This window comes from Papaver somniferum, chromosome 6, assembly GCF_003573695.1.
Source record: "Papaver somniferum cultivar HN1 chromosome 6, ASM357369v1, whole genome shotgun sequence".
NCBI classification, from domain to species: Eukaryota; Viridiplantae; Streptophyta; class Magnoliopsida; order Ranunculales; family Papaveraceae; genus Papaver; species Papaver somniferum.
In genome coordinates, this window is record NC_039363.1 from 4022440 (window position 1) to 4093757 (window position 71318).

General features: G+C 37.5%; 5 protein-coding genes, 1 long non-coding RNA gene and 1 pseudogene across 9 annotated transcripts in view; 4 read left to right on the top strand and 3 right to left on the bottom strand.

The window, feature by feature from the left end:
* The first annotated feature begins 5097 nt into the window (after nucleotides 1-5097).
* Nucleotides 5098-8334, top strand: LOC113286722 (glucan 1,3-beta-glucosidase-like). The gene is made up of 10 exons (XM_026535320.1): nucleotides 5098-5221; nucleotides 5319-5446; nucleotides 5528-5647; nucleotides 5973-6161; nucleotides 6256-6417; nucleotides 6521-6690; nucleotides 6787-6942; nucleotides 7088-7449; nucleotides 7549-7809; nucleotides 8039-8334. The coding sequence occupies exons 1-9, from the start codon at nucleotides 5158-5160 to the stop codon at nucleotides 7737-7739; spliced, it is 1542 nt and encodes a 513-aa protein (XP_026391105.1). The 5' UTR covers nucleotides 5098-5157; the 3' UTR covers nucleotides 7740-7809; nucleotides 8039-8334.
* Nucleotides 8335-13786: 5452 nt separating this feature from the next.
* Nucleotides 13787-18048, top strand: LOC113290352 (annotated as a pseudogene).
* Nucleotides 18049-18783: 735 nt separating this feature from the next.
* Nucleotides 18784-20690, bottom strand: LOC113290353 (glucan 1,3-beta-glucosidase-like). The gene is made up of 7 exons (XM_026539962.1): nucleotides 20648-20690; nucleotides 20409-20530; nucleotides 20200-20322; nucleotides 19590-19751; nucleotides 19399-19484; nucleotides 19032-19184; nucleotides 18784-18820 (listed from the first exon to the last, which is right to left on the bottom strand). The coding sequence occupies exons 1-7, from the start codon at nucleotides 20688-20690 to the stop codon at nucleotides 18784-18786; spliced, it is 726 nt and encodes a 241-aa protein (XP_026395747.1).
* Nucleotides 20691-26979: 6289 nt separating this feature from the next.
* Nucleotides 26980-31454, bottom strand: LOC113286723 (glucan 1,3-beta-glucosidase 2-like). Of its 3 annotated transcripts, none has more exons than XR_003329439.1 (10): nucleotides 30985-31159; nucleotides 30731-30855; nucleotides 30491-30610; nucleotides 29764-29876; nucleotides 29506-29664; nucleotides 28815-28970; nucleotides 28323-28675; nucleotides 28008-28187; nucleotides 27392-27862; nucleotides 26980-27248 (listed from the first exon to the last, which is right to left on the bottom strand). XR_003329439.1 is itself a non-coding variant. In XM_026535323.1 (10 exons), exons 3-10 carry the CDS (start codon nucleotides 30734-30736, stop codon nucleotides 27732-27734), a joined length of 1218 nt encoding a protein of 405 aa, XP_026391108.1. In that variant the 5' UTR covers nucleotides 30737-30855; nucleotides 30985-31028; nucleotides 31201-31454; the 3' UTR covers nucleotides 26980-27731. The 3 variants fall into 3 exon arrangements, 2 of the variants coding, with proteins under 2 accessions (XP_026391108.1, XP_026391107.1); XM_026535323.1 differs by adding an exon at nucleotides 31201-31454 and having other exon boundaries at nucleotides 26980-27862; nucleotides 30985-31028; XM_026535322.1 differs by having other exon boundaries at nucleotides 26980-27862.
* A 235-nt stretch (nucleotides 31455-31689) lies between these two features.
* LOC113290354 lies at nucleotides 31690-33818 on the top strand. Its single transcript, XM_026539963.1, has 3 exons — nucleotides 31690-31880; nucleotides 32610-33060; nucleotides 33228-33818. The coding sequence occupies exons 1-3, from the start codon at nucleotides 31690-31692 to the stop codon at nucleotides 33816-33818; spliced, it is 1233 nt and encodes a 410-aa protein (XP_026395748.1).
* A 32114-nt stretch (nucleotides 33819-65932) lies between these two features.
* LOC113286724 (probable glucan 1,3-beta-glucosidase A) lies at nucleotides 65933-69780 on the bottom strand. Of its 2 annotated transcripts, XM_026535325.1 has the most exons (11): nucleotides 69463-69780; nucleotides 69321-69364; nucleotides 69067-69191; nucleotides 68826-68945; nucleotides 68099-68284; nucleotides 67819-67977; nucleotides 67409-67578; nucleotides 67141-67296; nucleotides 66644-66996; nucleotides 66333-66512; nucleotides 65933-66187 (listed from the first exon to the last, which is right to left on the bottom strand). In XM_026535325.1, exons 3-11 carry the CDS (start codon nucleotides 69070-69072, stop codon nucleotides 66057-66059), a joined length of 1461 nt encoding a protein of 486 aa, XP_026391110.1. In that variant the 5' UTR covers nucleotides 69073-69191; nucleotides 69321-69364; nucleotides 69463-69780; the 3' UTR covers nucleotides 65933-66056. The 2 variants fall into 2 exon arrangements, with proteins under 2 accessions (XP_026391110.1, XP_026391109.1); XM_026535324.1 differs by lacking the exon at nucleotides 69463-69780 and having other exon boundaries at nucleotides 69321-69454.
* A 379-nt stretch (nucleotides 69781-70159) lies between these two features.
* The window catches only part of LOC113286725, a 1876-nt gene continuing 717 nt past the window's right edge, over nucleotides 70160-71318 (top strand). Inside the window, exon 1 of the long non-coding RNA XR_003329440.1 lies at nucleotides 70160-71318. This exon is cut by the window's right edge and continues 226 nt beyond it. This is a non-coding gene — a long non-coding RNA (uncharacterized LOC113286725).

The window sequence follows — 71318 nt, forward strand, 5'->3', positions numbered from 1 at the left end:
TTGAGTTTGTCTTACCGGTGGTGAGTGGCAGATTTAATGGCAGAAGGAGACCAAGATGGATGGAATGACTTGACGTAAGCAGCAACACCAGCGACGTGAGGGCATGACATGGATGCACCTGACATGATTTTGAACTTGGAATGCTTGGTATCACCTTCTATACCACTTATTGACCTAAGCGGAGTAAATGCTACCAAAATGTCAATGCCTGGTGCCGTGATATCGGGCTTTTCAATAACATTAACATAAGGACTTTTAGCAACTCTAAACATTTGTCAGAAGTTTCATAAAACCGATTTGAATTTTTACAAGCGCTTTTCTAGTGCAAAGATGTTAAACTTAAACCTAAGGAAGGAGACTAATATCATTTTAGTGATACAACATTCTTACTTTGAGTAGATGACATGAACCAGAATTAGGCCCTCGTGACGAAAAGGATGCCACAAATGGAGCTTTGACCTTCATTTCTTGGGTACGCGAACTATTTGGAAAAGTTTCCAGAACCATATATAATAAGAATTCACATACAAATCCCTAAATTAAAATGTAAAATCACCATAAATTGATTAAGCACTTGAGTTTACGCCTCTCCTTCTCAAATCCTAGAAAGGTAATTCGAAGGAATTGTGAAGAATAAGTCAGACCTAAACGAAAATGCGTAACAAGTTATTTGAATTGGCACAAACACCATCTACATATAACACATTTAGTATTCATTTTGTACAGATGATAATAATCAATTCATAGAAATGGATTTTGCGTCTATCATGATATTAAACTAATTGAACGCAAATTTTAAGTTTAACAATAGAGTGAATATGTACCAACACCACCATCAATGATCAGTAGACCATCATTGTCCTAACAAAGACGCAAAATTTACTATCATCTTCACATATCACCTATCTGAACCAGATCAAAACTAATATCAAGCTGGAACCATGATGGCCAAATGGTAGATAAATTCTCCTAAATTAAGCAAAAACATATTCATTACATTCAAACAAAATAATGACAATTGTAAATCTAGAACATAAAAAGAATGGATTTTTGTTCTTAACTTTTTATCCATCATGGTGATAACGACAACCGAACATCTCATTACAGCAAGGGCGAAGGGCCTCGAAATTCACATCAACATTCTGACATAACTATACTAAAAGTACACATATCAATCCCTGATAATTTTGAGTACAACCAAATCGATAATTGGGTGAAATAGAAATTGGGGTTCTCTTCAACAATTGAAGATAAAACTAACTTACCTTTCACATAAAAAAGCATGGATCTCATGTACTCTAACAATGCTTATTTTAGGGTACCTATTTTCAAATTCAAACACAATCGAAATTGGAAAAAAAATAATGTGCCATGATTTCAAATAAGAAAACCCTAATATACAAAAAGGAATTCAGTAATTTAAAATTTGAGCAAATTATTGCATTCATTAAGCAAAAGCGAGCCAAAAATTAACGCCTTCAGACTCTTACCAGAAAAAATCCAAGCTTAATGAACATCAGTTTCACCATCAAATAGAAAAATGCGTTGATTACTGCGTCAACCTCTATTTTAACAATAAAACTTCATGTACTATCTGATCTAGGGAGACAAAACATTGACCGACTGATTCGAAACTTCCAATTGATTACGCTTAGGAACATGAAATCAGATTAAACAATCAAGATACAATAAAGTTTTTATTTGGGAATGGATGACAGAGAGACGAGGAAGCAAAGAGGAACGATTACCCTAAAACGTAAGAAGGTGAGCAGAGGTGTAAGAGATCGTGGAAGACGGGAGTGTAGAAGTTCATTTAAGAACCAAAGAAGTTCTAACTTTTGATCGTGTGTAACATTGTGGACTGATTTAAACTTAATGTACATTTGACACGCGTCAAATGTACACGTATCCAAAGAGATGTGAAATGGTCTCGGAAATACATTTACCCGGGACAAACGTAGCTTTAGTCCCGTTTATAGATACAGACGTGACAAGGTCAACCGTGACCAAAGACCATAATTGTACTAGTGATGATTCTCTTCATGGAGTCTCTCGATCAATTACTCCCAGCTTCTTGAACTCACTTGGTATTCAGGTATGCTTTCATTTCTCTGTTTTTTTCCTTTTTCGCAATTATAGTTCATAATTATATTACGTTTTGTCCATTTTTGTATTCTTTCGCAGACTGGAAAGGCTTCTTTCGATGTAGCTTCAGATTTGGAGAGAAGACGCGAGATTCTTGAAAAGAAGAATCTACAACTTCATAGCAGGAATAAAGAACTTGAAGCTGAAGTTGTTGATCTTCGTAGGAAGAATAATCAATTAGAATCGGATTCTTCAAGTCAGAAAGATAAAATTCTTGTCTTCAGAATGCCAATAAGCAACAACTCTATGGTATGAAAATTTCCTTCTTACTCTTTATTCCTTTATCTTATTTCTCTTCCTTATTGGATAAATCATTTTTACAGACGTCTATGGTATTTCTGGTGAAGCTATCTTTCTCCATTCATTCCCTAATTCCCTGTTTCTAGCGCCAATATGTAGTTGCAGGTTTTCCTACAACACACCCCTCATAAGAATTTACAATACTTAACACATTTTATGATCAATAAACCCTAATTTTATTAATGAAACTCACAAATCTTACAAAAGTAAATGAAATCAAGAAAGTTACAGTCGCTCTTAGACTTTCTCTCTCCTATTTTCTTGCTCAACACTCGAAAGAGATCTCTCTCCTACATGAACTACTCGGTCCTTTATATAGGGTTTTACATAGTGGATGACAGCTAAGTCAACCTTTATTTTCGGATCTGTCCTGCGACATTCTCGCAGACTTATAATGATTAATTTCGCAAGATCTTCACGCTTTCCTTGTGATGAAACTGACATCATTTGTTACGTCATTCTTTAGATAGCTCTGTGAATTCCTCCCAAACACTTACTGGTAAAACTTCGCTGGGGCGTAACTGTTGCGAGATTCTGCTCTCATTATAATTTCACAGACTCTGTTACAATCTCGCAAGATAAGGAAATAATTGAGTCTCGCATACTAACAAATGTGTTGTGCGATATTTGGATCCTACAGTTTATATAGAGAAAGACCCCAACAACTAATTTTTTTCGGTAAAAGTAAAATAATCAGCATAATCGGTATTCTCGAGTGTCGAAAAAACCGATTATGTCATTTTTTATGTTTGAAAACGTAAACCGGTTGTGCGCAAGAAATTGAATTTTCACCAACAATAACCGGTCTATATATTTTCACATTACTCCGATTCTAACTAGAAAAAGATACAGAAAAACTGCACTACTTCTAAAGCTTGAAGTATAGGATTATATTGACACCCACATAAACCGATTATATGATGAACCCTTCGTAATCTGTTTATATGCGCAATCGTATAACCCTATTTTTTGTCTATATTTTCAAAACATAGTACGGACCAAGCATAATTTTTTTTCCGTAAACCCATTATGCAGATCGTCATAATTAAAATCATAATTGTCAAAAAAAAAAAAACCCAAATCATCCAAAAAAGCGTTAAAACTTAAACAACCAAGTATATTAAAAATTATAAATTAAAATATTTAAAAGTGATCATCAACATCATGGTGCAACAACATCACGAGTATGAGCAGTAGAAGGAGCAACAACTTCTGAATTCAACAAAGGCTTGAGTTGTCGCCATTTCTTTAAATAAACCATCCAAACTTCTCTTGTGTGCCCTCCCAACAACAATCGCATCCCTCCTTATCCTTGCTAACCTGATGATCTCAATGAGATCTTCTAGTGAAATCTTTTTTCAAGTGCGAGGGCCTGATCACAACGGGTCTCACAGCCGTAACATAACTTGTAGAGGATTATGGGTACCAAGGCCTTTGTGCACCATAAGAACATCCTCCTGGGGCGAGATCTCAAGAATAAAATTCTAGGTGGCTGAAGTTCATATCTACAAAAACAATAAAAACATGGTTCAATAATCGGTATGGACAACATATGTATATATGACAATAAACAAAACCAAAATCTGTTGATACATTATATTATTGTAGTTGGGGTTGAAAAAAAAAATCATCATTATGAGTTTGGGTTTGAGTTTGAGTTTGAGTTTGGGATTGGGTTTGTGTAAAATCAGAATCTTTTAATATTTCTCTGATTTCTCTGCATGCTCTTCATGGACGAAGAATAAAACCAGAATCTTTTAATATTTCTCTACTTCGATGTTGGGTTTCAGTTGCAAGCGATAATTTAGAGATTTTTAACCTATGGGACAAAGAACAAAACCAAAATATGTTGATACAATGTGTTATTATAGTTGGGTTTGAAGATAAAAAATCATCATTATGAGTTTGAGTTTGAGTTTGGGTTTGAGTTTTGGTAATCTAAAAATTCAGCCCTTTCCGAATCATTATTGTAGTTAATGTGTATATCCTAGGTTATTTAGATGAAAATTATCCCTCCTCACCCTTTGAGATTCCTTGCATCAAAACACAAAATTTTCCTCGCTTCCCCTTCACTTCTCCAAAAAAACCTAACTTTTTTTTCCCCAAAAAATTATCATTAGCACAAACTTTTATCCTTAATTATCTTAATCACTAATCATTTATATTAAACGCTAATCAAAATTATTAAAAACTAATCACTATTATTAATACTAATACAAAAAAAAAGTAAATTTACGTTTACTAAAAATATTTGGTGATTTATTATTTCTAACCAGGTTTTATCTTTATCCAACATACCCTGAAATTTGTACGAACAACATTTATTACTCCGTAGTAGTTGTAGTCTTGTAGAACTACTCTATGTCTTAAGGTTTGAAAAGATTCCACTGGCGTTAAACACACTCCCATAGGCGTTAAGCACACTTCATTTGTAGGCCCTCTTGATAGAGGACTTGCCGTAGAGTAAGAGTAGTTCTCATGACTAAAAAACAACTGCTGCTTGTCTTGACTCCTGAGTAGTCTTTACTCCAGTCCGGCGGGTCAATCAGGGTAGGTATCTACAGCTGTAGAATTAATTAATTACACGGGTTTCTCACTCAAAAGTTACTAAGGTCTTTATGCAAGAGGGTAGAGGCGTGCATCCTATCAGAACTCCTATATATATAGTCATCTTCAGCTTCTTCTTTAAGCATTACATCTTGTATTCACTCCATGGAATCTGTTTCTTGCAAATGGCTTCTACTTTCAATTCTTTTCCTCTCTTGGGCACACTCCGGTAAAATGCATTGCTTTTTTTGTTCTTCTTCTTTAGATGAGATTTTGTTGTTATAAGAAATAGGTATCTTAGTGAGTTCTGTTTTATATGATTTCAGCTTTATCTGTGGATGGGTTAAGTAATGGTGATACTAAAGTAAAAGGTGTGAACTTAGGTGGATGGTTGGTTATTGAAGGATTCATCACGCCTTCACTATTTAATAACATTGTCCGAGCAGATATGCTTGTAAGTAATCTTTATGGAGTGATTTTGTGTGGACTTTACTTGAATGCATGTAAATTTTGGTTGGCTTTTATATTAATGCAGGATGGAGCAAAGGTTCGGTTCAAATCTCTGAAATCGTACAAGTATGTAAGTGCGAAGGATGGAGGAGGTTCAAGTGTTGCCATCGACCAAACCAAAGCTGATACTTGGGAAACCTTCAGAGTAAGATAGTCATAGAAATTTGACCAAAGTTTATCCTCCTTCCGTCTCGAAAAGGGTGACATTTTTCACTTTGTATTTTAATTCTAAAACTTTTTGATATTTGACAACCTGTAAGGTTACATTCCTAAAATTATCATTTTAATTAATTTGTGTTTTTACTCGTTGCACAAGGCTTTTAAAATGCTACAATGATATAAAGTTTATAAATATCGGTGCACTTACGGAGCTCGTAAATTATGTCAATAGAGTAAAAATGTATGTCCGATACCAGACTGTATATCTTTCAAATGTGTTGGAGATCATTCGTGTAGCTACTCTGTTGCAGTTATGGCGAATATCTGCGACGGAATATCAGTTTCGGACCTATGATGGACATTTTTTATCCTGTGATGGAAAAGGGGCCCCTGTCACCGCAAAATCAAGTTACCCGCCTTCATCAACAGAAACATTTACTGTTGATAGATCTGACCATGATAAAGTTCGTATTAGACATTCTAGCGGTTCATATCTGCAGGTACGTATATGATACCCTCAGGCATTTTAACTTCTCACTTGCCTTCCTTGAGGTTGTTGTGATTAAGATGTTTATAATTTTGACTTTTATTTAGGCGTCTCCTGGAAATGTGCTCAAGGCAGACTATATTGGGATCCCAGGATGGGATGACGGTAATGCAGCCATATTTGAAATGACCTTTGATGGTAGTAATATGCGAGGAGACTACCAACTCAGCAATGGGTATGGATATCAAGAGGCGAAAAAAGTGCTCGATGTAAATTTCCATTGTCCCGTAACACTTAAAATATTGTTAACAATTATTGGAGATCAGAAGATATTGTATGTTATATATTTTTCTTTTCTTGGTTGAACTGCAGGAGCACAGAAGCAGCTTCATTACAGAGCAAGACTTTCAGTTTCTTAGTAGCCAAGGTATAAACACAGTAAGAATTCCTGTTGGGTGGTGGATTAAAGATGATTCCAATCCAGAACCTCCTTATATTGGGGGAAGCGCGGCATATTTACAGATGGCATTCGAATGGGCAGAGTGGGTCTCTCTTCTCATTTTCTGTTCATCATACTCCTTATAAGTTTTCCAACAATCACTTATTTATAAACTTACCTTTAATAACTTGTCCTGCAGGAAGTATAACATAAAATGCATAATCGGTCTTCATGCATCCCGGGGTTCCCAAAATGGGATGGAGCACAGCGCTAGTCGAGATGGTACTATTGATTGGCATAAATACAATGACAACGTCCAGGAAAGCCTTAAAGCTATAGATTTCCTAGCTTCCAAGTAAGATACATTTATCTCTAGATATAACTTACTCTAATACCACTCTTGCGGGTTTCTTGTCACTTGTCAGTGAGTTCTCTTCAATATAAGTTATAAATATTTGTTTAAAATATTGGAAACCGGTCGACTCATCTTTCATTTGCAGTTACGGAAAGCATCCTGCTCTGTTGGGGATTGAACTATTGAATGAACCAATTGTTCCTCAAAATTCTCTATATGAGGTCTTAATACCGTACTACTCAAAAGGATATAAAATTGTGCGGAAGTATTCAGATAGAGCTTATGTACTAATAAGTCAGAGGATCAACGCTCGTAACTTATATGAAATTTACGATGCCAATGAACTTAAGAATTTACCAAAGCTCGTGGTGGATTTTCACTTCTACAATCTCTATATTGAACTCTTCTGGAATAAGAGCCCGTCGGAGAATATTCAGTACATAAAAAACGAAAGGAGGCGTGACGTGGAATCCCTAAACGCTCGTAATGGACCACTAGTATTTGTTGGTAAGGCTTGTTTCCATTTCGTTCATAGAAACATTATTTGTGTTTATTGATATCAAAACCGGAAGTCAATTTTATGAGCTTTGACGGTTATGAATGCAGGGGAATGGGTGAACACATTTGGCAGAGGAGATCCCGGGACTCGCATGGAACTCCAAGACTACAGTAAGGCACAGTTAGAAGTGTATGGTTCAGCTTCGTTTGGATGGGCATATTGGACACTGAAGCATGAAACAGCGCCTCGGTGGGATTTCAAGAAAAACATCAAGAACAAAATCATGCAGTTACAGTAGAACCTTTATATAAGAATATCCTTGGGACCGTACAAAAATATTCTTATATAGAGGTTATTCTTATATTAAGGTAATTTTTGCACCGATTAAGCCAAGTTGAGACCAATTTTTTTTATTCTTATATAGAATTTATTCCTTTGTAGTGTAATTTAAATGGAGGTTTTGTTGTATAAGTAGGAACATACCCAAGATCATTTTGTAATACTAGTTAGAATCTGAGTTACGAGGTTTTCAAATTTCTGGCCACGTTATATCACATTTCCTGCGACTCCGCTAAACTTATATGCTTTATCAAGCAGGTCAGAAAATTTCACCCCAAGGGTATCGTCGTTTACCAAGCAAGCAAGTCGAAAGCAAGTTTCAGTTATTCCTATTAGCATGTGGATATCTCTACTTGCACCAGATAATGTAATGCAATAAAACAACTCTATAAGAATAAATTCCAGATAATGTAATGCCACTATAAGAATAAATTCCATGAATCATATCATGTAAGGTTCCCATATTGGGCCAGGTTATTAAGAATAAATTCTACACTGTAATAAGTTCCCTCTAAGGGAATATGCGTCTATACATTATATTCTACTTGAGAAGATAAGATACATATTATTTACACAAAATTGGTTAAAAAGACCAAAATCAATAATTCCTGGGTGAAAAGGACATTTTGATTTTGATACTGTTTAAATGGACAAGAATATAAAAATAGCCAAGATGTAAACAACTTCATCCTATCTATTTTCTAATATTTTTTCTTATTTTTAATTTACATCAGGATGCATCCAGTTTTATCCTTACTATTTTTAAGTTTAAGTCAGGATGAATCCAGTTTCATCCTTACTGTTTTTGTAGTGTCCATTCCACCTATACTAATTTTTACTCGTCCATTGGAACCATGTTTTAAAAATATTTGGACAAAAGACCCATTTTCCGTATAAATAACCAATACATATAGCCGGGAAATTCCTAAGAAATATTCAAAATAACAAATGAAGGGGGATTAAATTTTAAGAATTATGGATGCTGACAGAAAGAACAGCAAACAAATAGATGTGAATGTAAAAAAAAAAGAAAAAAAAAAGTATAATAGCATAGCACCCATAAAAGAAACGATTTCCCAAGGACTATTGAAGTAATCGCGTTTCAGTATTGCTCTCCACACATGTTAGCGAGTGTTATAGTAAGTGTTCACTTGATCATATAATTTGGAGTAATAGAAGTTTGGAAAAGTTACCTCACAACAAATCTTATTAAAGATAACATCAACATCTTCGTCATCACCTAGATAGTTAGTCTTGATACCTTTCTTACGAAGAAATTTAACATCTTTTCATGTGTTAATTAAATTTCCCATGAAAAAACATAAGAAGTCATATAAATAACATGCCCATGTGTAAGTCTGCTTTGCAGACATATTTTGTGTGGTCAATTGTTTAACTAGTTAGACTATGAGTCTTAACTTATTAATTAAACTTAGTTCGTAATTCATGGTTACGATGGATGAAGAATGAAGTGTTTGCTGGAATAACAATCATGCTTTGTGGACCATGAACATTGAGTTAGGTCACTTCTGATCATGGTTAATCATAATCCTAGCTAAAGCAGTAATGATAGTTGAATTACTCGGATGAAGAAGCATAGGTTTAATGATGAGATTGCTAGATCGATCATAAACCATTATGATGTGTCGAGTATGTCATAAGAAGTCATATGAAAATAAACATTGATGAATGATCATAGAAGGTTCATCCTCAGTCCATATGTCATGAATCAGATGAATGACAAAGCAAAGAGATAATATTAACTTATTGGTTGACTGAAGAACCAAATGTTGGTTGATGGGCCAACGGGGTATTTTGTACTGAACCAACAATATATTGATAACTGGATCAGTATGAGATTCTCAAATGTAAATATTGCTTTACACAACAATTGATAGTTCAATCAATAAAATATTAGTTAAATATTGGTAGTTTGACCAAATATTAATTAGTTATTTAAAATGTTGATTGTTGTTTCAATATAAAAAATATTAGTGTTCCACAATTATGCTCAACATAACATTAGGTTCAAAACCCTAATTTTGGCAGATGGATGATTCATCAATCATTGAGCCAATAAAGGAGACAAGGACCGGTCTTATCTGGTGATCGACCAACCATGTGGCACCCAGATGCGTGGAAAAGCATTCACCAAAGTTAGTTGCATAGCAATTGTTGTATGGATGATTTATCAGTTTTTAAGCATAATAAAAATAGTGCTTTATTGAGCATTAGGTAGTAAAACCTGATTATGGAAGGACCAACCAATGGGTGTAGAAACCATCCCTTGGTGATCATGGAACCATCTCATGGTGCTTGGATAATCTTCCAATTTATGGAAGACAGCTTGAGCCAAATATGAACTGCAGACGATTAATTAGGTTATTAATCAGTGATGGAGGCGGGACCAATTTTTGGAAAGAAATAGACCGACGATGGCTGACCATGGTGATGTGCCCTTGTTTTCATGTCTTTCCCGGACCATTTCTGAGGATTTTGGTATTTTCTGATGGTCCATCGAGCATTATTTCATGCTTTTATGAAGAATTTGAGTTTGACTGAAACGAGATATCAATATTTTGAAATATTATTTTAATATTGTTACAGAACCACTTGCTTTGCAAGCCATATGGTCCATGGAGGAATATTTTACAAGATATGGAAATCAGAAGCTTTGATCAAAGGAGGAAATCCTTGAAAGAGGAAACCCTAAAATAATATATTAAATTATAAATAACGAAAATGAGGGAGCGACCTTCCAAAACTGGTGGGATGGCCGGCCTTGTCAGCCCACCCTCACATTTTCCTATTCTATTATTATTATTATTTTTTATCAATTCGGAGTACTATTACAAGAAACTAGTTTGAAGCAAAACAAGCTAAGCTCCAACAACGTACTACTACATTAATTGAACAGGTTGTCGTGCTAGCCTACCAGCAAGCCTCATGTGGAACCTAGCCAAGGGAACTGAAGCGTATATGGGTCTAAGATTGTGTCACAAGGGAGGCAAGCTAACTCTACCGACCATGTTAATTCCTGCAATATTATGCAATTGGGAACTCGAACCTGGAACCTTCTAGAGCGCATGAAACTTTGGGAAACTGGATGACCAGCTGAGCTAGGTACCCATTTATTTATTAGTTTTATTTATTTTTTCCTTTCCTAATTTGACCAAATTTCCATATATTTGTTCATCCATATTTTTAGATGCTCCTTTGAGCATTATTACTAAATACATCCTTGGTTTTTACTCCGGGGTTCCCCTTATTCCCGAAAGGTGAATTTTCATCAGTATTCAAAATGTTTACATAAATATGTTCGGCTTGAAAGTGATCTAATCGAGTCAGCCGAACCTGAAAACCACCGAGGGTAAATTTCACTTCTCAAGTTTGGCTGGGAAAGGTTGGTAAGGTATTATCCGAATCTGACACTGTTCTGGGACATATTTGGACACCAAATTGACTTTTATCTCAAAAAAATACGATCCAGAAAGGATTATAAATCCTAACTTTGAGATATCTATATAATAGGACATCCAAAGCCCTAAGAAGTGATCTTTAAATTTTTATCATCTCTCTGCACCACATTCTGTCATATATATTATCTTCCACATCACAAAGAAGATATCCAAAACCTAAAATGACAAACATCAATTTTGAGAAGAAAAATCAAGTTAGAGGTTCGACCTATAAACCAAATAAAGAACTAGCTGAAAACCAATTTAAATTACAAGTTCAGCTTATAAATAAACTATCAAATTAGCCGAACCTGAGTTATTTATAGAAACTAGAGAAATAGTGTGGGGTTCGGCTAATAATTCAATTTTCGAATCAGCCGAAGTTCACAACTTCAATGATTTATATTTAAATACTAGAAAGTTCGTCTATCATCTAGAAATGAATTATCATCTGAATTGTTCGTAAGCACTTTCAGAACGATGAACAGTGAACAGTTCAGATAATAATTCGTCTCGTTAACAAGCCAAACTTCATTCTGTGACCGCAAAAAGCTCTATATTTTTATGAATTAATCATGTTTTATTAATAAGGAACAATAAAAATAAGAGATGGTTTGTAGAAAATATATCTTTATCCTCATTTCAGGAGTTGGTTCTTCATTCGGTTGAATTTCTGCTTCCAATCCTTCAACTTATTCTTATTCTTCAATTGAAGGATTAAAAGAAGATTTAGAATGACTACCTACTGGAGGCTTCTTTGTGTGAGTCATTTTTGTAGTTATGTTTGATGAAAGATCAAATTTTCACGAATCGAAAATCAAATTTTCACGAACAAATTTTTTATCAATGGTTCCGCGAGTGGGGATCAGGTAGAGAAGAAGAAGATGTTTAAGTTTAAAATTGGTTTTGATTTTTTTTTTGTTTCCAAATCGAGGAGAAGCGCAATTTAGTAATATAAAACGTTTACGAGTATATAAGTCATTGCAAAATCATTATACACCCCTTACAAACAAACCTTAGTTGGGAAAATGAACTTACATGCCCAAAATTTTTTTCTGTATGCCCTAAAACAGGGTTCATCTGGAATCATTAGACACCCCTTCCAAACAAACAAGGTATGTAAGTCATTGCAAAACCATTAGACACCACTTACAAACAAACCTTAGTTGGAAAAATGAATTTGTATGCCCTAAAAATTTTTCCGCATGCCCTAAAACAGGATTCATCTGAAATCTCCTCCAGATAGATTAGTTGCAGATAGATAGGGGTGTGCAAAGGACGAACAGTTGCGGATTAGGGGTCACCCGCAACCAAACCGTTAAAGTTGCGGATTTGGAAAATTGAACCGTAACCGGCCAATCACCCGCGGATTAGCGGGTGATGTGGAACGGATGAAGATTAACCGCGGAATTCAAATTAGAAAAAACAAAAAAAAAACGTCTGCCTATCCGCGAAAATCCCTTCGTATGGGTAATTGATCTCTCTATTTATGTTAACTCACTGTCTCACTCCCATTATAATAAATTAATAACAATGAATCAAATGCCAAAGTTTTGTTGCACAACATTATGAGTACAATATATACTTACCATGTAGTATTCTTAATTAACACTGCAACTGATAAGTGTAGTGATCTTCAATCATTTGATGTAGCACCTTGTTTTTGAAAACGAATTTAATTTCCTCTATGAATTGACAAACAACAGGATAAATTTCCTGGATTAGTGCTTTAGCAGGATTCTTGTCCACATTAGACCACCTTTGGCGGATAAATTAGCTACCTTGTTTTGTGTTTATATTCAGTATCAAGAGGAGGGCACAACTTCTTTTTCCAGTAGTTCTCACAACGCACGGAGTGGATCACATGCAAGCATCGAGAAGCTTCAAAACCTTCAGTTTCTTCAAGAAGATTATGCAGATTTTGAAATGTTCTCTGAAGAGGATGAACCTCTTAATCCCGGTAAATTAAATTAGAGATATCTAATCTAATCTAAAATCTAAAACTCAATTTTTGCGGGTGCGGGTGAATCCGCGGATTCCAAAGTCCAACCGCAATCAAACCGCTAAGCCTTGCGGATTTGAAAACTCAACCGTGTCCGGTCCATAGACTCTTACGAATTGGTTTTCACCTGCAATTATGAGATGGTTGTGGGTTAAAACCGCGGTTTCGGTTTTTCTGCACACCCCTGCATATGGATGATCCCATCAGTTGAGCCGGCTTAAATCACTATATAAGCCCAATCTTTAAGATGAAACCTAACATATCTATCCAGTGGTAAGGCCATGTGACTCAAGTTTAAAGCCCACATTTAGCTTTTTTGTTTGCGATGTTGTCCACAGTTTCAAACGCGTTTCCAAGTCTTGTTCCTTCTGTTGACTTTGATTTATCAATCATTTCCTCTTTCCCTTCGGTTCCTCCATCACTTCCGTTGAGTTTCATCATTATAACGTCCAAATCACTCTCTATAGAATTTCACTTCTTCGCTACAACTTTGAGAAGACCATCATCAAGTCCATCTCGATTCCCCTGAATCAGGTTCGGTATCATCTAATCTAATCATATCATTTCTTTTTTTGCTTTCTTATATTTCTGAAATTCTTGTTAAGTAGATAATCTTGTTAAGTATGAATGGAGAAGCAGAAAAATATGTTGCCATAGAAATAACGAATGAAAACAAAGTTTTGGCAAATTCAATTAAACTAAAGCTAGATAAGTCAATTCCATCGTCATCTGCTACTACCCAATGTTCAATTTATCGGGTACACGAAAAATTCCGCAAATTAAACAAATTTGCATACACGCCTGAAATGATCTCAATCGGACCGTTTCATCGGGGAGCCGGTAGTTTAGCAGCAATGGAAGATCATAAGTTGCGTTATGCTCATGCGTTACTTTCTCGGACAACACCCATAGGAATGAGTAAGTTGGAAGAGTGTGTTGCTTATATGGCAAGGATTGAAGATGAAGCTCGAAAATGTTACTCGGAACCTATAGAGCTAAGTAGCGAAGAATTCGTAGAAATGATGGTTATTGATGGTCTGTTCATGATTGAATTGTTTAGAAAAAGTGCCGGCGAGGTCAAGATTGAACGAGATGACCCCATATTTGGCAACATTTGGGGTTTGTCGAGCTTGGTTCGTGATTTGGTATTACTCGAGAACCAACTTCCCATGGTTGTTCTTGATTGCTGGTTCAATGTGCCTGCTCTAAAAGAAGAATTACTAGGTGTTTCCATAAACATTCTTTCTTTAAAATTCTTCGATCCATTGATGCCTCGAGGTAAAGAAGTTATTCAAGCAAATTTTTCGGGTACTGAAGGAAAACATTTACTTGATTTATTAGGCAAGACGTTCCATGATTTGCCTCAGGCACCTAAAAATAAACCAAAAAAGAATTATGGAAGTTTATACCCAGTGTGACGGAATTGAAACGCGTAGGAGTGAAGTTCGCAAAGAGTTCTACGAATGGTAGTTTCTTGGATATCTGTTAAGGATCGAGCAAGAGAGAGGAGAGCATAAACGCGCGGAAGCGTAAAAGACTACATTGATAATAATCTTGGTATCTTAATTTTCATGGTTTAATAGCCTATTTATATTGTTCACAAACTTGTCGACCACTCAAACTACTTTCCTAACTAAGATCAAACTCTAAACATAGACATATCTCCTAAATATAGACTCACATATATATTATTTCCTAATACCCTCCCTCAAAATGGAGCATGTAGATCACGAATGCCCATCTTGGACAAAAGAAATTTAACTTCGGTTTTCTTCTTTCTTCTTCTTTTTCTTTTCAACGCTTTTGCGAAAAAAAAAAATCTTCAGACCGTAGTTTAAGGACGTTTCGGTCCCCTTCGGAAGTTTAGGGACATTACGGTCCTCTTCATAGTTAAAGACATTTCGGTCCTCTTCGTAGTTTAAGGACATTACGGTCCCATCTTCCTAGTTTTAGGACATCTCGGCCCCCTTCGTAGTTTAGAGACATTTCGGTCCTTTTTGGAAGTTTAAGGACATTACGGTCCCATCTTCGTAGTTTAAGGACGTTTCGGTCCCATTTGGAAGTTTAAGGACATTCCGGTCCCATTTGGAAGTTTAAGGACATTACGGTCCTCTTCGTAGTTTAGGGACATTTCGGTCCTCTTCGTTTCTTCGGTAGAATACTTCTTGTACTCTTGGTTTCTTGGTTTCTTCGATAGAATACTTTGTGTACTCTCTCGACAACTCATAGGATTTTAACCTAGTATTGTTGTTCTTTTTCTCATCACCTCTTGGTGATTGGTTTTTTTTTTTTTTTCTTCTTCTTCTTTTTCTTCTTTTTTTTTTTTTTTTTTCTTCACAACATGAATGTTGTTTCTTCTTCTCTCTCTGTTCCAGTTACGCACTTCTTGCGAAACCTTCACACTTCTTTGTTCTTCAAGATTCTCTCACAATCCTGTCGTCTTTACAAAGTCTGCCACACTTTGTAGGATCTCCAAGTTTCTACCACAAACTCTTCAACCACACTTCAATCTTCCAACTGTTATAACTCTTTTGTCACGCTCACTGTAACACTTTCTTCTGTAACTATTCTTCAACACTTAACTGTGACATTCTTTTGTCACACTTCTGTTCACCTGTAACAGTTCTTTTGTAACTGGTAGACTCTGTAACAATCCTCCAATAACACTTTTTTTTTTTTTTTTTTTTTTTTTTTAACCCTAAAACGAAAACTCTCTAACTTTCTCTCGCTCTCCTCTCTCTCCCTCTCACCTTGCTCTGATACCATGTTAAGGATCGAGCAAGAGAGAGGAGAGCATAAACGCGCGGAAGCGTAAAAGACTACATTGATAATAATCTTGGTATCTTAATTTTCATGGTTTAATAGCCTATTTATATTGTTCACAAACTTGTTGGTATCAGAGCCCGTATATTACCTAGGTTCGAGTGATGGACCAGGAAATATCATCACGCCAATAACTTTGAGAGGAAATAATTATGATGAATGGGCTAGATCCATACGAAGATCGTTAATAGCCAAAAGAAAATTTGGTTTTATTGATGGAACAGTTACAAGACCTGAAGATCCGGATCAGTTGGAAGAATGGATAGCAGTGCAATCAATGCTGGTCTCATGGATCAGTAACACGCTGGAGTTATCAGTGAGATCAACTCTGGGAGATTACGAGGATGCAAGTCTATTATGGGCACACTTGAAGAGAAGATTTTGTGTTGTTAGTGGAACAAGAATATGCCAACTAAAAGCATCTTTAAGTGACTGCAAACAGAAGAAAACGGAGGAAGTTGCTATATATTTTGGAAGATTGAACAAAATATGGGATGAGATGGTGACTTATATGAAGATACCCCAATGCAAGTGTGGAAAGTGCACCTGTAATATTGCATCTCAGGTAAGTTTGTTGAGAGAAGAAGATTTATTGCATTATTTTCTGATTGGGTTAGATTTTGTATACAGCTCTTTGCGTGAACAATTGCTTGCAAGAGAACCATTGCCGTCTGTGGATGTTGCATATCAAACAATTGTGAACTCAGAACGCCTGAAAATTGGAGATGGAGTTGTGACTACAGAGATGCAAGAGAATGTTATGGCTTTTAAGGTGCAATCTGATCAACGCCTACTTAATAGTGCTTATGATCCCAACAAGTACTGCAAAACTTGCAGCAGACAAGGACACTCTGATGATGGATGTTTTAAGATCATTGGATATCCAGAATGGTGGGGAGACAGACCAAAGAATGGAAGAGAGAGGAGAGCATAAACGCGCGGAAGCGTAAAAGACTACATTGATAATAATCTTGGTATCTTAATTTTCATGGTTTAATAGCCTATTTATATTGTTCACAAACTTGTCGACCACTCAAACTACTTTCCTAACTAAGATCAAACTCTAAACATAGACATATCTCCTAAATATAGACTCACATATATATTATTTCCTAATAATATCAAATTTAAGGACGGAGTTATGGAAATTCCTCCCATAATTGTTCAAGATCAGACTGACACATTGTTGAGGAATTTGATTGCTTCTGAACAATGTTGTGATGGGCATGTTACTTACATGACTTCTTATGCATTTTTCATGGATTGTTTGATCAACACAGGAGAAGATGTTGGGGTTCTTCGTAAGGAAGGAATAATGACAAATTATCTAGGTGATGATGAAGATGTTGCCGGTCTCTTTAATAAGCTTTGTTGCGAGGTAACGTGAGTTATGTGATCAAGTGAACACGTATTATAAGACTCGTTGGCATGTGTGGAGAGCAACATTGAAGCGCGATTACTTCCATAGTCCTTGGGCAATCGTTTCGTTTGTGGGTGCTCTTATACTTCTTTTTCTTACACTCACATCAACCTTGTTTGCTATTCTTTCTTTCACCATTCATAAGTCTTAAAAGTTTATCTTCCATTCATTTGTTGTTTTGAGTGTGTCCTATGAATATCGTAGCTATGTATTGATTACTTGTGATTTTTACCATGCCTTATTTGTTTTTTTGTTAAGCACTTAAGCATATGAAAGTGATGATAAATTGTTTTCATATTCTCCGTTAAGTAAAATATATGGAGTCATAAACATTCTTATTTAATAAACATAGAGCTTATTCTTATTTAATAAACGGTCTTAGTCTAGACCATACACTTTATGACTCATGGAATTTATTCTCATAGAGTGGTTTTATTGTATTACATTATCTGATGCAAGTAGAGATATCCACATGCCAATACGAATATCTGGAAATTGCTTAGTATTTGCTTACTTGGTGACTTGCGAGCATCAAATGAATCAATACCCGAGTGAGAAAGATTCTTGACCTGTTGAGAAAGCATAGAAGTTGCATGAAATGTGATATAACCAGATAGTATTGCAAATGATGTTGATTTGTTCCTACCTATAACTGCAGGATTTTGTTCTTGATGTTCGACTTGAGATCCCAATGATTGTATATTTCATGCTTCAGTGTCCAATATGCCCATCCAAAAGAAACTGAACTATACACTTGTACCTGTGCTTTACTATAGGCTTGATATTCCTGCTGAGAGTACCCGGTGGCTCCAAATTCGTTCGTCCATTCCCCTGTACCATTTCCATCAAAACTCATAACTGACTTTGAGTTTTATTCTTTTGTTTTGAGGTGAAATGGGAAACTAGTGTATGAATAAGAAATTCCAATAAACAAAAATTATGTTTCTAAGATTGAAACCTAACCGGAACAAGTCTTACCGATAAACACCAGTGGTCCATTAGCAGCGTTGAAGGATTTAATCTTAGGTTTCCTTACATTTTTTATGTAATTGATGTTCTGCTGTGGGCTCATATTTTTAAACTTGTCATCAAAGAGATTGTAATAGTGCAAATCCACCACAACTTTTGATAAACGCATGCTGGCAATGTCATCATAAAGTCGATTTGGTTTTCAACCCTTGCCAATCCTCTGACACATTATTACATAAGGCTTGTCTGAATAACTCCTCACAATGTCATATCCGTCTTTGTAGTACTTATTTAAGGTATCGGGAGAAACCACCAGGAGCATGTGGTTCATTCAAACAATCCCTGAAAGAGCATCATGGTTCCCGTACCTGCAAATGGAGGATGACATGCTCATTAGGAGCTGTATGGGTAATTTCGGGAAATAAAACTAGTGGTAAATTCATTGGGTAATGATATCAGTGACTTGAGTTCGAATTTCCGTAGCATCATACTATTATCTATCCATCCAAAAAAAAACACTAGAAGAAGTGCGTAAGACCCGTATAAAAGTAGTTATATCTACAGATAAATCTAACTCACTTGGAAGCTAGGAAATCTATGACACGAAGAGTTTGCTGGATGTTATCAGATGTCGTCCAGTCAATTGTACCATCTCGGCTAGAACTGTGCTCCATCCCATTCTGGGAACCAGGAGCTGCATGAAGGTCGATTATGCATTTTATCCCATACTGCCTGTACAAATATGTTATGAAAGTAATAATATTAATCACCTCTGAAAGACTCTTTTTTTTGTTCTTTCTAATAAAATCTTTATCTTTTCGATCAAAACAAAAAATATATAACGAAAGAAAGAGAGACCCACTGTGCCCTTTCGAATGCATTATCTAGAGCCGCCAAACTTCCCCCAACGTAACGAGCAGGTGGGTTGGGATCTTGGGCAATCTACCACCCAACAGGAATCCTCACGGTGTTTATACCGTTTCTGCTAAGAAACTGAAAGTCTGCTTGTGTAACGAAATTGCTTCTGTGATTCTGTAGTTCAAATAAAAGTCAAACAGTATATATAATATAAATTAATCTTGAATATCAACATTACTATGTAGATGCATAGGGCATTTAAGGGATAACGTGAATTACACTAAGCACTTCTGCGGCCTTTTCGAGTCCATATCCATTGTCGAGCTGGTAATCTCCCTTAATGTTCATCTTGACATCTATTATCATCTGAAATGTGGCTGCATCGTCATCCCCTGTTGGCATACCTTCATGGTCTGCTCTAAGCTCATTTCCAGAAGACACCTAAAAGAATAAAGAAAATATCAAGATAAGAATTACGAACAGCATCAGTGTCAAGCCAGAAGGTTAGGTGTTTTTCAATGGCTGAGAGCCTGAGAGTATCATACCTGAAGATATTTACCGCTTGAATGTTTAATATAAACATTATTACCGTCACCCTTTTTAATGGTAAATGTTTCTTTGGTACCCGGTGAAACTGATTATGCAAACACAGGTGCCCCTTCTCCATCACAAGATAGAAATTGTCCATGGAGGGTGCGCAACTGGAAATCCGTATCAGATAGTTTCCACAGCTGTTTAAAAAAAAAAACACTATTAATTTTTTTTATAAACTTCAAAGTTTCCCACGATAAGTATCCAAAGAGTGTGACTTGAAAGAGAGGAAATGACAGCCACACAAGCAGACTAAAAAGAAGAATATCTTGCTTAAATTTCTCTCTGACTATCTTACTCTGAAGGTTTCCCTGGTACGAGCTTTGTCCTTGTGAACGGTGATGATGCCGGAATCTCCTCCCTTCTGCGCACTTACATACTTATTTGACCTCAAAGATTTGAACCGAACTTTTGTTCCGTCCTGTATTATAAAAGAATTTGATAAATCCGTTAACCATCAAGCTTACAAGAATCCAAATAAAAATCCACAACATAAAGAACACTTACAAGCATCGTTGGGTTGAGAATACCCTCAAAAAGTGAAGGCGTAATGAATCCTTCAAGAACCAACCATCCACCCAAGTTCACACCTTTAACTATAGCACCATTTAGTTCATCCAAAGCCAAAGCTGAAACCAAATAAAAACAAACTCACTAATATACTCATTTCTTCAACAAAAAAAATCTAATGAAAAGAAGAAAAAGAAATTATGAACAAAAAAAAAGTAGTGCATTTTGAAGATTACCGGAGTGTGCCCAAGAAAGGAAATAAACGAAAGTAAAAGCCATTTGCAAGAAACAGATTCCATGAGAAATAATTGAGTAAACACAAGGCACATGCAGAAACAAGAAGCTGAAGAAGACTATATATAGAATTCGTGATAGGATTCATATATGCCCTTTGGTGCACGGCACTAACTATCCTTGAGTGAAAAATCCGTCAAACGATCGAATAGTGTTAACTAGAGACATAGAAATAAAATTATGTCATCATCCGCGATCAAGAGGCTGGCTGCAAACTGATTTGTTTTTTATTTGTTGTAAAAGCAGATAATTGTGCAACTGTTAGATACCTATCCTGCTTGACCCGCAAGAGAAAGGACTTACTGGTGAATCAAGACAGAGGGAGTTGTTATTTAGTTACGGTAGGTCCTCTTTCCCTATGGAACATTGGCAATCTTGTTTAAGGCTGAGGGAGTGTGCTTCACGGAAATAGGTATAAACTATCTGATAACGCAACATCACCACCGGTGATCAAGTGAGTATTTACCAAGTGATTTTATTTTCTATAAGATAAAGAGTATAGATACCTACCCTGCTTGACCCGCTGGTGAAAAGCTTGACTGGAATCAAGACAGTAGCAGTTGTTTTTAGTTATCATGTCATGTCCTCTTTCTCTACAGCAAGTCCTCAATCAAGAGGACCACCAAATGGAGTATGGTTAAAGCCTATGAAGTATACTTAACGCCAATAAATCGTGTTATAAAGCACATAAAATATGTTTAACACAAAAAATGAAAGTATGTTTGAGACTTAAGACATGGAATAGTTCTATAAGCACCAAGGGAAACCCCGAGCTTTTATTTTTGGTGAAATTTTTTTGAGCAGTGTTGTTCTATAAAATCTTGTGTGGTTGTGAACGTTATGAATTACTGGATTTTTAAATGAAAAGCGGAGATCTCTCTCATGATTTTCCAGTTCGGTGAAGAATTATCACAAGGCATATATGGGTTATCTAGTGTGTTTAACGCCAATAGAGAAGTGGATGCTGGTTAGCATAGTTTGATCGATAAAAATTTCAAGCCCAACTATTAAATATGAGCCGTCACTAGAATCATCGGCTGAACCCCAAAATAAGAATCGTGATTTGGGGTGGGGTGGGGGTGGGGGGAAGGAATTACGTGGGGGTGCGGGGGAAGAATTCAAACCCAACCGTACCATTTCTGTAGAAGTGGAATATCGCAGATACCATTAACCATGCGAAGTAAAGATTATCTAATGTAAGCGAGGACTATCGCACACCACAAAGTCGAGATGACGCATCGAATGATGTCAGCAGAGTCACGAATAAAGCATGACGATGTACGCGAAGTATAGTCTGTGCGAGAATGAGTGATTGCATATGAGCGACTATAACGCACAGAGATTCCGAAAATAGTGGATCTCTTAGCTGTCATCCACTATGTAGAATCCTATATAAAGGAAAGAGTTTCTTACCTGTAGGGGAATCTTTTAGTGTGTTCTAGACAAGAAATTAGGAGAGAGAAAATTTATTTGGAGAGCAAGTAAAGTCATTATAATATCTTGTAATCAATTCTAAACCTAAATAATCAATAAAGAGTTCATTATGACAACTTAGAAGCTTGTTTAAATACATTGGGGTGTGGTTGTAGGATTTCCTGCAACTACATTTTTGGCGCCAGAAACAGTTTCAGGTGATAAATCCTGTTAGCAAATTTACCAAATCTTAAGATAGATCTGAAGATTTCAGGTAAAATAATAAAGAATCTATGGAAAAAGCAAGAATCGTAACAATACAAAGAAGAGGTAGAGATATGCAGTGTAATTCTATAACCAAAGAATCAATCTCTGATGCGGATTTTCAAGCGGGAATAACAAGGAGGACTCATAAGCGAAATCATGAAGGAAAGAAGGTGAAAACGGTAGAAAAGGAGTCTCCATTAAAAGAATGGGAAAAAATGGAGATTACGTTTGCAGCAGACGAAATTCCAGAAGAAAATTTAAAGTATATAAATCCATTGGTAATCACATTTACAGCTGAACGAGGAGAAAATATTGCAATAAAGAAGAAATCAAAAGAATGGATGGTCGATAGAACGCTGATAGATACAAGAAGTGGAGTTGATATCTTATTTTATCGCACATTCAAAGCAATGGGATACGAAGATGCAGAGATGACACGTCAAACTTATAATATACATGGATTCGATAAAGCATTTACAAAACCAAAAGGAGAAATTGTGAGGTGAATATTACTGGGACAAATAGAAACGAATATAATACTATGTGTGATTGACATAGAATCACCATATAACATGTTATTGGGAAGGCTATGGGTGCATGCGATAAAAGCTGTAGCATCAACATTGCATCAATGCATCAGATTCCCAATTCCAAGTGGTTTAGGTGAAATTAAGGGAGATGTTATGAGTGCGAAGATTTGTAATTGCACAGATGTAAGAAATTATGAAGGAAGAGCAAAGAAGCGAAAAGATCGCGGGAGAAAATCAAAAGAACTAAAAAAGGAGGAGGAATTTCGGATATATATGATCAGAGTGAAGGAGGGAAAATGAATACCAAGTGAAGCACCAACGAAGAAAGGTGAACAAATTAAGGAAATGTCATAAGGCTTTCTGCTCGCAAGCGTATTAAGACTTATCATATTTATGCAGTAAAAACCTGAAGAGGCAATAATACGAGAAAAAGATAAGACGAGATCAATGGGTCGGTACACTACAGTGTAAACACCTCCTGCGATCTCGTCGCACAGAAAAATTAAGGCAAGATAAGACCTTTACATAGGAAGGCAAATAAGACCTCAAGAGAAAATTTATAAACTAATGATTGTTTTGCAGAACAATTCATTAACACTAAGAGTTTGCACACTTGTTTCTTACAAGAAATATAATAAGAGGCAAGTATAGGAATTGAAATAACAAATTATTATCTTTCTTGCAACAAACAAGTCTAAAGTGTATCCAAATGGAAAAGAGAAGTTGAAGAGAAAATAAAAAACAACCAACAGTTACATCTTATTCTTCCAAAGACTTTTCAGTATCAGATTGTTGACCTGAATTCTCAGTTTCAACATTAGCTTCACCAGTAGTCTTGTCCTTTTCAAGCAGATCCTCTTCATCCTCTTGATCTTTCTCATCATCATTTACAAATTCATAGTCACTATCTGGTTCAGGATACTTTTCATCTTCGCTTACAGTAAGAGAAGGAATGGTTACTGGAGGAAGAGAATGACTTAGAAGAACTCCGCTGACTACAGATTGAGCACTAGCATGAGCTTTGCGAATAGCTGCTTTTTCAAGATTTCTAGTATTAATCTCCAAGAAATTTTGAGTATATGCGAGCCTTCTTCGTGCTCTGTCTCGAGAAGAAGAAAGAGAAAGTTCAAGATTCACACAAGATGATTCCAAGGACAAACGATCTTTGGGAATTTTGGCTAAATCAGATCTCAGCTGAGTAATGGTAGATTGATGCGATCTTTCAGAATCTGCAAAAAATAGTATAGAATCATAAGTTGGGAATAAAAATCGCATCAGTAAAAAGGAATGAATAAATGGCAAGAATGATAAGGAAGTCAACCCTAGCTGACTACCTTCGCAGAATTTAGAAAGAGCAAGGGTGTTATTCTTCATATTTCCCATAGCTTTGTCAAAATCATCACCAACTAAACCATTGAGACGGGATCTAATTTCTTTTTCATCAGCAGAAAGAGACTTATTCTTTTTCTTAAGAGCATCATGGGAACGCTTTAATTGATTATATTGTTCTTGGAGTTGGTTCATCTTCACGGTCCAGTTTATCTTACTTTGGATAATTTTTTAATTCTGGGTCTTTAACTCTTTGAAAGATATTTCATCCTGAGCTTCTAGTGAACGAAGAGTTTGTGCTTGATCTTCATTTACTTTCTGAAGAATTAAATATTGATGCCAAAACATCGCTTCCTTCTTTAGAAAGGAACGCTTCTCCATGGAAAGAGTATGATTTTCTTCTGACAAAGTTTGGCGTCTTAAATCAGCATTAGATAGCAATTTGGATAAATGGGAAATCTGACCATTTAATACTTCGATCTCTTGAACAAGATGGTTATTTTCATGGGTTAGATTATTAATCTGATCAAGAGAATATGAGTGTTGGTTATTTAATTGGTTTAATTGAATCTGTAACTCTTTGTTATTCGCACAAGTGTCTTCATCAAGAAATTGAAAGGAGAATCTCTCCATGACTCGCTTCTGATTTAAATCTTAAATAAACGTATGAAGAAATTTAAAAAATGCGGGTAAGCGAAGAAATGCATTACAAGATACGATAAATAAAAAGGTGAAAGGTACTTCTAAGTTCTTCGTTCCGGTTGCGAAGATTTTCAGAATCAAGGTTTGCAATTTGGAGTTCTCCTCTTAGCTTATTGACTTCTTGAAGTTCCCCCTTCAACCTACTGATTTCCTTTTCTAAAGAAGCATTTTGTTGTGAAAGTTCCAATTGGGTGCAGCTAGATTCAAAATGTCTCTCGGCGAGAATCATTCGACGATGAGATTCCTAAAGAAGATATGAGATAATAGACTAAGGTATTAAAAATAAAAAGAAACATATGAGAGGAACTTACCAAGACGTCTAGAGCTACATGGAAACTTGGATCAATTTGAGAATGGATCTCATCTCTAGCAGATTTATCGGTGGGAATTTCGCATAGAAGTTTACTCAATGCAGAACAAATATGATGTTTGCGAGGATCAGCAGTGGAGGATTGGGCAGAGTTGATGATATCGGACAGAGTTTGATAAACAAATTTCACACTATCTAAAGCTTTCTTATTAAGATAAAGGGAATTTAACAAAAAATAATAAGATAAAGAGGAAGGGCCAGAAGGAGAAGAGATAGTGAAATTTGTGGAGATAGGAATGTCAATATCATTTGGTTGAGAACCAGTATTTATAGGTGAAGAAAAAGGTTGGTTCATGTCCAATAAGTTCGCAGAGGCAATAGGGGAAATACCTTCCATCCTTTGATCAACAGGGGTCTCCTTTTCAATACATGTTATCCCTTGATCAACAGAAGATTCCTTTTCATTAGGAAAAATATCTTCACAAGTAACAGAAGTATTCACATCAAGAGGATGATCATCAGCATGAATAGATGATATAGGAGTGACGTTTTCTACACCAAATTCAAGGATAGAAAGATTTGACTGAATGGCAGCAAGCTTGCGAGGTTTCTAATTCTTCGGTCCTTTATCACCGCCAACATTACGTTCGGAGGTCTGCGACAACAAAGCAGATAAAAAATAGAGGCAACGATATTGTTTAATAAAGTTTAGATATTTCTTACTTCTTTGTTCTGCGAAGACTTCCTCTTTTGGGATTCTCTGTTTTTGTCAACAGAAGAAGACTTAGGGTTTTGAGTAGTTATTCTGAGAGCACTTACAGAAGAATTTTTCCTGAAAGAAATGAGTATGGGAAATAGGTTAATCAAAGAAGTAACAGTTAGAATCAATTAATCATGATTATCAGAAGATAAAAGGTCTAATTTTGTGCCAAGAAAACAAACTTTGGGTTTAGATCCATTGAAGCAGCAACAGAAGAACAACAACAACAGAAGAACAGCAACAGCAGAAGAACAATAGCAGTAGAAGAATAATGGCGGCAAGAGAGAGAGTTTTGAAGATAAAAGGAAGAGAGGAAAAGATTATTTTTATTTTTCTGAATCAATAAATAGATGAAAAAGATGACCGGTTATAAACAGTTGGAGCCGGTAAAAAGAAGAAATATCGACACACGTATATAAAGAAGGCTAGAATTCCGGAAAAGTGCCGATAAAGTAAAATCTGAAATAGGTCAGTGCGATATTATAAGATGAAAATTTCTCACATCGCACACTTCAAAGAGTGAACGATATGAGAAGAGGCAAAATGTAGGAGTGGAATATCGCACATACCATTAACTATGCGAAGTAAATATTATCTAATGTAAGCGAGGACTATCGCACACCACAAAGTCGAGATGACGCATCGAATGATATCAGCAGAATCACGAGTAAAGTATGACGATCTATGCAAAGTATAGTCTGTGCGAGAATGAGTGATTGTATATGAGCGAATGTAACGCACAGAGATTCCGAAAATAGTGGATCTCTTAGCTGTCATCCACTGTGTAGAATCCTATATAAAGGAAAGAGTTTCTTACTTGTAGGGGGGAATCTTTTAGTGTGTTCTACAGAAGAAATTAGGAGAGAAAAAGTTTATTTAGAGAGCAAGTAAAGTCATTATAATATCTTGTAATCAATTCTAAACCTAAATAATCAATAAAGAGTTCATTATGATAACTTAAAAGCTTGTTTAGATACATTGGGGTGTGGTTGTAGGATTTCCTGCAACTACAATTTCGATACGGGATGACCAAAGAAACAGAATCACAGCACACGCTTCTGTTTAAAATTGAAAACCTTTGTCGATGTGTATCATTTCCCGCTCTCTTACTCTTGGACTGAAACTGCCAGAGATTTTTCGTTTCTATACAATCCATTGGACATTGATTAGCATGCAATAGTAAGCCATGGTTCATCTTTTTCCTATACATCTGCGGATATCATCAAACCTGCCTGCGTAAAAGCATCAATCATACAGTGCACTCATTATTGTGGATTGAACATTTGAAAAGAAGCAAATAAATTCAGTAAATCCTCATGTTGCAAGCACCAACATCAGGAGTAGCATTACCAAGAGTCACGGTGCATGTCCTTACCTGCATACCCTGATCACCTTCGAGCGGAAAATATATTGTGCATCTAACTCGGCACCAGAGAACAAGTGGCCTATCAAGTGGCACATTAACTTTTTTTTTTCTTTTATTTAACTAAGGTGACTAGTACTATAATAATTTGAAGGTGCTATAGTAATATCAATTTAGAAAATGAGGATATTTTCAACCCCCTTCAAGTTCGTTTGCTCTTGCATTATGATAAATATGTAAGCATGAATTACAAGAATCTATACTGGAGACCGTGACAAATGCCTGCCGATGATACTATTGCAACATTTTCGAGCACTTATGTGCTCATGTATGGGGAAGCTTTAGCATGATCTTACAATATCTGCCACAGGTAGAAATAACTGCAGGAGGATACAAGTAACCAGAAATATCTTTGAATCTGCTTATTTGGCAAACCACCTGCATCAAGATATCCATAACCCCTTGCTGGTAAAGATTTTTGACCTAGTGAGGAACCATAAAAGTCTGTCAAGATTCAGGAACACGGAGAATCTGATCTAACATGCATGGTCCGAAATCAAAAGATCTTAAAAGTTGCAACACAGGTTTTAACTAGTGGTGATACAAATGGTGTTGGATTTGAACTTACCTAACTGTAAGTAATTGTTCTTGATGTTCCACTCCAAATCCCAGTGATTCCTATCATTCTTCAGTGTCCAATATGCCCATCCAAATGAAGCTGTATCATACACATCCAACTGTGCTCTACCGAATTCTTGATAATCCATCTGAGACCCATTGGCTACGCTCCATTCATTCACCCACTCCCCTGTATCCATTTCCATTAAAACTCATCATCAATTTCCAATTAAAACGAAATACTTCTCTTGTTTTGTAACAAACAGGCATATAGTGTTAACATGAGAATTTCAAAGGAAGTTAAATAAATAAGAACAGGCTTTACCAATAAACACCAGTGGTCCATTAGCAGCATTTAGTGATTCCACTTGAGTCTGCCTGCTTTTATGTATGAACTGAATATTCTCCGATGTGCTCAAATTAGAGAAGAAATCGTCAAAAAGATTATAGTAGTGCAAATCCACCACAACGTTTGAATAACCAATGTTGGCATGATAGAGCTCAAGAGGGTCTGCATTGCCAATCCTCTGACATATTATTACATAAGCTGTAGATGAATGGTTTCTCACTATTTGGTATCCCTTTGAGTAGTAGGACACTAAGATATCAAGAGAAATGCCAGAAGCAGATGGTTCATTCAAAAGTTCAATTCCCAATAGAGCAGGATGGTTTCCGTACCTGCAAACGAAATTTGAGTTAACCTGATTCTCAAGTGTCGAGGGGACGTGTTTGAATGGGCTGAATGGGATTGTATTCGAGGGCAAAAACCCTAAGACTGGCAAAAGAGTAGTTTTTACTAGAGATACATGTATTTTACCTGGAAGCTAGGAATTCTATAACATCAAGGCTTTGCGAGATGTATGCTTGAGATGTTGGCCAATCAGTAGAACCATCTCGACTAGAACTATGCTCCATCCCATTTTGGGAACCGGGAGCTGCATGGAGGTTGATAATGCATTTCATGTTATATGCCCTGCACGAAAAGTTGGGGAAATACGTGGTAATCACTTTTCAGATAACAATAGCAAGTGTATGTTAGACAACACTTAGCAGAATGGAAAGAAAATCAAGAAAGAGAGACCACTGTGCCCATGAGAATGCATCATCAAGAGATGCCAAACTGCCTCCAATGTAAGGAGCAGGTGGATTCGGATCCTCGGCAATCCACCAACCAACAGGAATTCTCACTGTATTTATACCGTGTTCGTAAAGAAACTGAAAGTCGTCTGGTCTAATATAGCTACTTCTATGTTCATGCAGTTAAAGTGAAGGGGAACAAAGTTAAAGATCATTCATATACTACCACGTCCCTTTTTACACGGGTTTCAAGCCAAGGACACGTGACACATGAGTAGAAATTGAACAGTTTCCTCCTAACAGAGGTCATTAGTTTCAGTAAAGTCACAACTTTCCATAAAATATAAAAGCAATTTTAACGCATGCCGTTGATCTTAATATAGATTACTTACGGACATGAGACATTAAAAGTTAGAGTTACTGGAAATTACACTAAGCACTTCTTTCGCCTTATCATGTCCATATCCATTGGCAAGCTGGTAATCCCCGTGCAAGGTATTAGCCACAATTGCCATTTCGAATGTGGCCGCATTATCATCCCATCCTGGGACCCCTGGATAGTCTGCTGTGAGCTCATTTCTAGAAGATGCCTAAAGAAACCACAAAGTCGCTGCCAACTTAGAAATTCCTCAAATTTTGAAAGAAGCTAAGAGGAATACGAATGAACTGAAAGGATGAGAATATCACACCTGCAGATATGTCCCGCTGGAAAGTTTAATATGAACTCTGTTATTGTTATTCCTTTCAATGTGAAATGTTTCTGTTGAAGATGGTGACTCTGATGTTGCAGTGACGGATGCCCCTACTCAGACACAAGATAGAAACTGCTCCTTTAGAGTGCGAAACTGAAAATCCAATTCAGATACTCTCCATAACTGCTACAACAGAGACTGCTGCATGAATGATCTTCATCACAATCACGAAACATATACATTTCTGTATCCGTAACTAAGGACAATGACAGATATTCTAAGGAATAAACAAACAGACGAAGAACATTGTGTTTCCATACTTTTCGTAATGTTCATTTCTATAATGTCAGGAACATCAGAGATCTAATGACAGTCACTTCTTCGCAATGTTAACTAGCTTTAACTAGAATCCCGAACATAATGGTTTTATACACCCTTCAATTTTGTGAGAAAAGAGAAAAAAAAAATTTGCATTGCAATTCATGAGAAATCATCCACTAATCTCTACATTGTAATTTTACCTAGGCAGGATTTTACGTCTAACCAGATTACTTAAGCATATTAATTTCATAATTTTAAACCAGTTTTCGAAGCAAGCAGGATACAACATATTAACACTTAGACGAAAACAATACAATATTACTCTAAGCTTCTGACACCTTGCATTTTCAGTAACCCGTATGAGTAAAATTGAACGCTACATAACTGAAGTTCTAAATCTTACTCTGAATGTTTCCCAGGACGAAGGAACATCTCTATCTACATTGACATTTTGACCTCCTCCATCCTGTGCACTCACATACTTATTTGAGCTCACGGATTTGAACTGAACCTGTGTTCCATCCTGCATTTCAAATTCCACAAATGAACTAATCAGCAAAATTACAAGAAACCAAGTCAAAATCCCCCCATAAAACACCCACAATATTCAGAATTGAGACGACACAAATTGACAAACACTTACAAGCATATCTCCATTGGGAATGCCATCAAACAGTGAGGGTTTAATCCATCCTTCAAGAACTAAACATCCACCTAAATTCACACCTCTTACTTTACTGTCACCGTTCAATCCATCCACAGCCAAAGCTGAAACCAAAGTAATAACACACCAAATTTACATTGATGCTTGTAGAGCTACCCATTTCTTCCAAATCAAAATCTCATCAAAAGAAAGAACTTTAGGGGAAAAAAAGAAGCAATGGGTTCTGAGATTACCTGAGTGTGTACTGGGAATGAGAAGAAATGCAAGAAAAACCCATCTGCAGAAAACAAATTCCATGAGAAATAAGGGACTGAAACACAAACAAGAAGTGGTGTCATGGAGGAATAGACAACCCCACTTGATAAATTTCATATCTTTACTATTCTTTGGTTCCTTATAAACCAAATTATCTTTAAAACTGTACTTGGTAAACAAGCATGAAAATTAACCTTTTGTTTGTTTGTTTATTAGTTATTTGAGATTCCAAATGAAATGTACAACCTAATGATATAAGAACAACTTTTTAGTCAGGTAAAGGTTGTGCATTTTTGGATCAATAAAGGTTAAAAAGGAATGAAAGTGAAAGGGTTTTTCCTGATCCTGTTGGTTGGAGATAAGATTTTGAATGGTGAGGTTTAAATTGGAATATTGGGTTTGCGATTTGAGAAGAGGAAGAGGAAAAGGGTTCTACCAATTTGACTTTCAGAATGCTAAAAACCTCACGTCCACAGTATTTGTTTGGCAGGTCCTTTTTCTAAGATCTTATCTAAACGCAAATGATTAACATCGCGCGGGTTGGGATCCCACGGGCCATCCCGTGAGTGGGATTGTGAGAGAGAGGGTGGGTCCACCTTAACTCACCCCTACAAATCCGTCCTGCGGTGAGTCTATCACTTCTGCTTATCTTAATGGACTGGACTACCCAATTCTCTATAAAGATGAAAGAAAAGAAACATAAGAAATCTAAAATCAAAAACGTTTGTCGCGGTGAGGATCCAAATATTGGATTGCATGCCCGTAATAAAGATGTTTTAACTCACGAACCTGAAGAACACGAAGAAGATGAAGTCCTTGAAGTAGGTGATTCTGATAGCGAAACTCTCAGGAAACTTCAAACAGCCCCGATTAGGTAAGATTCTACCATTAATTTGCTTTCTATCGTTTCAATTCGACGATTCCATGTTGTTGTTTTTAGGGTTTTCGGTTATTACCCAGATTCGGGAGTTTAGTTATTGTTTTAAACTTCCGATTGTGGACGAATTCTTCATTTCACAAGAACATTAGTCATATTCGGGTGGTAAATATTTAGGTTTCCTACCGATTGTAGAACGTTTTTCATTAATGAAGCCTAAATCGACCATAATCGGAAGTTAAATGTGTTTGTTCCTTCCGAGTATACTAGGGAAGAACAAGTATTAGAGATGCAGTAATCGGGTGACATGTTTTGTAATTTGCTTCCGATTGTTTAGGCTCAACCACTTTAGTAATTTCTGGACATAAAGTGATGCATATTCGGTAGAAATTAGTTTTGTAAGGCTTCCGACTGTGATGCATTCGGTAGGGTAGACTGTTTCTGACTTTCGATTATGCATATTCGGAAGATTATGTTGAAATGTAGCTTCCGATTATAATGTATAGGATAAACATATTCGAACACCAAAAAAATTCTTTTATTTCCGATCATCCGTATTCGGCAGCTTATGTTGAATTGAACTTCCGATTATGAATAATCGGAGGCTAATGGTTAATTCAACCAACCGAATTTGTATATTCGGGACTTTGGATTTAGATTAACTTCCGATTATATAGTTTTGTAACATATGTTCACTAACCTATTGTACTTTCTTTTGTTGTTTAGGGATAGGCGAGGTAAAAAAACCGAAGATGCAATTGTCTCAGATAGTGCAAGAAATAAAAGGCGTAGGAACTTGACAGTTAGTGCAAGGAGAGCTAGGACTGCACAAGCCACTTCAAGTGCTCAAGATGGAACTCAACAAGCAAGTCAACAAGGTGTTCAACCAACTTCCCCTCAATCAGAACCAGTTCAAGAAGGTGTTCAACCAACTTCCCCTCAATCGGAAACAGTTCAAGAAGGTATTCAACCAAGTGCTCCACAATCACAAGCTCAAATTCAACTAGAAGCACCGGTAGATAGAGTACCAGAAGTAGGACAACCTAGCAGTGCGCAAGAAGAAGGAGAAGCCGAAAAGAAAAATCCTCCTCGAAAGAAAGCGAAACACCTTGTCCCACAAAAACTGAAGGTGAGGGATATTCCAGAAGGCGTAATCCTTGGGTTGCCGGAGGATGAAGTACAATTGTTATTTGGATACAAAGACTCTTCGGCCAAAGAAATATATGAAACCGAGGTAATAATCGTATCCATTTTATTTACGTATTATCTTTTTCTTCGTAATAGTTTTAAGGGTTATAGTTTTAGGTTATTCTATTTTTTTTTAACTTGTCCTGTGTTTAATAGTATCATTCTGATGTGGTTCGTATACTCAAACCCACCGCCGCACCAACTAAAATGCTGGATTGGCCTTTGAAGGATGAATGTGAAAGGTTCAAGACAATTATTGCAAATTCGGGGTTGGCTGATGCTTCTGAGAACTCTATGTTGGAACATGACTGGGTAGCTATATCGGCGTTTATGGAGAGACTTTATGTTGAGACCGACACCTTCCATATGCCGTTTGGGGAGATGACGATTACCCCAGATGATGTAGCGGAGATTCTTAGGATCCATGTTCATGGCAAAGGTGTCAGGGCTGAGTACACAAAGCAGTTGGAGTGGGAAAAACTTTATACTCTAACTAAGGACTATTTTGGTTGGGATGCAGAAACAGCAAAAACTGAGTTCAATAGATGCATGAAGTATAGAACTAGAAAGTTCAACATAAGTACTCTGATGGATATGTTCAAGGGCACCAAGGAAAAAGAAGAGAACGAAACTTTAAATGATGAGCAAGTCAACCACGAGGCCACCGCATATCTCCTATGTGTATTTGGATGTTTCATTTTCCCCAATACCAGTGGCAGTCGGGTCGACGCCAACCTTTTACTGTAACACCCCGAGTTCCGGATCAGGGTGAAGATCCGAACTCAAAGTGTTACGGGTCGGAACGAGACTTATGTATATATTTATTCTTGCTAATTTACTTTTATACCAAACATAATTGAAATTTTTACACATTATCTGAAGCATATGAGATACATTCAACATCGTTCAAAATATTTTCAACTACACATTTTTTTAATTCAATTTACGCTTCAAACAATGCAACCATTAAACTACTCATTTATAGCTTCCACTTCCAACTTCCATAAATCTGCAAGGAATGTCAATTGGGGTGAGATGACAGCTCAATAGAATACATTCCCTTTCTCAAAATATAAACAAACGCGTCAACCAATCAAAGAGAATACGCACAACAAGAGTATACGGTGAAACTTCAAGGGTTTTAAAATATAAATGTTCATCAACTAAACTCACAATCTATCAAATCCTCTTAAATGCACGAGTATCCTCGGCACGGGACCGAAAACCTCACTTGCACGAGTATCCTTGGGTCGTGCCCCACCTATCCGTGTATCCTCGTTACAGGCACCGCCATTCAAACAATTATATCCATTCATTTATAAATTCACACTACCGTTGCATGAGTATCCTTGGGTCGTGCCCTATCTATCTGTATATCCTCGATACGGGCACCGCCATTCAAACAAATATATCCATTCATTTATAAATTTTACACTACCGTTGCACGAGTATCCTTGGATCGTGCCCCGCCTATCCGTATATCCTCGGTACGGGCACCGTCATCCAAACAAGTATATCTTACCATATACATTTTGATATTACTAACCACTTCATCAACAAGTTATAAGCTCACAACCCAACTAACGATGTAACTCTTTTAAGCATTTAAGCAAACATACTGACTGCAAAATTTTATTTTATAGGTTTCATAATGATAACTTGATCCGCAAGTCTTCAAATTTGATGAACATTCCTGACATATTTATATACCATATATCCAGATTTCACATAAAACTAACGGTTTATACAAAATATATGATTTTTACAAGGTCAACACAACAACTGGGTAGATTACATGCTTTTACCAAACAATTCATGAAAAATTCAGAATAACCTGGAATTGATCAAATTCAAAGCACAATGAAAGATATCATATATATCTACAATATTTGTTTAGACCATAATTCATTTTAGCATCATTAATGTTACCAAAATCAATCAAAAACATGTTAAAATGAAACTGTCCAGAAAATTCAAAAATATCACACAAACTAAAACAAACATTCAACGGTGAATTTGTATAGGAAAATTCTCAAATTTTAACAAAAGATACCTAATCATGTTATAAATCAATAGGAGAAGCCTGATCATCAATAAGAGATATATATTTGTTCAAATATATTTCAGAATCTTAACTATACAAAATTAATGAAATCAAAATCAAGTATAACAAAAATATAAAGAGAAAGGGGATCTAGCATTCTACCTTTTTAGCTACAACCTTCTATTGGTCCTCCATAACTTTATTTTCTAAAACAAACCCAATCTCAATCTCTTTCTCATCCCCATTCTCTCTAACTTTTGGATTTCTAACATCTAAAGTTATTTCTCTTTATATTAATACACATAAATATATTTATTGTTTTTCTTAACTATTTTATTTGTCTTTTCATTTTCTCTAAATTTATTTATTTATTAAAATAGATTAGGTGACTTTATTTCCACCCTAATTTGTAGCTCTTGAAGTTCAAACAACCCAACTATGCTAAGGCAAAAGAAGCAACAACCTAAACGAAATGTTAGCTAACTCGGGCAAACCGAATCGAAACAGTAAATAAAAATACAGGATATTACATTCTACCATCCTTAAAAGAAATTTCGTCCCAAAATTTAGAAAATACGTACAACTTCAAAATTCACATAGTATAAATAATATAGTACACACAACACGATAATTCAATCCAACTCACAATTAACAATTCACTTGGATTTCACCAAGCCATAATACAACTATAACATGAAGCAGACAATACAATATTCAAATCAGACAAGCATGCATAGCAACATACGAAACAATTTATTCACGGTCTCATTCAAGATCTAAAGCCTAGAGCTCTGATACAAACTTGTAACACCCCAAGTTCCGCATCAGGGTCAACCCGTATGGAGATACGAACTCAAAGCGTTACGGGTCAGAACGATACTTTCGTATATATTTATTATTGTTAATTTACTTTTATATCAAACATAATTGAAAATTTTATACATTATCTGAAGCATATAAGATACATTCAACATCGTTCAAAACATTTTCAACTAAACATTTTTTTTAATTCAATTTACGCTTCAAACAATACAAGAAAACAATGCAACCATTCAACTACTCATTTCTAACTTCCACTTCCAACTTCCATTAATCTGCAAGGAATGTCAATTTGGGTGAGATAACAGCTCAATAGAATGCATTCCCTTTCTCAAAATATAAACAAACGCGTCAACCAATCAAAGAGAATACGCACAACAAGAGTATACGGTGAAACTTCAAGGGTTTTAAAATATAAATGTTCATCAACTAAACTCACAATCTATCAAATCCTCTTAAATGCCCGAGTATCCTCGATTGGTGCCCCGCCTATCCGTGTATCCTCGGCACAGGACCGCAAACCTCACTTGCACGAGTATCCTCGGGTCGTTCCTTACCTATCCGTGTATCCTCGGTACGGGCACCGCCATTTAAACAACTATATCCATTCATTTATAAATTCACACTACCATTGCACGAGTATCCTTGGGTCGTGCCCCACCTATCTATAAATCCTCGATACGGGCACTGCCATTCAAATAAATATATTCATTTATTTATAAATTTTACACTACCGTTGCACGAGTATCCTTGGGTCGTGCCCCACCTATCCGTATATCCTCGATACGAGCACCGCCATACAAACAAGCATATCATACCATATACATTTTGATATTCCTAACCACTTCATCAACAAGTTATAAGTTCACAAGCCAACTAACAATGTAACTCTTTTAAGCATTTAAGCAAACACACTAACTATAGAATTTTATTTTATAGGTTTCATAATGATCTTGATCCGATCGTATTTTAGGTGAACATTCCTGACATATTTATATACCATATATCCAAATTTCACATAAAACTAACGGTTTAAACAAAATATATGATTTTTACAAGGTCAATATAACAACTGGGTAGATTACATGTTATTACCAAACAATTCATGAAAAATTCATAATAACCTGGAATTGATCAAATTCAAAGCACGATGAAAGATATCATATATATATGCAATATTTGTTTGGACCATAATTCATTTTAGCATCATTAAGGTTACCAAACTCAATCAAAAACATGTTAAAATGAAACTGTCCAGAAAATTCAGAAATATCACACAAACTAAAACAAATATTCAACGGTGAATTTGCGTAGGAAAATTCTCAAATTTTAACAAGATATACCTAATCATGTTATAAATCAAAAGAAGAAGTCTGATCATCAATAAGAGATATATATTTGTTTAAATAAATTTCAGAATCTTAACTATACAAAATTAATGAAATCAAAATCAAGTATAACAAAAATATAAAGAGAAATGGGATCTAGCATTATACCTTTTTAGCTACAACCTCCTATTGGTTCTCCGTAGCTTTATTTTCTAAAACAAACCCAAGCTCCATCTCCTTCTCATCCCCATTCTCTCTAACTTTTGGATTTCTAACATCTAAAGTTATTTCTCTTTATATTAATACACATAAATATATTTATTGTTTTTCTTAACTATTTTATTTGTAAGTTCAAATAACCCAACTATGCTAAGGCAAAGGAAGCAACAACATAAACGAAATGTTAGCTAACTCGGGCAAACCGAGCCGAAACAGTAAATAAAAATACAGGGTATTACATTTACAACTTCTGGATCCTCTCAATAAAGTGTATGAGTACTCTTGGGGCACGACATGCCATGCGTGGTTGATGGAAGAGTTGAGAAAGGCGTCGAGACTTGGAATTAGCCAAGTGGCCGGGAACGTGAGTCTACTACAAGTATTGTTTATTAACTCTACATACTTAGTTATATTTTTATTTTTTTTACCATTGAAGAATCAATTTCCTAATACTTGCAAAAATGACAATATAGACATGGATCTACGACCACTTCCCTATCTTGGGATTGGCCATTGAAAACCCGGCGTGGGCGAAAGATGACCCTAGAGGAACAAAATATGTCTTCGATGACAACCATTCTAGGACAAAGAAGCAGCAGCTGATTCGTTTGAGGGATATTTTGGACTCACTGAAAGCCCAAGACGTATGCTTTGACCCATACAAGGAAGACCGAGCTAATGGACATACCGCGGGTCGGTCCGATTTGGCCTTTTATTTTGGACCGTTGTGGCACCCCATATGATATGTGATGTACAATGCCTCAAGGGTGATTGATTAAAGATTTTTTTGTGGGTTGTAGTAGTGAGGTTCAAACTCTCGGACTTGTGAAGGATAATTTTTTAGACTTAATAGAAAATAAATATATACAAAAAATATTAATAATATGGGCAAGAGTACTGGGACTAAAGATTCTGCCGTTTTTTTTTTCATTTTCAAATGGTTCAGAAATTAATTCTAGCAATTATAGTTCAAAAACAAAACAAATATTAACTCTAGTTTATTGCCAAGATAGATTTTATAAAATATTACTTGTATTTCTTAAGCATGGCATATCAAAAATCCCTAGGACTAAGCATACTCCATCAAATGAAATCACAAGTAATTAATTTAAAATCTTAATTCAATTAAAATTAGTGCAAAAAGTAAATAAAAGAATTAATGAAATTACCACATGGATGAAATTCGACCTCCTCCGCCGTCCCAGTGTTGGGGTTTAACTCATCATGATGAAAACACGCTCAAAATATATTTTTATAGCTCAAATGGTGTTTACAATGGAGAGAAAAGGAGAAAATGGTGTAAAACTGTAATCTGCGATGCACAAAAAGCGTCACAGAATGAACGATAAAAGACAAGTGTTGCTACTGTTTAGACTGCATTGCGACCCATGGCTGTGCGTCTTAGACACTGTTGATAAACGACTGTCCTCGCGAGTCCGTTCTTCGTGTTCTTGGTGTTCTTCATCAACAGCAGTAGCAACAACAGAGTTTCATCAACTCTTGATTTCTGCTTCTCTGGACCTCCTCTCGACCCCAAACTCTCGACAACCTTTCTATGACCTCCAAGGACTCTATTTAACCCGAAGCATGCATCGAATCTCCTCCATAACTCCACAAATCCTCGGCAGTGAAAGAAAATATTTTCGGATATTTTCTTTCCTGTTTTAGCTTTTCACGCGTTTTCTCTGGTCCAGCACGCTCCAATTCGATTTATTCACGCCTCAACACTCTTCCAACGCCAGCAGAACTCCCCCATGCACACAAGAACTTCAATTTTGCTCGTGTTACAATACACATGCTCTGTTTTGGGTGTGTGAATCATACCGAAAATTCCAGCCAAATTTGATCGATCATGTCACCCATATTATGTTCCTTAACCTATATCACATCTCTATACCAAATTTCAGCCATTGAATCGACCCATAACCCCTTCATTTTGACGATCGAAATTCTGCCAGAACTGTTTAGAAATTTCCCGCCAAAATCGTTTCAAATGGGAAGAAACTGGTATCCCCCTATCCAGAGTAGGGGTGCGAATAGCAGCTGCCTTGGGGGTGACCTGGGGGTGCCCCTTAGTAATTAGGTTACCCCTTATCCAAAAGCGAAAGTCCGAATAACACTTGTCCTCTGGGTGCCAAAATCAAACTTTTCGAGCCGAATTTTCCAAAAATGTTTATTTCCTAAAAATACATAAAAACACAATATTAGTACAAAAATAGAGTTCCGACAATACGGACATTGAGGACAAATTAGACACAAAAATGTGTCTATCAGTGATGCGACAACACGATTTTGTACAAGGTATACCAAAGGAGGAAATCCTTGGAAATTTCTCTTTGGATCTAGAGCAGTGCAAGTCGGATAAAGATTCTATCACGGTGTTATACAAAGGTGAACCATTATGTAAATTCCATTAGGATAGAAGGGCGCATTACTTGATCAACAAAGGAAGGCCAGCCAACCAAGGTTTTGAAAATGCTCCCAACTATATGGATTGGTACCAGAATGTTTCTCATCTTCGTGTATTCCGTGATTTTAAACCAAAGCCCACAGCTCCGTACAAGAGTATCCTCAAAGAGAAACCTCCGGGTTTTGATAGATTGGTACGTATTGTTTTCTTAATTTAGTTTAATATTATGGGTCAAAATAGAGTAATAAAGTTTAATGGCATGCTATGTTTTAAAACAGATGAGCAGGTTCAAGAGTTTGTCCAAATGGTGCACTAATTGCATAAAGTCCGGAGAGTTTGTGTCAATTGAGAAGATAAAAAAGCACGAAGAGTTAATTGATATCGTTGAAAATGAATAATATGCATCTCAGTTCGGGGAAAAATTGCAAAAGAAACCTGTAACCAAGGTGAACAAAATAACTCGGGTGTCATCGAGCACTTAAGTTGACGAAACCAATGATGAAACCAATGATGATGTTGGTCCAAGTCGTGGAGGTGGTAAAGGTCGCAAAGTCAAAAGAAGGAAAAAAAAGTAAACTCTCGATGTTTTTTGTTAACTTTATGGATAACTTTGTTTGTGTCGGATTATGTAGTTTTCAAAGTTTGTGTCGCATTATTAGTTGGTACATTATGTTTATGGTTTGCGAATGGTTCCTTTTATGAATTATGAATGGTTTTATTTCTATGTTTATGCATTTAACGATGATTCGCAAGCGAATCACATGAAGAGATGTGAAATTGTTGAATTTTGTAGCACAATCGGAAGCTAAGTTTATATATTCAACTTTCGATTCTGGAGATTTTGCAATTTTTTGTTCAAAATCGGGAGCTTTTTATATTATGAATCTACCGAATCTGGAGATTTTGCAAAATATTTTGTCAGAATCGGAAGATTTCTAATTTAGTTGGTCCTACGATTATTCTGTGTGAAGAAAACTTTGTTTTTTGAATCCAAACATCACTATAATCGGAAAGTTAATTCATCCCTTGACTTCCGATTGAGGGAATCGGTAGTTTTAATTTATATTGTTCCTCTGATTATTCTATGTGAAAAAACTTTGTTTCCTGGAACCAAACAACACCATAATCGGAAACTTAAATCACTCCTTGAATTACAATTACCATATATAATCGGTAGGTATAGTTTATATTGTGCCTCCGATTATTCTATGTTAAAAAAAATATTGTTTTTTGTATCAAAACAACACCATTACCGGAAAGAAAGTTAACTCATAAAATATATGATTATTGGAATCGGTTGCTTTTTTAACAAAATAAACTACCGATTGAACAAAATCGGGAACTTTTTTATATTAATATGCTTACGATTACATGCATTACATAAAGTTCAAAAGACCTTAACATTACAATCACGTAAAAAACACATAAATCCATACTCCTAATTGACCATAAAAGTATTAAAAAAGATCATAACTTCCAGTGACTATAGAAATTGTCCCTCTTGATTTTATAACATCCTTCATGTTCAAATCGTTTCCCGTAGAGGTCCATATACCGGCGATCAGCAAGATTTCTCTGAAATTACGAATGAGTAACAAGTTAGTACTAACTTATATTAATGTGAGTCGGAGTTACAAACATACTTACTCGTTTTTCATATGTCCACCAAGGAAAAGCGTCCTTAAAAAATCGTTCCTCATCTTCAAGTTTGTCAATCTCTTTATCGAGCGCCTTCTTTCACATCTTAATGTCATTGTATGATCTTCGAATTCGATTACCATCCAACGCTTCAAATACCATTAAAATATCGTTCCATAGCTGCTCTTGGGATTCCGATTTGTGGATCTTGTGAGCACGATCATGAGTAGTTACCACAACGTACGCTCTATAAATAGCACAATCTTCTTCTTCGGAAAAAGAAATATCCATGTTTTTGTTTTCAAAATTAGAAATGAAGAGAGGAAAGAGTTTGGTGCAATTGGGTTGATAGATATGAGTTTCTTTATATAGGTTCAGGGACCAACGACTCTTTTTCTTTTTCCCAAAAACTCCAATGGCTATTTCATAAATTTGGTTTAAACTGCTATTTTGATGAAGGTTGAATCTGGGGAAACCAATAATCGGTGGGTATGCAAGTTAGAATATCTACCGATTATGGTAGATTTCAAAATTTGAATATGGAAAAACCTATAATCGGGAGGTTTGGTAACCTATTTGACTTCCGATTATGGCTACATCCAAAATACAAACCAAATGGTCATGGTTGTCTCTGTACCCTCAAAACCTATGGAATTTGGCCAAGGTTGAATCTAGGACTACTTATAATAAGTAGGTTTATAAGTTTGATTATCTACCGATTATGGCAGATTTCAAAATTCACCAAATGAAGGATTTAAGTAAAAACTCATTTTGGGGCAACTTATAATCGGGAGGTTTTGTAACCTATTTGACTTCCGATCATGGCTACATCCAAAATATAAACCAAATGGTTATGGTTGTATCTGTACCCTCGAAACCTATGGAATTTGGCCAAGGTTGAATCTGGGGCTACTTATAATCGGTAGGTTTATAAGTTTGATTATCTACCTATTATGACAGATTTCAAAATTCACCAAATGAAGGATATAAGTAAAAACTCATTTTGGGGCAACCTATGATCGAGAGGTTTTGTAACCTATTTGACTTCCGATTATGGCTACTTCCAAAACACAAACCAAATGGTTATGGTTGTCTCTGTACCCTCAAAACCTATGTAATTTGGCCAAGGTTGAATCTGGGGATACTTATAATCGGTAAGTTTATAAGTTATATTATCTACCGATTATAAAAGGGCATATTAGACGAAATATCCACACATTAATTGGGAACTACTTAGTACATAGTTACCTACCGATTATTGTTTAACTACCGATTGTTATGTTTGCTACCGATTATAGAAGGGCATATTGACCATTTCGAAAAATCGAAGATAAGGGGTAGCTTAGATTTACATTTGGGTGACCTTTTTTGTCTTTTTGTGTCACCCGTAATTCTTTTGGGGTCGTCCCTTAAAATGTCAGGCAAAATATTACCTATCTGCCTTCTAAATAACTTGAAGTCCAATGGAAGAAACATAAGACTAACAAAGAAAATGGAAACAAGAACTAATTGTAAGTGATCTCAAATTTGATAAGCACATAGAATTACGCACAAAAGACTGAAGGAAAAAAAGTGTGCATACATCACTGATTATGCTTTAAGGCGCTCAGTCTCTGACACCAGATTTTGACAAAATATGTGCAAACTTCTGATTTCATTCATCTTATAAATATGTCATTAATGAAAAGATCCACAGATCTTCCAAGCATTAGACTGTTTCTCAAGATTCAATTTCTCCTTCATCGAATTCGCTTAAACACACATAACCATCAGTTCCTTCAACTAAACCTTCTCCATTCTTATATTTACAAACACTAAATAACATTTATAATTGCTTGTTCTAAACCAACAACAGTAATAATTTTTTTTTTTTTTTTGTTGATCGTGAAAGGAGAATTTTATTAAGGAGAGGAGAAAAAATGATAGTACAACTAGTTTGTGTTAAACAGAATCAAAAAGAGATACAATCCTAATACAGGAAGTAGAAAGATAAAACAAATAGAAATTGATGTCAGTGGAACATGCTTTCCCAAGAAAATATGCACTCATAAAGCCTGAAGTTGAAATTCCTTTTGAAGGCAGAGCTCCAAGCCAAGATCAATGCTTTGACCTCCACACTGATTTGAAAATCCGAAAGATACTTTTCTTCAAAGATTCGGTTGTTTCGCTCATTCCATATAGCCCATATAATAGCCGCCGGAACCATGTCCCAAATTTCCTTTGTCGGACCATTAATGTCTTTAAATGACCAAGATTGAGCGAGGTGGATAATTGATGGTGGTGGATTCCAAGGGATATGGTTGGGAAGGATTAGAGACCATACTGTTCGAGTGAATTGGCAGGACAGTAAAAGGTGTTGGGTAGATTCACACTCAGATTTGCACAAGGGACAACGGCTCGCGAGACTGTAAGATCTATGCTGGAGGGAATCTTGAGTGGAAATTTTACATAGTGTTGCAGTCCAATAAAAGAAACATACCTTTGGGGGGACATGGTTGTTCCAGATGGACTTGTACGGGAAAGGAGGGGATGAAGGATCCTGAGGGAACTCCGAGAGCGATAAGTAAGTGGATTTGACACTAAAAGTGCCAGAAGATGATGGAGTCCATGACCTTGAATCAGGAAAGTTAGACAGAGATGGGGGAGAATCCCCGAGTAGCAACAAAATGGACATGAGTTGGGTTACTTCAACATCTCTAAGGATTCTTTTGAAATGAAAGGACCAACAATTATTGTCTTCAGAAATGTGATCTCGAACTGAGCCATGCTTAACTCCAGCAATCTTGAAAAGTGATGGGAACATGACTTTTAGGCACGAACTGCCTTTCCACTTGTCGAGCCAAAACGATATTTTTGTGCCGTTTCCGAGTGAGAGATGCAAGAGCGAAATAACCAACTGAGCTTCAATTGAAATATGCTTCCAGACCGAGCAGCCATAAGCACAGGATGGGATTTGAGGAGCCCAAATGGACTGTGGACCATCGTACTTATTTAAGATGATTTTGTGCCAAAGAGAATTAGATTCTTCACCAAACCTCCACCCCCATTTTGCGAGAAGTGCCTTATTCATAAGTCTAAGGTTCTTAATACCCAGACCCCCAAGCTTGATAGGTTTAATAAGCACATCGAACTTGACAAGATGCATTCTTTTAGATCCACCGCTATCCCAAATAAAGTTCCGCATAATCTTTTCTAAAGATTTAATTACCGAAACCGGAGCTAGGTAGACTGAGAAATAGTATACGACCAGGTTGGATAATACTGACTTTACAAGAGAAACTCTGCCAGCTCTTGTGAGATAAATTTTCTTCCAGGACGGGAGCTTATTCTCAAACTTTTCTACTACAGGGTCCCAGAGATATTTGGCTTTGGATTTGGCCCCGAGAGGCATACCAAGATAAGAGAAGGGAAGTGCTTCTGTTTGACATCCTAGCCTCACAGCCCAATCATTTAAATCTTGAATCGTTCCCACTTGGATCAGCTTTGTCTTTGATGGATTTACCCTTAGACCGGAAACCGCTTCGATGCATTTGAGAATGCTCATAAGGTTGTGTATTTTTTTCCCACGTGGGACTGATGAAGAACACGGAGTCGTCAGCGTAGTGCAAGTGTGTAACTGGGGCAGTTCCTTGTTTTACAGAGAATCCCGTGAGTAAACCATTTTCCACAGCCCTGTCAATAATGTGAGATAGACCCTCCATGGCGAGAACAAAAAGTAGTGGAGAAAGAGGATCTCCTTGCCGGAGACCCCTGGAGTTAGAGAAATTACCAAAGGGTGATCCATTTAAAAGAATTGAGAAAGTTGGGGAACCATAGCAATATCGCAGCCAACTCATCCATTTAGCTTTGAACCCATTTTCCTTAATACAGACTCAAGAAATGACCAACTTATGCGATCGAATGCTTTTTCCAGGTCCACTTTGCATATCAGTCCTGGAGTTTTTTCCTTGAGCCTTGAGTCAACAATTTCATTGGCAATTAGTATTCCATCAATGATTTGTCGTTCAGAAATAAACCCAGATTGGCTTGGATAAACCAGTTTAGTCATTAGAGGTTGGAGACGAGAAGATAAAACTTTCGATATGATCTTGTATGCGCTTGTGAGGAGGCTAATTGGACGATAATCCTTAACCGTTTCCACATGATGCTTCTTTGGGATTAAAGTAATGAAAGTTGAATTGTGCCGTGTGTCCATGTAACTTGTGCTTGAGAATTCTTGAACCATTGCCATGAAATCCTGTTTGAGAAATGACCAACACTTTTGGAAGAAGAAAATTGGGTATCCATCAGGACCGGGAGCTTTATCCTTAGCTAGGCCTTGCATGGCTGTCAAGACTTCATCCTCAGTAATGCATGAGTCCATTGCATCAGCCTCATCTTCAGAGATGTGTGGGAAATGAATGTATCCAGTGGGCGGTCTTTGTGGAAATTCTTCTGAAAACAGCGAAGCATAGAAACCAGTTATGTGCTCGACAATGGTAACTTTTTCAGTTGTAAGAGTACCATCAATGAATAGTTGCTTTATTCTATTTGACCTTCGCCTATCTGAAGCTGTCTTGTGAAAAAAATGAGTGTTACGGTCGCCCGCAATCAACCAATCATTTCTTGATTTCTGTTTCATGGAAATTTCTTTTTGGGTTGAGACGTTTTCAAAATCCACTTTGGCTTGGGCTCGTTTTATGAACTGATCCGGAAGGAGAGAACCCAAATCTGCCTCAATGCCGTCAAGGGATTCAATGATCTGCAAACAATCTTGTAATTTTGAGTCCACATGACCAAACACATTCTTATTCCATTCTTTGATCTTGAGCTTGAGAGCTTGAAGCTTATTCCAAAAAATTGTGCTTGGAGAGCAAGAGAAATTGAATGAAGATCACCACTCCTTGAGATTTGTCAAAAAAGAAGGGTGCTCAAACCACATCAATTCCACTCTGAATGGATACGGTCCCCATGAAGGATCAGACAAGTCGAGCACAATTGGAATATGGTCAGATGTGGGTCTTGTTTTGGCCAGCTGAGATACGTGAGTAAATTTAGCCTCAAAGTCAGCCGAGAATAAAATTCTGTCTATTCTAGTGAGAGTTGGGGAAGCTCGACCATTTGTCCAAGTGTATTTTGATCCTTTGAGAGGAAGATCGATCAGCGAATGCGTGGAGATGAATTGAGAAAACTTTCTCATGCTTCGGGTTATTCTGTTGTTGGTATTCTTGTCTTCCATTCTTCTAATGACATTGAAATCACCACCAACTACCCATGGGATGTCCCAAAGGCCTCTGATATAGTAAAGTTCTCTCCAAAAGAATTTTCTTTCAGATATTTTATTAGGACCATATACACCTGTGAGAAACCAATGAAAATTAGTGGCAATGAACTTACATTCTACTGATAAAGAGTATGCACCTTCTAGGGATGATATGACTTCAACTATGTCGGGATTCCATATTATGATGATACCGCCTGAAGCACCAATGGATGGAAGAAATGTCCATCCCATCGATCTTGAGCCACAAATCTCAGCAATGTCAACATTTGTACATGTAGGCATCTTTGACTCTTGTAAAATTACAATTGATGGCTTGTGTAAACGAAGTACTTGTTGGACTGCCGCTCTTTTGGAAGGGGAGCGCAGGCCCCAAACGTTCCATGACATGATTGTACTACACATGAGAAACTTTTTTAACCCTTTTCCTTACAGGCTTCGATTCTGCAGATGGGGATGGTGGATGAGCAATAAAGTCTAGTCTTCGAGATTCCCTTAAGAGTTTTTTTGGGATTAAAGGTTGGATATTTGCTTGAGATGAAGTGGACAATGGGGTTGAGGGGCAACAAAAGTAGGGGACCATAGAGGTAGGATAAAATTCATCTAATGAGCTCGAGGGTGTTTGGGATTGATTGCAGGAGGATAACGTCTCTATGATGGTTGACGAGGTGGGCCGGGATAAAGGTAAAGGTAATATATTGGGGTTTTGTTGAATATTTAATATTGGTTCAGGGTCAATGGGGTTCGAGAAGATACTTTGGATGTCAGAAAAAATATCATCAGAAGAAGCAAAAAAATTGGTTGGATTGAATGATGCAATGGGAATGTCTGGGAGAATTTCAGATTCAGGATCAATGGGGTCGAGATTTGTCAGAGAAAAATTGGCATTCGCTTGAACATTAATAGGTTTGAAAGAAAAGGGTGAATTACGTTTATCAATGGGACCGTCTCTGGCAACCAGAGCGTGAAGGATAAATTTAGAAGTATAGGGTGAAGAGTCAAAACCAATACCAATAGCAGAACCAAGAGAGATGAGGCGCAAAACCTCATTGTTAATCCAATTTGCAGAGAGCTGGCAAGCATTGCGAGAATCGGGAATAAGAGATATTAACCACATGGGTGCCGGACATGGACCCAAGATGCCATCAGAAGGTGAGCACTCATTACAGTTGATTACTATTAACTCATTAGATGCTGGATTCGAAGGCATAATTGCTAAGGTAGGATGGGATGTGGGGTGATCGTTAGAGCTGTAGTCAGTGGTTGGTGTGTATGGATCTTTAGGTGTAACACAGTGTTCATGGGTAGCAGAAAGCGGCTGGGATTGAGGTGAAGAAAGGCTAGAGGATTGAAGGGAATTGTCAGAAGTAGGAGTCGACTTAGGAGAAAGAAGAGTCGAGTCTGTAGATGAATTATGGTCAGAGGTGAGGATAGAAGATGGGTTTGAGAATCCAAGAGAAGGAATTGATGTTAAGGGGTGGGGACATGGACCCGGCCCAAAGAAAGGATTATTGGACTTATGGAAATTAAATGGGCATGATATTGTGTTGATAATGTCCCATGGGGGTGTAGTAAACCAAGGCGGACTATGTGGATCAAAACCATCCATGTCCGAAATGGAGATCCGAAAAGATTCTTTCCTCGTATTCTTTTGGGAAGAAGCTAAGACATTTAATAAAAGAGAATCATTTTGAGATCGAGAAGAGCTTACATCATCACGTGATTCATGTTGCAGAGAGACGTTACTTTGCATGTACGGGCTCCAGTCCATCGGAACAGCCTTTTCTTTGAATTGACCCCTTGGTAACCGAGATTCTCTATTTCTTTTATGAGTAGGTGAAGGGGCATTAAATGAAACACGGACCTTTGCAGACGCAGCAGAGTAACAGGTTGACTCGTTGATGTTGTTCAGAGTGTCCTTTCTTCTTCTCTTAGCAGGTTTGGATTTCCCTGTTTTTCCTTTCACGATTTGAACCGGGTCCACACAAATCAACGGCCATTTCCAGAACAAATCTCTGGGTACCACGTCTTCGACTTGAACTAAAATTCCGGCGAAACCCACCGCCGTGTGAAGATTCAACCACCTTGGAATTGCATTGATTCCTTTAAGATTTCTGATGGTTACTCTTGCAGCCGAGATATCCGATAAGGATAAGGTAGATTGATCAATTTCCACAATGTCGCCACATTTATTAGCAAGGGCATTGATGATGGTGGAGGACCATAAATGCATCGGTAGGCCATAAAAACCTATTTTGAAAAATGTTTCTCTGTTGTGATTGTGTGGAGTTAAAGAGGATGGATGCCATGGAGATAAATTCAAAAAGTTGTTTTCCAAACCAATGGAAGAAGGTTGCGAGAAGAATGACCTGATTTTTTGATCTTCAAAGAACAAGATTGCCCTAAGATTATCGAAAGGCATTATATCAAAAGGCTCAGATGTTTGTAAAGACTCTACCAGTTCAACTCCAATACTCTTCCAATCAAAAACAGGATGTGCTGCAGTACAGACGAGACCTTTTTTCCATGTATTTATTGATTCAATATGATCTTCAGTTTTATCTTGTAATTTCAAATAAGAACCAGGTAGTAAAGGTGAAAGATTGGAATTTTCAATCACAGGGATAAGACTCGATATAGATATCAGGTCATAGAGTAGTGTTGAAGGTAGTAAAATTGGGGATGGAATGGGTGGAGAAATAGGATGGTCATGAAACAGATGTTGAGGTTGAGGGTTATTAGAAGTAGCTGGGGTAGTGGGTTTTCGTTGTGTTGGGATTGTAGGTGAGGGTTTTGGGTTTTGAGGGGGAGGTGGTGAAGAACTGAGAAGGGTTTGAAGGGATGTAGCCATTGCGGACCAACCTGAGCAATAGGCACCAGCAGGGATGAAGAAAGACCGTAGAGTTCCTTTACCATCTAGTCTAGACAGCGTTAGACGAAGAAAAAATCCTTTCTGGTTTGAAGCTTTTTGAATTGTTAACCAAGCAGGTTGGTCTGAAAGGTGCCAGTGTGCGTCACCTGAATCACCATCCTTAATAGCTTCGATTAAAACACCTTCTAGCTTAGACGCAAGATTCATTGTAAGGGCTCCATACGCTTCAGCTCTTAAACCTTTCTCGGAGAGGATGATTTGAGAAGAAACATTTCTTTTCAATCCGCCAATTATCTTACGTCTAAGGGTGAATGATTTGAGATCTATTTGAAAGTGGATCGGAGGGGGACAGGGTATTGGTGAACAAGAGATTGGTGGTTTGATTGGAGGAGGCATTTTACAGGTGGTTAGAAGAGGGGGGAGGAGAGTTGGTGCTGGCCGGTGGTGATGGTGGTGATGGGAAGGGCGGTGGTGATGGGGAGGGTGGGGGGAAAGGTTGAGGAGAGAGTGCAGAGCATTGTAATTTCCTTGATGCACTTAATGAAAACGATTCTTATCTTTAAGCAAGAGTTACCCAATAGAAAATCCTAACTGAACTCCAATTTATCTATTGCTTAGTTTTCTCAAAGATCTCATAATAATTCACCATAATAATTCACCATAATAATTGAATGGTGTATTAAAGGTCCATGACTCTAAAGCAGATCTGACTAGCAAAGTTTCTAATCAAATCTTTACATAAACCACTCGAACTCTATTACTTCATCTTAATAACTGAAATAAATCATACATCATTCACAAAAAGAAAAGAAAAAAAAAATTAAAAGATTGAGGACCGGTCTAGAAAAACCAGGCCCCGAGATGTTTTTACTCCATTAGCTGCTTGAGAGAATAAAACTTATTTTCGAACTTACCATGTAGATACTGATGATTTGGGAATGTACGTGAATCAGTGATATGTTGGAAAAAAAATGGGTTTCACAAAGGATGAATGAATCAGAGAAGAAAGTGTTGCACTCAAAAACTTTCAAGGCTTGTATAAATTTCTTTTAGACAAATATTTCTACCCTCCCAATAACAATTGGCGATTACAACAGGTATGCGAAATATTGCCTTCAGGATACAATGAAAGCCCTGCAACGAAAAATTGAATTCAAGGTTTGTACCCCTTGATTCAATCAAGAACACACAAAGAGATTTCTGATTTCTGATGATGCTTTTTGAAACAGAGAAAACAGATTGATTTTTCTTATATGTTAAACGAAACTGGGAGAAGCTATTTATAAAGGGTTTTGCACCTGTTGGGAATAGGTTTTTATTCGCCAACAGGTTTCTATTCACGAAACGTCAGGTTCCTTCATCAACAGACATCAATGGTGTCTTTTGGATTCGAAATTTTCGAACAGACATCAATGGCGATGCCCCCCAGGACCCCCCTTTGGTTAGCGGCGTTGAAAATATTCCAACATGATACACAATCCCGACATCAGACCTGGAGAAGATAGATGTGCCTGCTGCTTGATAGACAAGGGGAAAAATTTCCTGAAACACCGGGACGATGAACATCCATGTTGATTTTTTGAGAGGAGAAATCGTTATGCTGTTGTCGAAGAATCGGCCATGAACTCTTGTGGATATTTTTGCTTCCAGCAATGGATCATCACGACGAACATGGATTTACAGATGAGCGATCTCTTGGCTGTTGAGTCTCAGGGTAACGAGGGTTTGGGTTCTTTTTTTCTCTGTGCCGATTTAAGATTTGGGGACAACTATCCTCTTAAAAGGCACAGAAATCTGCCCGTTTTAGTCTTAGGGTTTATTGTGGTCGTTGATTCGTTTGATCTAACATATGACAGACCGGATTTGCTGACCCACTTATGTATCTTTATTTCCTAGACAGATGTGAATAGCCAGTGATACTGATTGAGTGTTTAATAATTAACGTGAATGGTTTTGGAGGGTTTAGGTATATAGGAATCCAACTATGAGGAAAAAAATCCGAGAGAAATTTTGTAAAGATGATAGTTTCGAAATCAGATTATCGGTACCATCTCCCAATGATTTTATCATTGCATCACAGCATCGGCAAAATAGAGAATGTTATCGCTCACTTAACTCCACATTTTGAAATTAGTAGATTTTAATTTTTTTGAGCGAGGAATACGGGTAGAGTTTTGATCTTAAAAACACTCTTTCAGAATGAGCAAATTTACTAGAACGACCAAATTTGATGTCACTGTGGGCGGAGCAAAGAGGTCTTTGCATCTGAACATGTGACGCTTGTATAGGAAATGGAAACTAGTAGCTGGGAATGTTTTATACTCCCTCCATTTTGGAAAAGAGATACTTTCACTTTTTCAATTTGGCCTATTTTTAGGCCAAATTGAAAAAGTGAAAGTATCTTTTTTATAAAAACAGAGGAAGTATAAAATTATACGAAGCATCCAAGATGGTTTTACAAAATGATGAATATCCTAGGCCTGTTTTTTTTTTTAATTATCACGTTTGCACTGCCTACTGTGTTGTTTTTTCTTCTGCTATCGTGGAAAACCACGCTTTTAGAAAGACTTTCTTTAGGTTTGAAAGGGATATGGTGTAAAAAAACGTTATACCCATGGTGGTTGCTCTTAAAGAATTATTGATATAAAAAAAAATTGACAAAGGCCTCGTGTATTTTTGAATTCCGGTAATCATATCATTACTCAATTACTTTACCACCCGAGACTAGTTAACTCGTAATTCTAACTGATCTCAAATTTGATAAGCACATAGTGTTATGCACAAAAGAACCAAGAAAATTAAAAATTATGCATACATCACTAGTAATGCTTCAAGGCACTCAGTCTCAGACACCGGACTTCGAGAAAATATGCACAAACTTCTGATTTCACTCATCTGGCAAATGAATGAAAAGATCCACAGATCTTCCAAGCATTAGACTGATTTATACAAGCTTCAAAAATTGTCAAAACATAGTGACAAGCAACCAGAACAACAGGGGGATTTCTTAAGAACTAGGACAACTTTAACACACTTAAAGAATTCTGCAAAGTAGAGTAACAAAATTGAACTCACAATGGACTATGAGAACTTAATGCATTACTAGTAGATGACAAGCAGAGAAATAAGTTTTCAGAATGAGAATCCTTACCTCATTAAGTTTGTTACTCATACATTATAATGTACTCCCTCCGTTCCTAAATAATAGGTTGGTTTTTATAAATAGAGGTTTCAGAAAAATAGACTGGTTTCCTAATTGGGAAAGTCAAATGTTACTTTAGTTTTCTGTGACCACTTTTCTCTTAACTTTTTCTGATGGTGTCATGGGAATTTTACTTCACTTCTTTTATTGACAAGTGTAATGAGGACCACTTTCAATAATTAGTTCTATTAATTTTTTTAATTTTCTCTAAAAACAAAATCAGCCTATTAATTAGGAACGGAGGGAGTAGAAGACAAGCATAACTCTCGATTGTGCAACTTCCAGAACACACCCAAAGATGAAAACAACAACAGTCTTATTACGGTTTACAAAATTCTTTGGTCTCATTCAGTTCCTAAAATTGGCAAACAAATTACTTCCGGTTTAGAAGTTGCAGTTCTTGGTTCTTTCCCCTGGAAATCAGAATTTACACCTTCTTTTGCAGTTCTTAAAAACATACAGAACAACAAGTTCCTTTCCTAAACTAATTCCTTGTTTCATGTACTTACAAACACCAGTGCTCCAGCATTTATAATTACTTGTTCTAACCAACAGTAGGTTTGTACCAAATTGAATGGTCTATTACAGGTCCATGATTCTAAAGCAGGTCTAACTAGCAAAGCTTTCTAATCAAACCATTACAGAAACCAAAAAAATTCCATTACTTCACCCCTCAAAACAATTTAGTAATCGAAACGAATCATACAGCCCTTACAGAAATAAAAAGATACATCAGATTGAGGGCCGATCTAGAAAAGCTTATCTTCAGACATGGATGATCCATTACTAAAACACAATCCCAAAGATAATGATGTTAGGTATGCATGCTTCGTGATAGGTGTAAACATATGATTTTGACCAAGGACCGAAGGCGGCAATGGGGGCTTCGGATATGAGTCAGAGCCGCCATTGACAATGCCGGGGTCGCCATGCACGATGACGCGACATGAGTGGGTTGCCCCAAAGGCGGGTTGCCCTGAAGATGATAACCAATGGGTGTCTAGATAACCCCAACTTTAATAGTACATGTGTACGGCTAATAATAGAGGACTTACTGGAAAAGGTGTTAGGATACACGTGTACGGTATTTGTACGTCAGGTTTTTCCTATAAAAGGAGGAATTTCTCCCAGAAAGAGATAGAGCTCTCCAGATAATTATATTGTGTATTGGGATTAATCTCCGGATTACCCTATGATAATTTAAGGGTGTTTACATTTGACGACTTCACTGAGGACTAGTCTTCGGTACCAATACATCACGAACATGAGCCTGGAAAAATCACAACCCCGGGGATTCGGGGTCAAGACAAACCTGCTTATCAATCACCTAATGAAAACCCATCAAGTAGCGTTAGTAGAACACCAACGAAGAAAAGAAGGTTCAGATCCCATGTGTGTCGGGAAAGAATTCGAGGTAGAATGTTCTTTTGAAGCAGGAGGTAGAAGGTTCAGATCCCGGAAGACAGGGCTGTACGAGAAGAATGTAGAGAAGTGTTTTCCAAGTTTTTCCAAGAGATCAAGTTCACTGAACAACAACGAGAGTTGGCCTGCACGCATATCCTAAACATCTTCGCCGGGGAAGATCCCCACAAGTACATAGAGAAACATTTTCCGAAACAGATCACCTTTTCGGAAGAAGATCGAACAGTCGAAGCAGGGCATTTGCGCCCCATATGATCATCACAGTCAGGGTAGGAAAGAACACTCTTAACCTAGCATTCGTGGACACTGGCGCCTCATTGAACCTAATCTCTCAAGACACCATTCGCCGATTACGTATCCCACCAGTTGCAATTAAACGTTTCAATACCAAAATACAAGACTTCAGCGGAGAAAGGAAGAAAACCATTAAGACGATACAAATAGAGATCACGGTTGGGTCCATTAAAGCTATCGAACTTTTCCATGTAACTGGAGCAATCTTGACATGTCATATAATCCTGGGGCAGCCGTGGCTACGAAAGCATGGGGTGGTGTTGTCCACGGATCACCAATGTCTCAAGTTCTTGTGAGAAGTGAAGGAATGGCGTGTAGCAGCTACGAAGGACCCGTTCACGAGTGAAGAGAAGGATCTTCTTCCCGAAGCTGCCTTTTATAACAAACAAAATGCAATAGCCCCGGAGAACGATGTCAGGGGGAACAAGGAATGCGGAGGAGAGATGAGTGAGCGTAGGGGATATTTTCGACGCTGTACCCAACCCAATGGGAAGACGAAATATCAATACGTTGTCGAAGAAAGCATGGTAGCGGAAGAGGAACGAGTTATACTGTCAGTGAACCCGAACACGACTGGGAACACCCAACCTTTATATCAATCCCATACATCACCCAACATGGCTATCTAACATTGTCACAGTGTAAAAGAAGAATGGTAAGATACGATGTTGTGTTGACTTTCGGGATCTCAACAAAGCGTGTCCCAAAGACGATTTTTCTCTCCCCCTCATCGACCTAGTTGTCGACTCCACGGATGACCAAGAACTGTATGATTTCATGGAAGGATAAAGTGGTTACAACCAGGTCAAGATGAAAGAATCCGATGCTCCTAAAACAGCGTTCTCAACACCAGTTGGGAATTTTTATTACGTGGTCATGCCTTTTGGTTTGAAGAATGCAGGTGCCACGTACCAGCGAGCTATGACTCTTATTTTCCATGATCTCAACCACAAGGAGATGGAGGTGTATGTAGATGACATCATTGTTAAAGCAAAGAAAAGAGCGGAATTCGTACCGAACATTAGGCGGGTGTTGTCTCGATGCCGGAGTTACGGTCTTAAAATGAACCCAGCCAAATACACATTCGGGGTGACTTCCGGAAAGATCCTGGGTTTCAAGGTGACTAAAGACGGGATCGAGTTGGATGAGGATAAGGCCAACGCAATCAGGACCATGGTAGCCCCAAAAATCAAGGAAGAGCTTCGAGCATTAATAGGAAAGGTCTCTTATGTACGGCGGTTCATATCAGTTCTAGGCACCAGTATGGCGAGCTTTCTCCCGCTACTCAAGAAAGGATCCAGATGGGTATGGAGGGAAGAGCAGCAGATAGCACTTGATCAAATCAAAGCGTGTCTAAGACACCCACATGTAATGCACCCACCGATTCCGAGAGAACCTTTATATCTCCATGTCGCCAACACAGGCAAGGCAATAGGTGCGGTGCTAGTTCAAGACACGGGGAATGACAACCTGACCCCGATATATTACATAAGCAAAGCGCTAAAAGAGACGGAATTACGCTACTCACCATCGGGAAAGGCGTGCCTCCCATTAGTGCTAGCAGCGCAAAAACTGAGACATTACCTGTTAGCGCATCAAACATATGTTGTGGCATCAGGTAACCCGATAGCTTACTTTTCCGCAACTACCATCCCGTCAGGGCGAATGGCCCGATGGTCAGTACAACTTTTCGAGTTTTCCCTCCAACCGGCAAAACCCAATGGGATCCGAAGCCAAGCTATCACGGACTTGCTGGCAGCCTTCCCAGGATGCGCAACGACTATTCTTCATGAAGACATCCCCGGAGAGATAGCCATGGTAGAAGAATCCAAGTCGTGGTCACTTTACTTCGACGGTTCGTCGCACGGGGACAGAGGAGGTGCAGGAGTCGTTCTAATCACCCCGGACGATGAATTGATATTTAAAGCATTCAAACTTGACTTCCCTTGCACAAATAACGCTGTTGAGTATGAAGCATTCCTTTTAGGTTTGAAAATTGCTAAGGACCTCGGAGCTCAAAACATTGAAGGCAAAGGGGACTCCCATCTGCTAATCCAGCAAATGTTAGGGGAATTCAGTGTTAAAGTACGGACGCTGGAAGCATACAGAGATAAAGCCCATAGATTAATTGGAGAATTCGATCGCTAGCCCACACGGGTAGAATGTCTAATAAACATGTGGACGCATTAGCCACTTTAGCATCTAGCCAACAAATGACAAATGTGACCAAGGAAACCATCACAGTGATCAAAAACACAATCCCATCAACCTGGTTCGAGGACATCATCTTCGAAGATGGGGATGACTGGAGACGCCCAATCTTAAGGGACCTTAAACAGCAACCTGAGGATCGACAACTACCGTGGAAGACTCTGAGCAAGTATAAAATAATTGATGGGAGCTTGTACTTCATCACCACCGGAGGAATTTTATGTAGATGTGTGGGAACCACGGAAGCGAAAAAATGATTACACCAAATTCACGAATGCACTTGCGGGTTCGGACTCGAAATACCCCTACAAAGAAGGATTCAAAGAGTTGGTTTCCATTGGCCAGATATGACGCAACAGGCCCAACACCTACAAGACAATTGCGAGGCTTGCTAAGGAACCCCGGTACACGAAGAAGCCTTTACACTTGGAGAAGAATACTGGCGAATCCCATACATTGAGTATTTGACTGAAGGGTCCCTTCCAGATGACAACAAAGCAGCTAAGAAGCTGGAAAAGCGAGCCCGAAAATTCTTTGTCATAGATGGAGAACTTTTATGCGGATGCTTTAATCAAATCACATTAAAATGTGTAGATCAAGCAAATGCCACTCGCATAATGGAGGTGAGTCATGATGGGGAGCATCAAGGAAAGGCACGACTCTTCACCCAAATTCCGACGCAGGGTTCTACTGGCCGACAATGGAAAGTGACATCACCGAGTATGTGCAAAAGTGTGAACAATGCCAAATCCATGGAATCTAATCCACGCGCCGCACACTATGCTTCAAGACACTTGTACCCCACGGCCTTTTCATACTTGGGGACTAGACATCATCGGACCAATCAAACTCAAAATCATATAAATAACATGAATACATCATCACTGTCGCGGAATGTTTTACAAAGTGGGTCGAGGCCATACCGCTAAAAGGAACAACTGGGGAGGTGGTCTCGGCTTTCATCAAGGAACACATAATATGTCGTTTCGGGATTCCTATGTACATCATCTCCGACAACGGTACCCCTTTTGTCAATATCGATGTGATAAAACTCCTAGGAGCATTCCGAATTAAGCACAAAGTATCAACCCCCTACTATCCACAGGGAAATGGGCAAGCAGAATCTACTAACAAATCATTACTTATAATTTTAAGCAGAAGCCTCTATGACAACAAAAGATCATGGCATGAAGAATTCCTACTCGCCCTAATGGCATACCGAATTGCCAAACGAACATCAACAGGATCTTCACCATATAGCTTGGTATACGGGGAAGATGCCATCATACTTGCTGAAGTGATCATAGCTTCGGCACGAATTCTATCAGCAAGCGGGGTCGACCTCGACAGTGAGCCCTTTCGCTCTCTTGATCTGATCGACGAACGACGAGACATTGCCGAAAACAAGAACAAGCAGTATCGTGACCGACAAGCAAGATCCTACAATCAACGTGTCAGCGAGAGACATTTCGAAAAGGGGGAGCTCGTGCTCGTCGTGGCCCCATATGTCCAAAGAGAGGGAAGTGCCGAAAAATTTGCTCCAAACTGGGAAGGACCTTTCCGCATCCGCGAAGTCGGGGAATCGGGGTACTATAAACTTGAACACGCTGATGGCTCCAAGATCAAAGGCAAACTAAACTCCAAACTCAATGTAATTTGGCTGAAAAAGTTCTATGCTTAGGTGAATCTCAACCGCGACAAAAGTGCGGCAAAGAATTACACCCACTGTCTTTCGCCTTTCGTTTCTATATCAGACGATGCTGCTTCTTCTAATCTAAGTCTTTACTCGACTTTCGCTTTTCATCACTAAACTGATGCAACCACATATTCAAGACAAGACTCTACACAAAAGGCACTGGGAACGACCCCAGATATGCCGGATGAGAGTTTTTGTCTACAACGCCTAAATAAACTCTATTTACCACATCCGCACAAGGGTAACATCTATTGCCCCCTTTGTTTTGAATAAAGCAATGCGTTTTCTACTTGTTGAGATTATTAGTCCCACATGTCTGGGTTTCTAAGATCTTGCGGTTTATAATCCTTTGGGCCTCTCCACTCATTGCCAATTGGTTTTGAGTTGCATGCCCTTATTCTAACATGGTATCAGAGCAGGCTATTTGTGTCGAGTCAAATGACCGCACCTTTACTCCGCGTCACCCGATTTATTGTTCCACGTGTTAGACCCAACGAGGCTACACGTGAGGGGCATGTTGAGATTATTAGTCCCACATTGTTTGGGTTTCTAAGATCCTGCGGTTTATAATCCTTTGGGCCTCTCCACTCATTGCCAATTGGTTTTGAGTTGCATGCCCTTATTCTAACACTACTACTCTAAGTCTTCCTCTACTTCAGCATACCCCACCCTGTCAAGTTAGATTAACGCAAACACAAACTAGGTATACATTTTACATCACAGGCACTAGGATTGAACCCCCGACATGACCAGATGGGGGCTTGCCTTGCATAATCTAAAACCCACAAAAGGAAATTTATTCCTTTCACACTCTACACTCAACCTTTTCCAAACTTAACCAGAATAGGGGACCCTACCCCGAACATATTCAAATGAGAACTATCTCAACACAACATCGTTGGATTCGCTTACACACTTTCAAGCATAGACAAACTCGACAACCACACACCACCCCATCCCGGAAATCCCAACCATTACATAAAGATTAACTTTTCAGAATCAAGAGAAAAAGGGGAGAGGAGACTCATGAAATATAACAAGAGACATGAAACTTAAATAATTAACACCGACAATGTTGACAAATAGAACAACACACAAAACAATGAAGGAACAAGCCATAGTCTTACATCCGAAAAACAAGCAAATAAAATCTAAAACCAAACTATCAAGGAAGCAACCGAAGCTCCTCCCGCGCCCGCGACAGAGCAACGACAACTGTGTCCTTACCACGAAGCGCCGAAAGAATCCGGAAGAATGTTATCAAACACTGCCTTTGGTAATAGCGGTAATACACGAAAAATAGAGGGGCAACAAGAGACCTTCATCCCGAGCTTCATCCATCAAACGCTCCGAGTTTTCTATAAGAGTATCCCAATGAGCATGGCAAGAAGTGAGATGATTAAAAACAATAGGAAGGACCCGGGAACACTACGGGAAAAATATACATCTACAACTGGAGATTTACAACACTTCGCTATACATCGTAGAAAGTCCTATGTTTTACAACTGGTTTCAAAGGAAGAGTTGTCGTATATCATCACTACCAACCCTTAGGAACAAGGGGTTGCGCTAAGAAAACAAACGACAACTCCTTTAGCAAAACTGTTGTGACGACATTTAGGTATAACAACTTTGTTTCATAAGTGTAGTGACTTAGCCTATCAAAATTCTCACAAGTGTTGTTGAAGAACACAAAAATATGATAATGAAAAATACGTTAGAGGCGAGATTCGAACATGAACCTAATGCATGGATGTCTAGCTCATCAACCATCCTTACAGTTCACAAGTTTAGGTTTTTTTTATCTTTTAATAGAAACGTATAACAACACTTATAAGTGTTGTTGAAGTTAAAATATAGAATGTGGGAAAAAATGAGGTTTGGGGGATTCGACGGCCAGGTTTCGATCTTGGATCCGGGTACGCATACAATATGCAGAAATATGATCTTTTTAATGTTTCGTAGAATATCTCGAAGTTGACGAATTTGAAGTGTGTTTTAGGTTTGGGGGGATATTCTAATAGAATCTTATCCGTAGATGTGTGAATTCATCGTTCTTATGAAGTTTCCGACTTATAATAGTCCACTTGCGGCCATCTTTCGAGGTTGGAGCCTGGTTCAGTGTTGAATTTGTGGTGTGTATAAGATCTCAGGGAATATCCAGATAGAATATTACATGTAGATGGGTGAATGCATCGTTCTTACGAAGTTCCCAACTTATAATACTCCATTCGCAGCCAGGTTTCAATCTCGGATCCAGGTCCAGTATCGAAGTTGACGAATTTATGGTGTATTTTAGGTTTTGGGGAATATTCTGATGGAATCTTATCTGTAGGTTGGTGAATTCATCGTTCTTATAAAGTTTTCGACTTATAATAGTCCACTCGCGACCAACTATCGAGCTCAGAGCCTGGTTCAGTGTCTAATTTGTGGTGTGTTTAAGGTTTCGGAGAATATTCCGATGAAATCTTACTTGTAGATGGGTGGATTCATCGTTCTTACACAGTTTCCGACTTATTGTAGTCTACTCGCGGCCAGGTTTTGAGCTCGTAGCCAGGTTCAATGTCGAAGTTAACAAATTTGTGGTGTGTTTAAGGTTTCGGAGAATATTCCGATGGAATCTTAGCTGTAGATGAATGAATTCATCGTTCTTAGGAAGTTCAAACCGACATTGAGCTTCAAATTTATCGATTCGATGATGTATCATGCTAAGTTTGAAGTCAGAACTCTTCCACAGCTTCATGATTCATAGTTTCTATGTCGTTATACCATATTTGAAGTTCGAATCGACTCTGAGATTCATATTTATCGATTTTGATGATGTATCATGCCAAGTTTGAAGTTAGAACCCTCCTGAAGCTTCATGATTCATAGTTTGTTTGTCGTTATACCGAATTTGAAGTTCGAATCGACATTGAGATTCATATTTATCGATTTCGATGATGTATCATGCTAAGTTTGAAGTCAAAACCCTCCTGTAGCTTCCTGATTCATTGTTTGTATGCCATTATGCCACATTTGAAGTTCGAATCGACACTGAGCTTCATAATTATCGATTTCGATGATGTACCATGCAAAGTTTGAAGTCATAACCCTCCCAGAGCTTCTTGGTTCATAGTTTTTATGTCGTTATACCATATTTGAAGTTCAAATCGATACCGAGCTTTATATTTACCGATTTCGATGATGTATCATGCTAAGTCTAAAGTCAGAACCCTCCTAGAGCTTCTTGGTTCATAGTTTCTATGTCGTTATACCATATTTGAAGTTCGAATCGACTTTGAGCTTCATATTTATCGATTTCGATGATATATCATGCTACGTTAGAAGTCAGAACTCTCCCGGAGCTTCATGATTCATAGTTTGTTTGTCGTTATACCATAATCGAAGTTCGAATCGACTCTAAGCTTCATATTTATCGATTTCGATGATATATCATGCTACGTTTAAAGTCAGAACTCTCTCGGAGCTTCATGATTCATAGTTTCTATGTCGTTATACCATATTTTAAGTTTAAATCGACTTTGAGATTTATATTTATTATCGATTTCGATGATGTATCATGCCAAGTTTGAAGTCAGAACCCTCTTGGAGCTTCATGATTCATACTTTATTTGTCGTTATACCTAATTTCGAATCGACATTGAGATTCATATTTATCAATTTCGATGATGTATTATGCTAAGATTGAAGTCATAACCCTCATGGAGCTTCCCGATTCATAGTTTGTATGCCATTATGCCACATTTGAAGTTCGAGTCGACACTGAGCTTTATATTTATCAATTTCGATGATGTATCTTGCTAACCCTAGTTAAAATAAACCGAAAGCAAAAAAATAAAGCACAAAAACACAAATCGAAATCACAAAAAAAGAACAAAAAAACACACAAAGAGCTTCATATTTATCGATTTCAATGGTGTATCCTGAGAACCCGAGTCTTCCAGTGTGAACTAAAGCTACTTCATGACATGTATGGATAGTCGAAATTACTTCACGACTTATGTGACTAGTCGAAATTCAATCCGGAAGAACATAGAGAAAGCACAAAGAAACACACAAAGAAACCACACTTTCCTTGATCCGTATGACAGTCTCAAATCAAATCTCCACCGTCCAAAGATATCCCTAATCCGTATGACCATATTTAAATCAAATCTTGGCCGTTTAAAGATAGGTATATAGAAGATCAAAAGAAAATTTCTCACGGTTTCTTCATTTTCCTCTCTTATCTTCGTCTCTAACCTTATCTTCCGCCTCCCTTGCAAAAGAAAACCCTAACTCACCACAGAATCTATTTCTCGATCACTCTCTTATGTAAAAAAACTTACGGAAGTTGTAGATCGGTTCTTTCAAATTTCAATGGCTTCTTTGAAACTCATTTTCTCTTCTTATTCTCTCTTCTTCTTTCTTCTTTTTCGTTCTTCTTCTCTGCTCTTCTTCAGTTGAAAATCGAGAGGTGAAATTGAGGTATGGCTTGAGGAAAGTTAAATCTTGAGGATGTACAAAAGAAGAAGGAGAAGATTGAGTCCTGTTATGAATCGAAAACTAGGGTTTTCTTTGTGAATCGTTGAGTTAGAAATTGGGAAATTAAAGATGGGTTTAGTGAATACAATATGATGAGGAAGAATTAATGATTGATTTATGAGTTTTAATGAAGAGTAAAAAACCTAGGGTTTCTGTTCTTCCCCAAATAGATATGAAATTGAAAATTAAGGTTTTAGGGGAAGAATTAGAGATGGGTATGTTTGATTTGAAAATTTTATTCATGTTGTGAAGCTGTTAAGAAATAAATTGAAGAAGGTGATGTTGATGTTGAATCGAATTAGAGGCCGTGGTGGTGGTGGTAGAGGCAGAGGAGGCGGCAGAGGAGGAGGTCGTGGTGGTGGTACTTAGCTAAGGAATTCTGCATTGAACTTGTTGCCGCATTGCCACTTCCACTGGTAAAAAGCTTACTTAAATTTGCAATATTGTTCTCAGTTTTCGCTAGGTTAACCAAATATTTTGTTGAAGATATTACTTTGGGCTGTAATTCCAAATCTAAGCGATGTAACAATGACGAGCACAAAAAATGTACTTCGTTTCAGCATTATATTTTGGTACTACTGTTAGGATTTGGGAATGCTATTCTAGTTGATTAGAATTTCTTTCTAATGATAATTGGGCATATTTGCTTTCTACTTTGAATGGATCTTAATGGCTACTCACAGATGTCTGTGGAGTTTGTACGATTTTCCAACACATATAAAAATGTTTGAGAGGTTTTACTGGATTTACTTTTTCTGTCCAATATTTCATTTGTTTGAGAGGTTTTACTGGATCTTAAGCCGAGATTGAATATATTTAAAACAAAGGTGCACTATTTCTGAATCATCTCATCTAATACATAGTGGGCCTTCGTTTTTTGATTCAGGAAAAAGCAAAGCTAGCGCTAAGCTAAAGGAAGAACATATCTGAGAAGAGATGCGCACTACAGTGAGAGACATACTGAACGAAATGGATGTTAATACTTTGATTAGTTCTTGCAATGGCATTTTTTGATTCTTTTAAGCAGTGCATACATCCTACCATTTACCCCGATGAAGTGGTGTTCTAATTTGTATTTATGATTTGCTAGAATTCATTTTGTTTTTATTAGTAGTAATTTGGAATTTGTTGCACATATCTCATCTGTGCTTTTCGATGTTGTTGGTTTCAGGCAGTTGGAGCACATTGTTCTTGTGCATGATAGAGAAATAAAAGAGGTATAGCTTTTGTAACATATAGAACTGTACATGTCCTGTCTTGGTTCTCCTTTCGAAAGGTGTTCGAGACGAGCTATTTCCAAAACCAAACGAACACGAGACATTGCAAAAGAAAATGGATTAAAATCTAAAAGATGATTAAGCCCCTCTTATGTAGAAAGGTAACTAATTACAACCATTAATGAGTCCAACTACCACCCACCCGGAATGCAAAACTTGAAGAACAAGGAAAAAACTTGAAGAACAAAGGAAAAGCAGTAACGAGACGCCTATGGCTAGGCTGCACGATGACGGGCAATGGTCTGATCCAACTCTACCAAGAAAAGGCGAGCCTCATCCAACGAACGACGCGCTGCTACACACTCAGCATCCATGTCCAAAAGAAGTTGGTAAGTGCGTCCCAAGACTTCCGGGGAAACCTTTGACTGAAGAGCCATTTCATGTGTCTTCGACTGTTTCGACCACTCAGCCCAAAGACGAGCATGAACAGCCCGACGATGGGTCACTAGGCACTCTACCTCTTTCCGGACTAACAACAAACGACGTGTCTCCTTTGCGGAATTCCCATTAATTACTAGACCCAGGGACGATCCCAAAAACACCGAATGCCCATCTCGGAGATGTGCCATTATGACCTCAATGATAATGAGGAAGGAATAAAAGGGGAGAATTAAAGACAAAACAGAAAAATGAAATGATAATCAAAATAGATAAACAGATGAGCATTTATACTCAAGGAAAAGAGAATTTTCAAAGCAAATAAGAAGAGCCCTGAGAGAGGAGACACGTGGAGAACAGAAAGCCTGGCGACACGGACCCTCAAGGAAAGCAAGAGGCAGAAAGGAACGTCATGCTGATGGATCTATACGCCAAAGCTTCAGCCAACCAATACAAGTGCAAAATCCGGGGTCGCGATTAACAGGGGGCTTCACGAGAGGAGCCATCCAAAGATACATCCCGAAGACAAGACATGACTGATCGTCAAGACTCCCAGTCTCCGACAATACAGTCAGGGGCTAATATAAACATATGATTTTGACCAAGGGCAGAAGGCGGCAATGGGGGCTTCGGATATGAGTCAGAGCCGCCATTGACAATGCCGGAGTCGCCATGCACGATGACGTGACATGAGTGGGTTGCCCCAAAGGCGGGTTGCCCGAAGATGATAACCAATGGATGCCTAGATAACCCCAGCTGTAATAGTACATGTGTAGGGCTAATAATAGAAAACTTACTAGAAAAGGTGTTAGGGTACACGTTTACGGTATTTGTATGTTAGGTTTTACCTATAAAAGGAGGAATTCCTATTGTGTATTGGGATTAGTCTCATTATGTTGTTGTTGATGATGTTATTGAAGAATCGGCCATGTATTTGTGGTGGATGCTTTGGTTTCCATTGATGGATCATGGATTTGCAGATCTGTTGTTTGCTGTTGAACTTTAGGGTAAAGGAGATTTGGGTTCTTCTTTCTTTCTCTCGATTTGAGATTTTAGGGTTTGTTGATAACTTTTCTTCTTATAAGACTTGAAAATCTGTTGAGATTGGTTCGTTTTGATCCAACGGATGATATGGTTGTTTTCCTAAACGGCTGTGATTGAGTGTTTAATACAGGTGGATGGCTTTAAGGGTTAAGTATTCCCCAAATCAAACCATCGAGGAAACATCAAAGAAAATTTTCGTAAAGACATCTATGCAAATTGAGCCTCAACTGTTTTTGATTAATGATGTCTCGCATTGCTCGGTACTCTTTTAACATTTTTGAGCACTTATATATCATTTGCTTGCAAGATGTGTTTGCGTACGAGGGAAGCTTTAGCATGATGTATTACAATATCTGGCGCAAATAGAGATAACTGCAGGCCAATACAAGTAACCAGAAATAGCTTTGAATCTGCTTATTTGGCAAACCACCTGCATCAAGATATCCATAACCCCTTGCCGGTAAAGATTTTTGACCTAGTGTGGAACCATAAAAGTCTGTCAAGATTCAGGAACACAGAGAATCTGACCTAACATGCATGGTTCGAAATCAAAAGATCTTAGAAGTTGCAACACAGGTTCTAACTAGTAGTGATGCAAATAATGTGGGATTTGAACCTACCTAACTGTAGGTAATTGTTTTTGATGTTCCACTCCAAATCCCAGTGATTCCTATCATTCTTGAGTGTCCAATATGCCCATCCAAATGAAGCTGTATCATACACATCCAACTGTGCTCTACCGAATTCTTGATAATCCATCTGAGACCCATTGGCTACGCTCCATTCATTCACCCACTCCCCTGTATCCATTTCCATTGAAACTCATCATCAATTTCCAATTTAAACGAAATACTTCTCTTGTTTTGTAACGAACAGGCAAATAGTGTATACTGAGAATTTCAAAGTTCAATCAAATGAGAAGAAGCTTTACCAATAAACACTAGTGGTCCATTAGCAGCATTTAGTGATTCCACTTGAGTCTGCCTGCTTTTATGTATGAACTGAATATTCTCCGACGTGCTCATATTAGAGAAGAAATTATCAAAAAGATTATAGTAGTGCAAATCCACCACAACGTTTGATAAACCAATGTTGGCATGATAAAGCTCAAGCGGGTCTGCATCGCCAATCCTCTGACACATTATTACATAAGCTGTAGATGAATGGTTTCTCACTATTTGGTATCCCTTTGAGTAGTACGACACTAAGATATCAAGAGAAACGCCAGAAGCAGATGGTTCATTCAAAAGTTCAATCCCCAATAGAGCAGGGTGGTTTCCATACCTGCGAACGAAATATGAGTGAACTTGATTCTCAAGTGTCCAGGGTACGCGTAGGAGTTTTAAGGCTGAATGGGAGTGTATTTGAGGGCAAAATCTCCTAAGACTGGCAAAAGTGTAGTTTTAACTAGAGATACATGTATTTTACCTGGAAGCTAGAAATTCTATAACATCAAGGCTTTGCGAGATGTATGCTGGAGATGTCGGCCAGTCAGTAGAACCATCTCGACTAGAACTGTGCTCCATTCCATTTTGGGAACCGGGAGCTGCATGGAGGTCGATAATGCATTTCATGTTATATGCCCTGCACGAAAAGTTGTGGAAGTACGTGTTAATCAATTTTCAGATAACAATAGGAAGTGTATGTTAGACAACACTTATTAGAATGTAAAGAAAATCAAGAAAGAGAGACTCACTGAGCCCATGAGAATGCATCATCAAGAGATGCCAAACTGCCTCCAATGTAAGGAGCAGGTGGATTCGGATCCTCGGCAATCCACCAACCAACAGGAATTCTCACTGTGTTTATACCGTGTTCGTAAAGTAACTGAAAGTCTTCTGGTCTAATATAGCTACTTCTATGTTTCTGCAGTTCAAGTGAAGGGGAACAAAATTAAAGATCATTCATATACTACCATGTCCCTTTTTACACGGGTTTCAAGTCAAGGACATGTGACACTTGAGTCGAAATTGAACAGTTTCCTTCCTAAGCGACATCATTAGTTTCAGCAAAGTCACAACTTTCCAAGGTTAACGCATGCCGTTGATCTTAATATAGATTACTACGGATATGAGACATTAAAAGTTAAGAGACACTGGAAATTACACTAAGCACTTCTTTCGCCTTATCATGTCCATATCCATTGGCAAGCTGGTAATCCCCGTGCAAGGTATTAGCCACAATTGTCATTTCAAATGTGGCTGCATTGTCATCCCATCCTGGGACCCCAGCATAGTCTGCTGTGAGCTCATTTCCAGAAGATGCCTAAAGAAACTCAAATATCAGAAAAGAATTACCACCAAGTCACTGCCAACTTAGAAATTCCTCGTGTTTTGAAAGAAACAAAGAGGAAAACGAATGAATTGAAAGGATGAGAATATCAAACCTGCAGATATGTCCCGCTGGAAAGTTCAATATGAACTCTGTTATTGTTATTCCTTTCAATGTGAAATGTTTCTGTTGAAGACGGTGACTCTGATGTTGCAGTGACAGATGCCCCTACTCCATCACAAGATAGAAACTGTCCTTTCAGAGCGCGAAACTGAAAATCCGACTCAGATACTCTCCATAACTGCTACAACAGAGACTGCTGCATGAATGATCTCCATCACAAGCATCAAACATATACTTTTCTGTATCCATAACTAAATACAATGATACATATCTTAATGAAGAAACAGATAGACTAAGAACACTGCGTTGCACACTTTTCTTATTGTTCATTTGTATATTGTCAGGAACATCAGAAACATGAGTTGGGACTAATTTAACTAGGTTGTACTGACAGTCGCTTCCTCACAATGCTAAGATCGAACACAAGAGGGACAGGTAACCTCATGAGAAATAATCCTCTAATCTCTACATTGTAACTTACTCAGGCAGGATTTTATTTATCAGCATATTACTATGGCATATTAATCTCATATTGCTAAACCAGTTTTCACAACAGCAGGATACATCATATCAACACTTAGACGAAAACAACATAACGCTACTCTAAGCTTCTAGCACTAGCACCCTGCATTTCAGTAACCCAGATGAGTGGAATTAAAACGCCACATAGTAAACAGCTTATACAAAACGTACACCAAGTTAAAACTTCTCAGTCTTACTCTGAATGTTTCCCAAGACGACGGAACGTCTCTATCTACACTGACCCTTTGACCTCCTCCATCCTGTGCAGTAACATACTTATTTAAGCTCACGGATTTGAACTGAACCTGTGTTCCATCCTGCATTTCAAATTCCACAAATGGATTAACCAGCAAAATTACAAGAACCCCACTCCAAATCCCCCCATAAAACACCCACAAAATTCAGAATTGAGATAGACACAAATTGACAAACACTTACAAGCATGTCTCCATTGGGAATGCCATCAAATAGTGAAGGTTTAATCCATCCTTCAAGAACTAACCATCCACCTAAATTCACACCTCTTACTTTAGTGTCACCATTCAATCCATCCACAGCCCAAGCTGAAACCAAAATAATAACAAACCCAATTCATATTGATGCTTATAGGGCTGCCCATTTCTTCAAAATCAAAATCTCATCAAAAGAAAAAACTTTAGGGGAAAAGAAGAAGTAATGGATTCTGAGATTACCTGAGTGTGCTCTGGAAATGAGAAGAAATGCAAGTAAAACCCATCTGCAGAAAACAAATTCCATGAGAAATAATGGACTCAAACACAAACAAGAAGGGGTGTAATAGAGGAACAGACAACCCCCACTTGATAAATTTCATACCTTTACTATTCTTTGGTTCCTTGTAAACCAAATTATCTTTAAAACTGTACTTGGTAAACAAGCATGAAATTAACCTTTTTGTTTGTTTGTTAATTAGTTACTTGAGAATCCAAATGAAATGTACAAACTAATGAAAAAGATAACAACAGTTTAGTCAGGTAAAGGTTGTGTATTTTGGATCAAAAAAGGTTGAAAAGGAATGAGAGTGAAAGGGGTTTTCCTGATCCTGTTGGCTAGAGATAAGATTTTGAATGGTGTGGTTTAAATTGGAATATTGGGTTGGCTATTTGAGAAGAGGAAGAGGAAAAGGGTTCTACCAATTTGACTTTCAGAATGCTAAAAACCTCACGTCCACAGTATTTGTTTGGCAGGTCCTTTTTCTAAGATCTTATCTAAATGGACTGGACTACGCGGTTCATATTTAAGAGCCTGTTTGGCAGTTAGAAAGTGAAAACAGAAGTACTTGTACTTTTGGGAATTTTGATAAAGTACCCCCGTTTTTTAATACCCATAAAATTAATGTCCCTGTTTTTTTAAAACTTGTTAAAATGCCCTTACAGTTAACTTTCACGGCTTGGACCCACATTTGAGTCAATATCCGTTTACCAAGTCAAAAAAACGAATGAAATTACCTCACTACCCTATCATATTTAACTACCCTAATACAACACACCTCTCTATTCATCCCTTCAGTCTCTTCCTCTTTCAGAAGCAGTGAGAAAAAAAGTCGTCGCCTTTTGTTGTTCTTGATTTTAGTATGATTAAGGATATGATGGTTTTAGTTTAATTGGTATTGAAATCGATTGGATAAAATTAATGAATAAAGGTGTTGTTGTCGTCGTTGCTGGTGGTACTGTTCTGATACAGGTATTATGATTCTAGGGTTTGTTGGAAGATGAGGTTCTCTGAAACTGTCGATGCAACATGTTTGTAGGCCTTGATGAGTTGAAGCAGCGTATGAAGAGATAGTCCGCAACAACAAGAAGAAGACCAAATCATGAATAGATGATTTCTAATAATTTAATTTGGGAATTTTTTAAATTAGGGTTCTTGTATTCTTCATGAGATTAACTGTTTTGATTTTATTATATTCATTCATTCTGATTTTGAGTTGATTAAAGAGCATCCCGATTCTGTGTATTTAAGTTTTTTTTTCTTTTCTGATTTGATTAAATTGATTCAATTTAAGATATGGGTTTGTATTAATTTGTGTGTGAATGTTTGTTTTAAACCTGAATTGAAACAATTGTTTAATTAGGGTTTGTATGATTCAATTTGAGGATTTGAATTGAGGAGAACTACAGAGTTAGGGTCTGGTTTGAGTTGAGCAGAAATTCATGGGGTTGTGATAATAGTGCTGATGGTGAATGAAATTGGAGCAATTGATGACGATTTAGGGTTCTTAGAAGAAGAATCTGGGTCGATTTCATATTCCAGTATTAAATTGATGATGTTTGAGCTCGTGGAAGAAGAAGGGAATTTTAGGGTTAGTATTGATTCAAGATTACAAGAAAGAAGTGGAGGTGTTACTGTTGTTGTTGATTATTCAGTATGGGTCTGTGTTGGAATGGTTAGACAGGTAGAATATGAAGTGTAGATTTAGATGTATGTTAGGTCAGGAAAAAAAGAAGAAGAGATGAATCTTGAGTCTCTGGTGGGTTTAACTGAACTAGGGCTGAAATATTTTTGAGCAAGAAGATGGTGGTGATGTGAATCTGTTAATCTCAGGCTGAAGTTGTTGCAGCTTCAGTTTTAGGTGTTTAGTGGTGGTGCTGAGAACTGCTATGAATTGCAGATGGGTGTTATTGCTGAACTGCAAGTGATGATGGCAACAGACATGTTTGTGGTTTATCTTG

Coding starts and splice junctions, on each gene's coding strand:
- LOC113286722 (XM_026535320.1), top strand. CDS start 5,158: ATGGAATCTGTTTCTTGCAAATGGCTTCTACTTTCAATTCTTTTCCTC. Junction 5,447..5,527: donor TTGTCCGAGCAGATATGCTT/GTAAGTAATCTT, acceptor ATATTAATGCAG/GATGGAGCAAAGGTTCGGTT. Junction 6,943..7,087: donor ATAGATTTCCTAGCTTCCAA/GTAAGATACATT, acceptor TTTCATTTGCAG/TTACGGAAAGCATCCTGCTC.
- LOC113290353 (XM_026539962.1), bottom strand. CDS start 20,690: ATGGCTTTTACTTTCGTTTATTTCCTTTCTTGGGCACACTCCG. Junction 19,185..19,398: donor GTGAGGATTCCTGTTGGGTG/GTAGATTGCCCA, acceptor ATATTTGTACAG/GCAGTATGGGATAAAATGCA. Junction 18,821..19,031: donor ATAGATTTCCTAGCTTCCAA/GTGAGTTAGATT, acceptor CTCCATTTGCAG/GTACGGGAACCATGATGCTC.
- LOC113286723 (XM_026535322.1), bottom strand. CDS start 31,123: ATGAAATTTATCAAGTGGGGTTGTCTATTCCTCCATGACACCACTTCT. Junction 29,877..30,490: donor CGTCCTGGGAAACATTCAGA/GTAAGATTTAGA, acceptor GTGTCTGAGTAG/GGGCATCCGTCACTGCAACA. Junction 27,863..28,007: donor GAACAATTACTTACAGTTAG/GTAAGTTCAAAT, acceptor GTTCCTCACTAG/GTCAAAAATCTTTACCAGCA.
- LOC113290354 (XM_026539963.1), top strand. CDS start 31,690: ATGAAAGAAAAGAAACATAAGAAATCTAAAATCAAAAACGTTTGTCGC. Junction 31,881..32,609: donor CTTCAAACAGCCCCGATTAG/GTAAGATTCTAC, acceptor TTTGTTGTTTAG/GGATAGGCGAGGTAAAAAAA. Junction 33,061..33,227: donor TTGGGTTGCCGGAGGATGAA/GTACAATTGTTA, acceptor TGTGTTTAATAG/TATCATTCTGATGTGGTTCG.
- LOC113286724 (XM_026535324.1), bottom strand. CDS start 69,384: ATGGAATTTGTTTTCTGCAGATGGGTTTTACTTGCATTTCTTCTCATT. Junction 68,285..68,825: donor CGTCTTGGGAAACATTCAGA/GTAAGACTGAGA, acceptor CTGTTGTAGCAG/TTATGGAGAGTATCTGAGTC. Junction 67,297..67,408: donor GATGCATTCTCATGGGCTCA/GTGAGTCTCTCT, acceptor CTTTTCGTGCAG/GGCATATAACATGAAATGCA.